The sequence below is a fragment of the Bombina bombina genome, chromosome 4 (genome assembly GCF_027579735.1).
Source record: "Bombina bombina isolate aBomBom1 chromosome 4, aBomBom1.pri, whole genome shotgun sequence".
In the NCBI taxonomy this organism is placed as follows: Eukaryota; Metazoa; Chordata; class Amphibia; order Anura; family Bombinatoridae; genus Bombina; species Bombina bombina.
The window spans coordinates 870,309,119-870,381,207 of record NC_069502.1 but is presented as its reverse complement, the minus strand read 5'-3'; the positions used below and the strand labels follow the sequence as shown (position 1 = coordinate 870,381,207).

At 40.2% G+C, this 72,089-nt stretch overlaps 1 long non-coding RNA gene across 1 annotated transcript; it reads right to left on the bottom strand.

The window, feature by feature from the left end:
* Positions 1–22,794: 22,794 nt before the first annotated feature.
* On the bottom strand, positions 22,795–66,919 carry LOC128657370 (uncharacterized). Its single transcript, XR_008402105.1, has 3 exons — positions 66,885–66,919; positions 55,465–55,548; positions 22,795–23,183 (listed from the first exon to the last, which is right to left on the bottom strand). It is a non-coding gene; the product is annotated as an uncharacterized LOC128657370 (long non-coding RNA).
* Positions 66,920–72,089: the final 5,170 nt, after the last annotated feature.

Genomic DNA, 72,089 nt, shown 5'->3' with positions numbered 1-72,089 from the left:
TGGTCCGGAGAACCTGGATTAACCCTTTGCTTGCACGCAGCAGGAAGAGGTAGCATCGCTAAGGCCATAGAGATGGCCATGCGGAACTGCGTAGTAATCTCTGGTGGAAACAAACCCCTAACAGGCGAAGGGGGAGTGGAACTCGTGAAACCTGCATATGTAGGATCAGAAGAATCTAGGGAACACACCTCACTGGATGAAGAGTCCTCAGAGGCGAATGGGCTCAGTGGTCTCTAACATTCTAACATTGGTTAATGAAACACCCCTATTGCGGCATACAGAACATAATTGAGAGGGCTGGGTTACCCGGGCCTCCTCATAATATACACAGGTATCAAATCTGTCTTGAAGGGATCCCCCTCTAAAATATCAGAATCCTTCATAAATTGGTCTAAGATAAATAATCGAAAGAGAAAAAAAATAACTGGCACCTTATCCCCCCCAATGGCTGGTGCACTCACCACCCTCCTATGACACAGACAGGTAGAGAAGATGCTCCTCTCCTCAGGACCACTCGGTTCAGGAAGCAGGAATAAATGTGACTCCCGGTCACCATGGTGCTCATGCAGGACCAGCACATGCTAAGAAAAGGTGCGCCAGCTTAATAAAAAGCTGCGCAGCTCTCAAAATTAAAATAATCTGTATGTTTCCGTATCAGCCTATGAGCCCAAACGTTCTTAGACATAAGCAGTTGAAATCACATACCAAATATGATTCAAAGACCCCACTGTTCAATAATCCCCCTCAGGAGATATTAACCCTTGATTCCAAAAAAGATAAAGGAGTCCCACTGAGACCCTGTCTTCTACCGTTAACATGTGTGTAAAAATGTGTGTAAAATTGAAACAATCTTACCGAATCTATGCCATGGAACAGCGACACCGGTCCTTCAAGTTTAACAGATTGTAGCAGTGCCTCTGACATGGACTTGAGTAAAAGAAAGCAGGCAGCGAAACTCGTCAATGCTGGATTGCTTAAAGAAACTGTTAATCTGAGTCTGACGAAAGCAAAGAATGACTAGAGGATGAGGGAAGTGGGGGAGGTATTTAAGCCTTTGGCTGGGGTGTCTTTGCCTCCTCCTGGTGGCCAGGTTCTGTATTTCCCACAAGTAATGAATGCAGCTGTGGACTCTTCCTGTATTAGAAGGAAATCTTAGTTGTGTCTTGGGTAAGGAAATGTCTTATTTTAGAGATGTTTTTAAGGGGGGAAGCGGCAGGGATTTAGCCAAGGCCTGAATGTGAGGAGTGAAAGAAAGATCTGAGTCAAGTGTGACCCCAAGACATCTATATAAATTAGTGGAAAAATAAAAAATATTAAAAAAAAATATTCAGAAAGAGGATACACTGTCTGATTATGTTTAACTTCTTCTTTCACACTTTCTTCACCATCCCACCTTATGAAAAATGAGAGATACACAATAGTGCAATCCTGTTAGGGTTTCTTAATTAATTCCGACAACTTCACAATTTTGTTACTCACGTGATTTAAAGCTTTGTGTTTAACATATACAGCAGTGTGATGTTTGGCATATAACCAGCCTTCCACTCGGCATCCCTTAACCCCTTAAGGACAAGGCCATTTTTCAATTTCTTTCCTTAAGGACCAGGGCTATTTTACATTTCTGCTGTGTTTGTGTTTAGCTGTAATTTTCCTCTTACTCATTTACTGTACCCACACATATTATATACTGTTTTTCTCGCCATTAAATGGACTTTCTAAAGATACCATTATTTTTATCATATCTTATAATTTACTATAACATTTTTTATATAAAATATGAGGAAAAAAAATGGAAAAAAAGACACTTTTTCTAACTTTGACCACCAAATCTGTTACACATCTACAACCACCAAAAACAAACCCCATGCTAAATAGTTTCTAAATTTTGTCCTGAGTTTAGAAATACCCAAATGTTTACATGTTCTTTGCTTTTTTTTGCAAGTTATAGGCAATAAGTACAAGTAGCACTTTGCTATTTCCAAACCACTTTTTTTTCAAAATTAGTGCTAGTTACATTGGGACACTGATATCTTTCAGGAATCCCTGAATATACCTTGACATGTATATATTTTTTTCTAGAAGACATCCCAAAGTATTGATCTAGGGCCCATTTTGGTATATTTCATGCCACCATTTCACCACCAAATGAGATCAAGATAAAAAAATTGTTCACTTTTACACAATTTTTTCCACAAACTTAGGTTTCTCACTGAAATTATTTGCAAACAACTTGTGCAATTATGGCATAAATGGTTGTAAATGCTTCTCTGGGATCCCCTTTGTTCAGAAATAGCAGACATATATGCTTTGGCGTTGCTTCTTGGTAATTAGAAGGCCGCTAAATGCAGCTGCTGCAACACACGTGTATTATGTCTAGCAGTGAAGGGGTTAATTAGGAGCTTGTAGGTTTAATTTTAGCTTTAGTGTAGTAGACAAACCCAAAGTTATTGATCTAGGGCCCCTTTTAATATATTTCATGCCCCCATTTCCCTGCCAAATGCGATCAAATTAAAAAAAAAAGTTCACGGGCGGAGCCGACCCAGAGAAGAGCATGGTCCGCAAACAACTAAAGCTCCGGCAGTGATTGAATGGATGGAGTCCTAACAGGGGGATAATCTATCACAAAATGCCAAAACAACATTGAGGACGATTCATAACATCTGGGGAGAAATATTATAAAAAAGAACTGAAGCGAAATAAAGTGAGAGGGAGATATTTCCCTTGACGCGGCAAAAGTGAGGCCTAACCGGGACCGAGAGGCAGCCCTAAAGTTTATGTGACATCGCAAGCGTGCAGAGCACAGAACAACACTGCCGCACTATACAGATAAGATCCTCAGGCAAAACGGCAGGTGAGCTTCAGAACCCCCCAGACCTCAGAACGGATACGCTATTTACCCGACTTACAAAATGCTAGACACAGCTTTGGGAAGCTCGCCATCACATATACTGCACAGTTAAGGGATCAGCCCCAAAGTAATGGCGGTATCGCTGTAAACCGACCGCACACAGGGCCCGACTAGATAAGCACAGCACAAGCACAGTGCTCAACAAGAAAAACGCAATAAGTACACAATAAGGCCCCGAAAAGCCCTGAGGGTATAAAGACAGACTCCCGCAGTGTATAAAGGAACCAGTACAACAGGGAGGCCTGAAAGCTGTGGTCTCCTGATCTGACTTTCACACAGATTGAGGCAAATACCAGCATAAGCCCATATACTTTAATAAAAACGACAAACCCACTACAGACACCGGCTAAAATATACAGAACTTTTAAACTAAGAGACACTAGAATAAAACAAAACCGCTGAGAAAACTAGGTGGGAGCACAGCTTTTCTTTTCACTTTATTGCACGCCTTAAAGGAACAGTAGTGGCACAGCAATGGCTAGCAGAAAATAAAAACAAACCAGACAAGCAAAGACCTTCAACACCAAGTGCTGGAAAATTAAACTCTTTCTTTAAATATAGCGGATACAGCAGGTGAATTAGAGTGCCTTCACACAAATACTAACAGAGGACCTTACAACAGAGTTCACCACAACAAGAGGGAAACATACGCCCATAACAAGAGCTGACCTCAGTGCTCTCCCACTAAACAAGACCTGGCTGCATTCATGCTACAAGTCAATAAAGCTATCAAGGATGGGTTAACAGAAGTCAAACGAGACATCAACGCATTAGGACACAGAGTACAGCACCTAGAAGAACAAACAGAAGAGAATACGACGACAACCAACGAATATGGCCCTAGAGTTACAACAACAAAACTACACGATATTACAATTGCAGACACAGCTGGAAGAATTAGACAACAGGGGCCGGCGCCAGAATCTACGGATTAGAGGGGTGTCAGAAAAGATCCCTCCCTGCACAATTACACTCATATGTACAGAACCTTTTCAAATTTTTATTGGAACCAGGAAATAATGATAATATCCATTATAGACAGAATCCACAGAGCGCTGAGGGCGCGACCCCCAGATACTGCACCTCCAAGAGACATTGTCCCTCTGTTGCCACAGGTTCACAGACAAAGAAAGGATACTGCAAGCAGCTAGGAAAAGGTCACCTATAGCATTCGGGGAGGACCATCTTCAGATATATGCTGACCTCAGCCCTATGACATTAGCAAAACGCAAAGAGGCACGATATCTCTCACCCTACACCCTGATCGAATTAGGAATCCCATACAGATGGGGAATTTCCTTTCTCAATCAAAGTGATTAAAGAAGATAAAACATTCACGTACAAGGAACCACACGACCATAGAACAATTCTGCAAGCAACTGGAAATACTTCAACCATCACTTCCAAAACTGAAAGATAACAATGAAACAAACGGCGCAGCATTGCTCCCACGCCCCCAGCGCCCAATATGGGTTGAAGGTCCCCAAGAAAAGGACTGATCCGGAGACAGGCCGCCCTGAAAAGAGCACAGACACGGTCCCACCTGAAAATCACTAGACTTTAACAGATGATACCCCTATGAACGCTCATTAGTGGTATAGTATGGTTTAGTTAAGTTAGACATAGAAGTAGACTTACTACAGCTATATACTATGTCCTCTTTTTCCCATCTCCCCCGTGGGACTGACCATCCAGACGATTGCTGGCAAGTTAATTGCCCCCCCCCCACTCATCCCATTCCAGATTCCCTTTCCACCCCTTACGCTGATTACCAGCGAGATACAAGCTAGGGAACAGAACAGGACACTAGCACTGTTTGTTTGTATTATGTTACATATGTTATCCTCTGTTCCTATAATTGTTAATATTTTTATATGTTTTCTTTTTAAGTTCGTCTGCCATGACTCTCCAGGACAATATTTGCCTTCGCCTCAAGTGGATAAGCCAGAAGTAGACTGTGCACTCTCTCTCACCATACCGCCCCAACCAGGTCTGATGTATCTCCCATCTACGCGACACAGGGTAAGACACAACACCTCAGAATGGGTACATTTGCAAAACCTAGTATTTAATTATGGCTAACCCATCAATAACCATTCTCACACAAAATACAAAGGGTCTTAATTCACCTACCAAACGCTCTATAACCCTTAGGACTTTCAAGAAACATAAAGACTCTATAATATTTATACAAGAGACCCATTTCTTGGCCTCAGCGTCGCCAACATTTAAATCCAGAGAACATCCGACAGGGTACTTCAACTTACATACCTCAGCCAAAAAAATCGGGGGGTGGGAAATTCTCTTTCATCGCAATTTACACTTCAACGCACAGAATACGGTTACTGCTAAGGAAGGGCGAATTTTGATCATAACAGGGATACTTTTTCATAGACTGGTGACCCTGGTCAATGTATATGCACCAAACAATGGCAGACATAAATTCTTTCAACAACTGACAAAACTAGTCGAAGACAACAAAAAAGGGACTCTGATACTGGGGGGTGATCTGAATGTAGTTCTGGATTCCTCATTAGATTTCACCGCAGGTAGAGCCTCACCAGGCTCAAGACCACCAAATGCAGTATATAACTGCCTGACACAGCTAGGCATACTTGATATATGGCGCACACAACATCCAACTCAACGAAATTACACCTTCTTTTCACACCCATGGTCCATATATACACATATTGATTACATAATGATAGACAGAAATCACTTATCAATGGTCAAAGACTCAGACATACAACCGATTCCCTGGTCGGACCACTCAGCTGTACTCGTAACTCTCCAATGGCCTAATCATCCAATTACCCCTTTTGTTTGGAGGATGGACGACTCCTTACTGAGACACCCCCCGCGACACTAGAGGCCTTGACCAAATCCCTAAAAGAATACTTTCTCATATTAATATGTCACAAGAAGTAACTCCGGCCACCTTATGGGAGGCACACAAGGCGGTGTTGCGAGGAGAGTGTATAAAACACGCAGCATTTAGGAGGAAAACATATAACAGCACTGTAGAGGCACTAACAGAAAAGTTGAGACAGCTAGAAATAACACATAAAAACAATCCAAAAGATCTGGGCTTAACGAAGCACCTAACAGACATCAGAACAGAGCTCAATGCAATCTTGATGAAGGAAGCACAGAGGAAAGCCTTAGGGGTTAAAAAGATGTATTTTATGAAGGGAACAGAGCAGGAACACTACTAGCTAAGATTTTAAAAGTACAAAAAGCTAGGGCAGAAAATCCATAAGTTGGAGACGAAAGAGGGAAAAGAGATCTTAGACAGCAAACAAATAGCAAACCACTTCGGCAAATATATACAGCGCTTTACAACCTAGATTCCAATGGCTCTACTGAACATTAGGAACACATGAAAGAATATATCAAGCAGGCAAAACTACCCCAGATACCAAGTGATACTAAGAAGAATTGGAATCCCCAATAACTATAATGGAAATTTTAGCAGCAATTAAGTCCCTACCGTCGGGAGAAAAGCCCTGGACCAGGACGGTTTCACAAATTCCCTATTATAAAACATTCAAGCATATTCTAGCCCCCCACTTACTAAAACTTTTCAAAAACATTAGACGACGGGTCAACAGCTCCCGCGGGAAATGCTGTCAGCACACATCTCAGTTATCCCCAAACCCAATAAGCCTATGACTGAAGCAAGTAGTTACAGACCTATATCCCTTCTCAATTCAGACATTAAGATATGTAGGTAAAATACTAGCCAATCGAATTAATAAAATATTATTCCACCTTATTCATTCAGACCAGGTGGGATTCGTTCCAGGGAGAGAAGCTAGAGATAATATTATTAACTACATATGCCAAACTCAACCAGACCCCCACAATATTAATGGCCACAGATGCAGAAAAAGCTTTCGATAGAATCAATTGGGCTTTTCTAAAAGAGACATTAGTAGAGATGGGATTCTGAACCAAAATGACCACACGGCATATTTCAGCTATACACACAACCCAATGCAAAAGTAAAAGCAAATGGCATGCTGTCTGTCCCTTTTGACATTCGGAATGGGACAAGACAGGGGTGCCCTTTGTCCCCAATCCTATTCATCCTCTCAATGGAGGTGTTGGCAGTACACATCAGGCAAAATAAAAGTATTAATGGCGTTAAAATAGGCCCACACAATTTCAAAATTGCACTATATGCAGACGACGTTTTATTCACACTAACTGATCCCAAACTCTCAGTGCCAGAGACTCTAAAAGAAATTGATAATTTCGGACAATACTCAGGGTTTCTAGTTAACACCCCAGAAATCAGAATCATGAATGTGTCCCCTAACACCACAAGAATTCCACACCTTAACAAGTACATGCCCCTAAAGATACAAAAAAAATCCCTCAAATACCTATGAATCCAACTCTCTTCCACCATATCACAATTATTTGATGATAATTATCTTACCCTGCTACGCAACATCCAAAAAGATCTACGCACATGGTCCACGAAAACCAATCACATGGTGGGGGTGCATACAAAGCATCAAAATGACAACACTACCCAGGAATATTATACCTTATCCAAGCTCTCCCCATCCCTATCCCCAAATGGTATATGCCCCAACTGCAAAAACAAATTCATTCTTTTGTCTGGAACAAGAGCAAACCGAGAATAAATCAGGGAAACATGTACAGGAGCGCAGAGAATGGGGGATTGGGGCTGCCGCACATAGCTGACTATCATGAGGCAGTCACATTACAAAGGATTTTAGACTGGCACAGATCCAAGGAAACAAAGGCATGGGTAGCAATTGACTCCCACATACTGAGAGTCCCGGAGGTAGGGACACTCTGCTGGGTCCCAAAAGAGCTAAGACCTCCCCAATGCTCAGACCTCACTATACACAAACACACCTTTGATACATGGGACAATATTCTCACACGGCGGAAACATATTTCGGGGGCACGCTCTCCCTTATTCCCAATACCGATAAATGCTGAACTAATAGGAGGATTAGATAGAGGCCAGCAAAGGTTACAAGAATGGGGGTACACAACGCCACTAAAGAAGTTTATACACGAAGGGAAACTAGATAAAAGAGAAAATATGACAACAATTTCAGAAGGTAGATACACCACCTGGTTGAAATACTCTCAACTAGCACATTTCATACACACATCTCCACATAAACATGAGTTTCTGAGGGAACTAACTCCTTTCGAAACACTATGCTCAAACACAGAAGAGATTAGACATACCCTTGCCATCTCAAGACGGCTCATACAATCAGATCAAACAAAGACTTTACCAACGTATACCTCCAAATGGCAGGAAGAGTTGGGACAGAATATGACAAGAGAAGACTGGACGAGAATCTTTAAACACACCAAAAAAATCTCAACGTCCCCTCAGTTATTAGAAATGAATTTCAAGGTAATTATGAGATGGTACCTTACCCCTTCTAGGTCACACTCTATATACCCAAACGCTAGTGACAGATGTTGGAGGGGGTGTGAGGAGAGAGGAAGTTACATTCATGTGGTGGAGTTGCAGGAAACTTCAAAATTTCTGGTTAGAAATAGAAAGACACTACAAAGTGATCCTATCAAATTATTTCATACTAACGCCTACCTTAGCATTACTTAACGACACTTCGAGCATCACTTGCACACTCAGGCGCACTTTACTTCACATAGGGACGACAGGCGCTAAGGCATTAGTAGCTCTAAACTGGAAGAACCAGAACCCCCCAACAATATCTGCATGGATAGAGAGAGTAACAGAGATATTAGTCTTGGAAGAATATGGTTTTCTGAGGAGAAACAAACTAAACACTTTAGCAGAAGTCAGATTCTTGTGGGATGAGATGCAGGCAAGCCTTCATAATTAAACAAGTTGAATATATCTGACTTCACATACTTACCAGTTCCTGAAAAATTTAGAGAGAGAATGACACCAAACATAAAACCTATGGGAGAGAGATTAATAAGAGAATTGCAATCCCCACCGTCAATGGAGAGCATGGCAGACCAAACCCCCTCGTTATAAGGGGACTTCTCCTATTTTTCTTATCCTTTTTTCGTTATATTTTTCTTTTAAGATCTAAAGTTAAATGTTAAAACAAAGGACTAACGCCAAAACACAATTGTGCTAACCTCTTTAGTGACGACATATACTTATCTAAAATCTAAACAGAGGTAATCAGAAAATGGACTTGGTTATGAACAACTGAATAAGTATCTGTTAAAAACACTAATGAGCTGTAACCAAATATAATGTAATGTTTTTTCTTTTTGTTGTTCTGATATAAGGATGGAATTAACAATAAAGCCTTTTGAGAGAGAAAAAACAAAAAAAAAAACGTTCACTTTTTCACAATTTTAGGTTTCTCACTGAAATTATTTACAAACAGCTTGTGCAATTATGACACAAATGGTTTGTAAATGCTTCTATGGGGATCCCCTTGTTCAGAAATAGACATATATGGCTTTGGCGTTGCTTTTTGGTAATTAGAAGGCCGCTAAATACCGCTGCGCATCACACGTGAATTATGTCTAGCAGTGAAGGGGGTTAATTAGGTAGCTTGTAGGGAGCTTGCAGGGTTAATTTTAGCTTTAATGTAGAGATCAGCCTCTCACCTGACACATCACACCCCCTGATCCCTCCCAAACCAGCTCTCTTCCCTCCCCCACCCCCACAATTGTCCCCACCATCTTAAGTACTGGCAGAAAGTCTGCCAGTACTAAAATAAAAGGTATTTTAAAATTATTATTTTTTTAGCATATTTACATATGCTGATGTGTAGGATCCCCTCCTTAGCCCCCATCCTCCCCTGACCCCCCAAACAGCTCTCTAACCCTCCCCCTCTACCTTATTGGTAGCCATCTTGGGTACTGGCAGCTGTCTGCCAGTACCCAGTTTACTAAAAAAAAATGCTTTTTTTTATTTTATTTTTTTTTTTCTGTAGTGTAGCTTCCCCCCCAGCCAAAGACCAACCCCCCACCCCCTCCCAGATCCCTTAGATGTCCTTTTTTAAAATTAATTTTTACCCCACTCTATCCCACTTTTTTAAAAAAAAATTCTGTAGTGTAGCTGTTCCCACCCCGCTTCCACCCTGGGCACGCGCCCTCCCCCACCCTCCCGTTTACGCGCACGCGACTCCGTGCGCCCCCCGACGTGCACGCCCACGATCCTGCCCCCCTCAACGTCATATGGCCCATCGATGGCCGCCCACCCGCCTCCCATGTAAGCTCCCACCCACCAACGATACCGGCCATCGATGTCCGGTGCAGCGAGGGCCACAGAGTGGCTCTCTCTGCATCGGATGGCCCAAGGGGGTGTTATTGCAGATGCCTCGATATCGAGGCATCACTGCAATAACCGGAAAGCGGCTGGAAGCGAGCAAGATCGCTTCCAGCCGCTTTAAACCCCTAATGTCATACAGGGTACATCGCTGGTCTTTAAAGACCAGGTTGTGTGCGACGTACCCTGTACGACATGGGTCGCTAAGGGGTTAAAAGTTTTATTCTAAAAACACAAATTGAACTTCAGCTTCAGCACATTAATAGACATATGTAGTATATAATGGTGAATAAACATTACTAGAGGTCATATAAACCCTTTAGTAAAACTGGTCTAAAACATCTCTTAAATGTCCAATGTTCTGGGACAAAGTCTTTAACTGATAAGTTAATCTGACACGTGTTTCGCCTACACTTTGTCAAGGATATTTTAACTCGGGTTACAGACTTTGCAACATAATTTTGTTTCCACTAATAGGATTATATATATATATATATATATATATATATATATATTATATATATATATATAATATATCTATATATATATACACACACACACATACATGCACACACACACATTTCTTATACACCTTTTTTGTCACATTTTAGATTTGTCAATTCCTTTATTAGGACAAGATGAAATACATGCAAAGGTATGATTAAGGGCTGAAAGGCCCGACACGTTGCATGTAGTTCATATTGTGCTAATAAAGGAATTGTTTTAAGAGTAAGGGGCATTTTGACAGTTTTTCATCACTAGAGGGGGTTAGTTAATGTGTGTCATAGAGATAACACTGTGCTCACGCACGTGGAGTTCCAGTGAGCCATCTCTGATTGGCTAAAATGGATGTCTGTCAAAAGAACTGAAATAAGGGGGCAGTTTGCAGAGGCTTAGATACAAGATAATCACAGAGGTAAAACATGTATTTATATAACTGAGTTGGTTATGCAAAACTATGTAATGGATAATAAAGGGATTATCTATCTTTTTAAACCATAACAATTCTGGTGTAGACTGTCCCTTTAAGTTGTCTCCACACATCATGGACAGCTAAATTCTTAATATATTGTTTAATTGATGTCAGTTGTTTAGCTGGGATGTATGTGGAGCTTGTAGAACAATCTATTGTGCTACTTTTTGGATATTTAGGGGCTGTCCTGTTTGTAAGCAGTTTTTTCCTCTTAAGGGACGAAAATAGCTATCCTTCAAGCTAAGGTAAGTTACATACCTGTTACCTCTACAAAGCTGCCTCAGAAAGAAGCGCCTCTACCCCAGAGATCAACAGGGAGAGGCAGATGGATTACTGTATGCTCTGGAAGAATTAGAACAGTAGACCAGAAGCATTGCCCATAACCTCTGCCCACTTCAAAACTCCTATGCTGCTCTTGCTGAACACACTTGTGATGAGGAGATTGCTGTTTCTGAGCCCTCTGAAGCTGTAATAGGTAATTCAAATCTATTGGTACCTGATTCTCCAGGTAACATAACACAGGTAAGAACTGCAGATGTGTTTTTCAGGAAAACAAAATTTATGCTTACCTGATAAATTCCTTTCTCCTGTAGTGTGGTCAGTCCACGGGTCATCATTACTTCTGGGAATATTAACTCCTCCCCAACAGGAAGTGCAAGAGGATTCACCCAGCAGAGCTGCTATATAGCTCCTCCCCTCTACGTCACACCCAGTCATTCGACCGAGAAACCAACGAGAAAGGAGAAGCCAAAGGGTGCAGTGGTGACTGGAGTATAATTTAAAAATTTAGACCTGCCATAAAAACAGGGCGGGCCGTGGACTGACCACACTACAGGAGAAAGGAATTTATCAGGTAAGCATAAATTTTGTTTTCTCCTGTTAAGTGTGGTCAGTCCACGGGTCATCATTACTTCTGGGATACCAATACCAAAGCTAAAGTACACGGATGACGGGAGGGACAGGCAGGCTCTTTATACGGAAGGAACCACTGCCTGAAGAACCTTTCTCCCAAAAACAGCCTCAGAAGAAGCAAAAGTGTCAAATTTGTAAAATTTGGAAAAAGTATGAAGAGAAGACCAAGTTGCAGCCTTGCAAATCTGTTCAAACAGAAGCCTCATTCTTAAAGGCCCAAGTGGAAGCCACAGCTCTAGTAGAATGAGCTGTAATTCTTTCAGGAGGCTGCTGTCCAGCAGTCTCATAGGCTAAACGTATTATGCTACGAAGCCAAAAAGAGAGAGAGGTAGCCGAAGCTTTTTGACCTCTCCTCTGACCAGAATAAACGACAAACAGGGAAGACGTTTGTCGAAAATCCTTAGTTGCCTGCAGATAAAAATTTCAGGGGCACGGACTACATCTAGATTGTGTAGAAGACGTTCCTACTTCGAAGAAGGATTAGGACACAGAGATGGAACAACAATCTCTTGATTGATATTCCTGTTAGTGACCACCTTAGGTAAGAACCCAGGTTTAGTACGCAGAACTACCTTGTCTGAATGAAAAATCAGATAAGGAGAATCACAATGTAAGGCAGATAACTCAGAGACTCTTCGAGCCGAGGAAATAGCCATTAAAAACAGAACTTTCCAAGATAACAGCTTGATATCAATGGAATGAAGGGGTTCAAACGGAACACCCTGTAAAACATTAAGAACTAAGTTCAAGCTCCATGGTGGAGCAACAGTTTTAAATACAGGCTTGATCCTAGTTAAAGCCTGACAAAAAGCTTGAACGTCCGGAACCTCTGACAGACGTTTGTTGTAAAAGAATGGACAGAGCTGAAATCTGTCCCTTTAAGGATACTAGCGGATAAACCCTTTTCTAAACCTTCTTGTAGAAAAGACAATATCCTAGGAATCCTAACCTTACTCCATGAGTAACTCTTGGATTCGCACCAATATAAGTATTTACGCCATATTTTATGGTAAATCTTTCTGGTAACAGGCTTCCTAGCCTGTATTAAGGTATCAATTACTGACTCAGAAAAACCACGTTTGATAAAATCAAGCGTTCAATTTCCAAGCAGTCAGCTTCAGAGAAATTAGATTTTGATGTTTGAAGGGACCCTGGATCAGAAGGTCCTGTCTCAGAGGCAGAGACCAAGGTGGACAGGATGACATGTCCACTAGATCTGCATACCAAGTCCTGCGTGGCCACGCAGGCGCTATTAGAATCACCGATGCTCTCTCCTGTTTGATTCTGGCAATCAATCGAGGAAGCATCGGGAAGGGTGGAAACACATAAGCCATCCCGAAGGTCCAAGGTGCTGTCAAAGCATCTATCAGAACCGCTCCCGGATCCCTGGATCTGGACCCGTAACAAGGAAGCTTGGCGTTCTGTCGAGACGCCATGAGATCTATCTCTGGTTTGCCCCAACGTCGAGGTATTTGGGCAAAGACCTCCGGATGAAGTTCCCACTCCCCCGGATGAAAAGTCTGACGACTTAGGAAATCCGCCTCCCAGTTCTCCACTCCCGGGATGTGGATTGCTGACAGATGGCAAGAGTGAGACTCTGCCCAGCGAATTATCTTTGATACTTCCATAATTGCTAGGGAGCTTCTTGTCCCTCCTTGATGGTTGATGTAAGCTACAGTCGTGATGTTGTCCGACTGAAACCTGATGAACCCCCGAGTTGTTAACTGGGGCCAAGCCAGAAGGGCATTGAGAACTGCTCTCAATTCCAGAATGTTTATTGGCAGGAGACTCTCCTCCTGAGTCCATGGTCCCTGAGCTTTTCAGAGAATTCCAGACAGCGCCCCCAACCTAGTAGGCTGGCGTCTGTTGTTACAATTGTCCCAATCTGGCCTGCTGAATGGCATCCCCCTGGACAGATGTGGCCGAGAAAGCCACCATAGAAGAGAATTTCTGGTCTCTTGATCCAGATTCAGAGTAGGGGACATGTCTGAGTAATCCCATTCCACTGACTTAGCATGCACAATTGCAGCGGTCTGAGATGTAGGCGTGCAAAGGGTACTATGTCCATTGCCGCTACCATCAAGCCGATTACCTCCATGCATTGAGCCACTGACCGGGTGTTGAATGGAATGAAGGACACGGGCATGCATTTTGAAGTTTTGTTAACCTGTCCTCTGTCAGGTAGATCTTCATTTATACAGAATCTATAAGAGTCCCCAAGAAGGGAACTCTTGTGAGTGGAAGAGAGAACTCTTCTTTTCGTTCACCTTCCATCCATGCGACCTTAGAAATGCCAGTACTAACTCTGTATGAGACTTGGCAGTTTGAAAGCTTGAAGCTTGTATCAGAATGTCGTCTAGGTACGGAGCTACCGAAATTCCTCGCGGTCTTAGTACCGCCAGAAGAGCACTCAGAACCTTTGTGAAGATTCTTGGAGCGTAGCTAATCCGAATGGAAGAGCTACAAACTGTAATGCCTGTCTAGGAAGGCAAACCTTAGATACCGGAAATGATCCTTGTGAATCGGTATGTGAAGGTAAGCATCCTTTAAATCCACTGTGGTCATGTACTGACCCTTTTGGATCATGGGTAGAATTGTCCGAATAGTTTCCATTTTGAACGATGGAACTCTTAGGAATTTGTTTAGGATTTTTAAATCCAAGATTGGCCTGAAAGTTCCCTCTTTTTTGGGAACCACAAACAGATTTGAGTAAAACCCCTGTCCGTGTTTCCGACCGCGGAACCGGATGGATCACTCCCATTAGTAAAAGATCTTGTACACAGCGTAGAAACGCCTCCTTCTTTATTTGGTTTGTTGACAACCTTGACAGATGAAATCTCCCTTTTGGGGGAGAGGATTTGAAGTCCAGAAGATATCCCTGAGATATGATCTCTAACGCCCAGGGATCCTGGACATCTCTTGCCCAAGCCTGGGCGAAGAGAGAAAGTCTGCCCCCCACTAGATCCGTTCCCGGATCGGGGGCCCTCAACTCATGCTGTCTTAGGGGCAGCAGCAGGTTTCCTGGCCTGCTTGCCCTTGTTCCAGGACTGGTTAGGTCTCCAGCCTTGTCTGTAGCGAGCAACAGCTCCTTCCTGTTTTGGTGCAGAGGAAGTTGATGCTGCTCCTGCCTTGAAATTACGAAAGGAACGAAAATTAGGCTGTCTAGCCTTAGGTTTGGCTCTGTCTTGAGGCAGGGCATGGCCTTTACCTCCTGTAATGTCAGCGATAATTTCTTTCAACCCGGGCCCGAATAAGGTCTGCCCTTTGAAAGGTATGTTAAGTAACTTAGATTTAGAAGTAACGTCAGCTGACCAGGATTTTAGCCACAGTGCTCTGCGTGCCTGAATGGCGAATCCGGAATTCTTAGCCGTAAGTTTAGTTAAATGTACTACGGCATCCGAAATAAATGAATTAGCTAGCTTAAGTGTCTTAAGCCTGTTTGAAATCTCATCTATAGTTATTGAGTCAAGAGTCCTCTTCCAGGGACTCGGACCAAAAAGCGGCCGCGGCCGTGACAGACGCAATACATGCAAGGGGTTGCAATATAAAACCTTGTTGAACAAACATTTTCTTAAGGTAACCCTCTAATTTTTTATCCATTGGATCTGAAAAGGCACAGCTATCCTCCACCGGGATAGTGGTACGCTTAGCCAGAGTAGAAACCGCTCCCTCCACCTTAGGGACCGTCTGCCATAAGTCCCGTGTGGTGGCGTCTATTGGAAACATCTTTCTAAACACAGGAGGGGGGGAAAAGGGTACACCGGGCCTATCCCACTCCTTAGTAATTATCTCTGTAAGCCTCTTAGGTATAGGAAATACGTCAGTACTCGCCGGTACCGCCATAGTATCTATCCAGCCTACATAATTTCTCTGGGATTGCAACGGTGTGTTACAATCATTCAGAGCTGCTAATACCTCCCCTAACAGTACACGGAGGTTTTCGAGTTTAAACTTAAAATTAGAAATGTCTGAATCCATTCTATTGGGATCAGAACCGTCACCTGCCGATTGAAGCTCTCCGTCCTCATGTTCAGCATACTGTGACGCAGTATCAGACATGGCCCTATTATCAACAGCGCACTCTGTTCTCACCCCAGAGTGATCACGCTTACCTCTAAGTTCTGGTAATTTAGCCAAAACTTCAGTCATAACATTAGCCATATCCTGCAATGTGATCTGTAATGGCTGCCCTGATGTACTCGGCGCTACAATATCACGCACCTCCCGAGCGGGAGATGCAGGTACTGACACGTGAGGCGAGTTAGTCGGCATAACTCTCCCCACGTTGATTTGTGAATGATGTTCAATTTGTACAGATTGACTTTTATTTAAAGTAGCATCAATGCAATTAGTACATAAATTTCTATTGGGCTCACTTGGCTTTAGCACATATAGCACAGAGATATTCCTCTGAGTCAGACATGTTTAACACACTAGCAATTAAACTAGCAACTTGGAAATACTTTTCAAAGCAATTTACAAATAATATGAAAACGTACTGTGCCTTTAAGAAGCACAGAAAAAAAGGTTATGACAGTTGAGAAATAATAAACTTGAGAAACTATAACATCAAATTCTTTCCGGTAAAAACACAATTTTAGCAAAGGATTGCCCCCATTAGCAATGGATAACTAACCCTGAATAGCAGAAAAAAGGCACAGAAAATAAACGTTTTTTATCACAGTCAGCTACAATCTCACAGCTCTGCTGTGAGTGATTACCTCCCTCAAATTAACTTTTGAAGACCCCTGAGCTCTGTAGAGACGAACCGGATCATGCAGGGAAGACAAGAGACTTCTGACTGAATTTTCTGATGCGTAGCAAAAGAGCCAAAATAGGCCCCTCCCCCTCACACACAACAGTGAGGGAGATCAGTAAACTGTCTTAAATTAAATAAAACGACTGCCAAGTGGAAAAAAACAGTGCCCAAAACAATTTTTCACCCAGTACCTCAGAAAATTAAACGATTTAACCCTGCCAGCAAAAACGTTTAACATCAAATAAATGAAATGTCATTAGAAAGCCTATTGCTAGTTATTGCAAATTAGGCCAAAGTCTTATGCATACAGTATTATCCCAGTGAAGTGCCATTCCCCAGAATACTGAAGTGTAAATATACATACATGACAGCCTGATACCAGTTGCTACTACTGCATTTAAGGCTGAGCTTACATTATATCGGTATGGCAGAATTTTCTCAGTCAATTCCATTGTCAGAAAATAATATGCTGCTACATACCTCTTTGCAGGTTAACCTGCCCGCTGTCCCCTGATCTGAAGTTTACCTCACTCCTCAGAATGGCCGAGAACAGCAAAATGAATTTTAGCTACGCCGGCTAAAATCATCCAAAAACTCAGGTAGATTCTTCTTCAAATTCTACCTGAGAAGGAACAACACACTCCGGTGCTGTTTTAAAATAACAAACTTTTGATTGAAGATATAAAAACTAAGTATAATCACCACAGTCCTCTCACACCTCCTATCTATTAGTTGGGTGCAAGAGAATGACTGGGTGTGACGTAGAGGGGAGGAGCTATATAGCAGCTCTGCTGGGTGAATCCTCTTGCACTTCCTGTTGGGGAGGAGTTAATATCCCAGAAGTAATGATGACCCGTGGACTGACCACACTTAACAGGAGAAAAGACTGTTAGTGGGTGACTCTATTTTGAGGAATGTGTATTTAGGTGAAAGTAAAGGAAAAGCAAGGGAGTTTATATATTTTCCAGGAGATACTGCTCACAGAGCCAAGAACCATATTTTGAGAATTGTTAAGGCAGTAGGAAAGGAAAGTGAGTTAGATGTGATTGTTCATTTAGGGACAAATGATCTGGCTAATAATGATGTTGCTGCTGTTCAGAAAGAATGTTGTGACCGAGGCAATCATTTAGAGAATGTGGCATCAACTCTATCATTTTCTGCTATTTTACCTGTGTATGGCCAGGAATCAGGAAAGATAGAGCGGATAACAACATTTAATTCTTGGTTAGATAGGTGGTGCAGGGAACAAGGATTTGGTTTTATTGGCCATTATAGCTCTGTTTTGCAAGATACTAGGTTATTTAGGAGAAATGGCTTGCATTTGGATGTCAAAGGAACACAGTATCTGGGAGAGGAGTTCAAGTGTTTTATTAGAAATAATTTTAACTAATAAAGGGGGGTAGTATTAATATATCCACCTGCCCCCCACAGCATTCTAAAATCTGTTAGTCCAAGTACCAATTCTAGAAATTCTAGTAGAAAAATGATTCATGCCATGAGCACAAATGATCACAGCTTAGGAAATAAAATACCTGAACTCACTTCAATAATGACTAGGGACAAATTATATTTAGTAGCTATAACAGAAACATGGTACAATGATTTGCATGACTGGGACATAGTAATACCTGGATACAGGTTATTTAAAAAAGAACAGAGTAGGAAAGAAAGGTGGAGGAGTTGCTCTGTATGTAAATGAAAATATAAAGGTTACTGAAATTGTAGGAACAAATGATGAGGTGGAAAGTATTTGGGTGACTTTGGAAATTGGAGATAAAAATGTGTTTAGAATAGGGGTTGTATATAGGCCTCCATTGCAGAAGAAAAAACGGGACAATCTGTTATTGGAAGAAATAACCAAAATCACCATGAATGGTAAGGTTATAGTAATGGGGGACTTTAATTTGCCAGATATAGACTGGAAGATTACTTCTGCTAGATCAGCTAGAAGCAGGAATATTCTTGAATCTCTGCTAGAGGAATCACTTGAGCAATTAAGTTAAGGAACCAACTCGTAAGGAAGCTATATTAGATGTAATACTTACAAACAGTGATACAGTTTCAGATGTATCTGTAGGTGAGAACACCTAAATAACTATTTAAAAGGGAAAACTCTTATTACAGGGGTTCAAAAACAGTGGGAATTTGTGAAGGGTGCCATTTTAGATGCAACCTCACACTGTATTAGACATGTCTGTAAAAGTAAAAGAAAGCGGAAACCAATTTGGTTTTCCAAAGAAGTAGCACATGCTGTAAAGACAAAAAAAGATAGCTTATAAAAATTACAGACACACACAATCGTATGATAATATGAAAATATGGAGACTCCAACAAAAAATGACTAAGCAGTTAATTAAGAAGGTTAAAGCTCATGCAGAAGAGAAGATAGCACATTCAGTAAAACATAAAGACAAAACATTCTTTAGATATATCAGTGAAAGAAGAAAAAATAATTTAGGAATAGTAAAATTGAAAACAGTTGTTGGTAGAATAGAAGGAGATAAGCAAATTGCAGATTACTTCTGTTCTGCTTTCACAAAATATTGTGAAAATAGTATGTCTACATTAAGGGATGCTACGAAAAGTAGAAACGAGCGTAACGCTAATCTTTTTACAGAGGATGAGGTTATGTTAGCATTATCAAAACTAAATGATAAAAAGTCAGTGGGTCCTGATAATATTCATCCAAGGGTTTTAAAAGAAATTTGATCAGTGCCAACTGTCTCATTCACTGATCTGTTTAATCAGTCACTATTACCAGGAGCTGTTCCAGATGATTGGAGAATAGCAAACGTAGTACTGCATCAAATAAGGCCAGCAGAATGCTTGGATGTATTCAGAGAGGTATTTGCAGCAGAAATAGTAAGGTTCTTATGCCACTTTATAGATCATTAGTTACGTAGTACTGCATCAAATAAGGCCAGCAGAATGCTTGGATGTATTCAGAGAGGTATTTGCAGCAGAAATAGTAAGGTTCTTATGCCACTTTATAGATCATTAGTTAGGCCTCATCTTGAGTATTGTGTGCAGTTCTGGAGGCCATATTTTCAGAAAGATATTAGCAAACTTGAATCTGTGCAAAGGAGGGCTACCAAAATGGTACATGGTCAAAAAATAAAACTTACGTAGGCTCAATTACCTAAATATGTATATCTTAGAGGAGAGAAGGGAAAGAGGTGACATGATAGCAACGTTCAAGTATGTTAAAGGGTTTAGTAAAACTGAGGCTGTGGGTATTTCCCATAAAAAGGAAAATTTAAGAACAAGGGGTCATGATCTCAAGCTGAAGGGTAGTAGATTTAAGAGTAATTTGAGAAACACTTATTTACAGAAAGAGTGATTGATTTATGGAATAAACTTCATCAAAAGGTAATAATGACAAACACTGTGGGGGACTTTAAAAATGCCTGGGACAAGCAGAAGGCTATCCTTTGAACTAGATAAGTTTATACTTTTAGGTAATATCGGGCAGACTTGCTGGGCCTATGGCTGTTATCTGCCATCAATTTCTATGTTTCTATCTATTGTGAGGTCAAGAAATACATTAAAATCTCCTCCAATTAACAAGGAGCCTTTCTTTCATATAGGTGACAAGAGTTCACAAGCTTGTTACTGATGGGATATACAAATACCTAAAAAATACCCCTCCCACCTCACTCATACCTGTATGAGGGATGTAAAGGGAGTATTGCCTGATGACACCATGTTTTAACCTATGGGAACTCTACTCATAAGGCTCTCTATAAATTCTGTCGCAGGGATTCATCTGCTGCCTCCCTTTACAGATCGATATTCTACTCCTTTGGTCGCAGGGATTCATCTGCTGCCTCCCTTTACAGATCGACATTATACTCCTCTACCATTACCTCTGCTGATATGTGTCAGTACTGGTTTGGCTGTCTGCTATATGTGGATGAGTGTCTTATGGTAAGTATAATCCTTTTTTTCTTTAAGACACATTGCTTTACAGATTTGGGGGCTAGTTAAACAATGTTTATAATAATTTATAAAACACTTACCTTTAGGCCATGTTTTACCTCTGCATACATGGCGGTTCTATTTTGTGCGCAAATAAAATGAAGTCAAAGTGCCCCTTAGTGGGTTAAAAGGTTTTTTTTTACATTTGCTATTGAACACACAAAACTGTGGATAGATGGGGCACATGTTGAGCAAAAAGAGGCTGCTTCTTGGGTGGTAACTAGCCATAGAACAAACTATTATGCTATTGTTCGTTCCGAGGTTGAGCGCTTCTCTCTTTTTATTTAAATTTATTCACACCAGTCCTAGTCCACAACACACCTCGGAACATAAAAGAGCTAAGACAATGAAAATTAAGTAGCACAGTAACATTTTCTACACCCAGCACCCCTAACCTACAGGGCACAGAAGGGGTTAAACTTGCTAGAATAAAACACCAAAATGCCTTAGATCCTTCAAATCAAATTCACAGCAGCTCCTAATAGGCTGGAATATATCCCACATGTTATGAAGCTATGGATTCTCATCAGCTAAGAAGGAAAAGTGAAATGTAAACATCTGTAGGCGTCCTTTAGGCTAAGGACATAACCATAACACAATACCATGTGCAAGAGTTTATCGGAGTGAAGCAGCTGGTGCTGTGTGCAGAGCAACTGATTGCAAACAAACTAATCGATAATGAGATTCGTTGACAACTATTTTCATAATTGATTAATTGTTGCAGCTTTAGATCTGATAATGAAAAAAAATCTGTCCCAGGGCTAAATATATTAGCAAATATAGATAAACAATAAGTGCCCATAACATAGCTATAAAGTGTCTAAATGTTAAAAAAATTATACTTACCAATAGACACTCATCTACAGCAAACAACTATTACACAGCCAAACCAGTACTAAAAGATATCAGCAGAGGTTATGGAATAGAAGTATATTGTAGATCCATAGAGGGAGGCAAAACACAAGTCCCTACAACCAATTATGGAAGGTCTATGATAAATTTCCCATGAGGTGAAAAAAAGAATCACAAACCATACCCCATATACATCCCTCTGGCAAGCACTGTACACTAAAGGGAAACTAAACCTCTATATAGGAAGATGTGTCCCAAAGAGGGAAAGGAATGGAAAGTCCGGAGACAAAAAACTTGGTTCAAAAGTTAAACATCTATATACACAAAAAAACTCTCTCTCTGAAGAATCAAATTCACATCTCCATTCTTTGAAAGTAAAAACTGAGGTATGTGTGAGGGGTTTTATAGAGATGAAAAAATAAACGTTCCAAAAGAGACGAATAAGCCTCGTTCCTTATAAAAAAAATTATCAATCTTTTATTAATGGGTAAAAGTAGCATCTCAAAAAGACGACCATGAGACAAGCAAATAGACCATCAGAATGTAAGAGCATAGTCTTACGCGTTTCTGCGGTACTTTGCCGTAATCATAGACCAGGGTTTTATAGAGCTTGTGAATCTTTGCCTCCTCCTAGTGGTAAAAAAAGAGTACTCCCAGGAGTAATGGACTGTATGAAAGAAAACACTATTCATGATCTTTGTATAGATCAGATCAAATTTTATCACTGAGAGCCTCTCAAGCCTTATTCTAACTCATCACTAAATGTTTTTCAGATCCTTTTTACTTGATACATCTTAGACTCTTTATCAAGTCTTTTACCCCATAGAAAATCCATTCTGACCACCGAAGTGCTGCTCATGTAGGCTTCTCTTGTGGAGCTCTCAATTTCATGTATGCTCAGGTTACACAGTAACAAATGTGCCAATTACTTGTTTTATTAAAATGCTAAAATAACTCATTTAAAACATGAAAATGGTCAAAAATAAAATATTAACTATTACATGACTGTTTATTACTGCAATTAGATGTTACATGTAATAGGGTTTTATTAATATAGTAAAACCAAAAGTATAAGGAACAGTTCATTGGTTATTGATAGTTAATGTAATGTTCAGATGTCTGTGAGGTTCCTCTCCAAATTATCAGCCACATTAATGGCTGCTGTTGGTCATTTTTATGTTTCAGTGGTGGTGTTATTCCTTGCCAATTTATAAGTCACAGTGATGGCCGCTGTAATTGGTAATTCATATGATATTCTGATGGCCATGGTGTTCCTTGCCAATTTATCAGTCACAGTGATGACCACTGTTGTTGGTCATTTTTGTGATGTTCCAATAGCTGTGATGTTGCTAGCCAATATATCCATCAAAATGATGTCCTGTCTCAGAAGTTGCACAGATGGGGTTTTATTTTGCGCTGGTACAGCAACATAGTCTTTTAAGGCATTACACATACGTTGCTTCCTGGTTACTTTCTTTCGTGGGTCTGCAGAATGATATTGTCCTGCCTCATGTTGCTGATAATGACAAAATTAAAATCTTAATGTAACTTATCCAGGTTCCTTTATATATAAACAATTTACTAGACCTAAAGAAGCAAGTATAACATTTGGACAAATTTAGCAAAATAAGGAATTCTGTATTCCCAAAAGTAATTAATGCAACTGTGGACTCTCCCCGTACAGAAGAAAAGAAAATTATCAGGTAAGCATAATTTAAGTTTTTGGGGACAGTTGGGGCGCATTTAGAAAATTAAACAGAGATCTGATCTCTGGTTAATTTTCGGAGCGCTAATTGCTACCACGTAGCAATAATCAGCCACGTGTAATGGCTAGTTATTTATTGCACACCCATAAAAAGGCGAATTTGGCTGTTTACAGGCGTGCGATAAATTAGCCCTCCACTTGTAATCAAGCCCTATGTTATTGTTTAGATATCTGTTTAATAAACTATTATTAAAGGGAAATAAACCCAAAATGTTATTTCATTATTCAGAGCATACAATTTTAAACAACTTTCTAATTTATTTCTATTATCACATTTTTCTTAATTCTCTTGGTATCTTTTGTTGAAAAGCAGGAGGTAATCTCGGGAGCGTGTACGTGTCTGTAGCACTATATGGCAGCAGTTTGGTAAAAATGTTAAACACCTACCTAGGTTCTCTTCAACAAAGTTTGATGATAACTTTGTAAAATCATATGCTCTGAATTACAAAATAAGTTTTTTGAGTTTCATATCTCTTTAATTAACAAAGCTTAATCAGTTCTTAATCACCTTAAAGGGATAGTAAACACCTTGATAGTTTTGTTAAAAATATTCAGTTATATATAGTTAAACAACTTTGCAATATATTTTCATTATTTATTTTGCCTCCTTTAACCCCTTAATGACCACAGCACTTTTCCATTTTCTGACCGTTTGGGACCAAGGCTATTTTTACATTTCTACAGTGTTTGTGTTTAGCTGTAATTTTCCTCTTACTCATTTACTGTACCCACACATATTATATACCGTTTTTCTCGCCATTAAATGGACTTTCTAAAGATACCATTATTTTCATTATATCTTATAATTTACTATAAAAAAAAATATAAAATATGAGGAAAAAATGGAAAAAACCCACACTTTTTCTAACTTTGACCCCCAAAATCTGTTACACATCTACAACCACTAAAAAACACCCATGCTAAATAGTTTCTAAATTTTGTCCTGAGTTTATAAATACCCAATGTTTACACGTTCTTTGCTTTTTTTGCAAGTTATAGGGCCATAAATACAAGTAGCACTTTGCTATTTACAAACCACTTTTTTTCAAACTTAGCGCTAGTTACATTGGAACACTGATATCTTTCAGGAATCCCTGAATATCCCTTGACATGTATATATTTTTTTTTAGAAGACATCCCAAAGTATTGATCTAGGCCCATTTTGGTATATTTCATGCCACCATTTCACCACCAAATGCGATCAAATAAAAAAAATTGTTCACTTTTTCACACATTTTGTTACAAACTTAAGGTTTCTCACTGAATTTATTTACAAACAGCTCGTGCAATTATGGCACAAATGGCTGTAAATGCTTCTCTGGAATCCCCTTTTTTCATAAATAGCAGACATATATGGATTTGGTGTTGCTTTTTGGTAATTAGAAGGCCGCTAAATGCCACTGCGCACCACACGTGTATTATGCCCAGCAATGAAGGGGTTAATTAGGGAGCATGTAGGGAGCTTGTAGGGTTAATTTTAGCTTTATTGTAGTGTAGTAGACAACCCTAAGTATTGATCTAGGCCCATTTTGGTATATTTCATGCCACCATTTCAACGCCAAATGCGATTAAATAAAAAAAAAAGTAAAATTTTTCACAATTTTAGGTTTCTCACTGAAATCATTTACAAACCGCTTGTGCAATTATGGCACAAATGGTTGTAAATGCTTCTCTGGGATCCCCTTTGTTGAGAAATAGCAGACATACATGGCTTTGGCGTTGCTTTTTGGTAATTAGAAGGCCGCTAAATGCCGCTGCGCATCACACATGTATTATGGCTAGCAGTGAAGGGGTTAATTAGGTAGCATGTAGGGAGCTTGCAGGGTTAATTTTAGCTTTAGTGTAGAGATCAGCCTCCCACCTGACACATTACACCCCCTGATCCCTCCCAAACAGCTCTCTTCCCTCCCCCACCCCACAATTGTCCCCGCCATGTTAAGTACTGGCAGAAAGTCTGCCAGTACTAAAAAAAAAAGCTATCCTTGATAAAAAATAAATAAAAAAAAAGGTATATTTACATATGCTGCTCTGGAGGATCCCCCCTTAGCCCCCAACCTCCCTGATACCCCCCAAACAGCTCTTTACCCATCCCCCTCTAACTTATTAGTAGCCATCTTTGGTACTGGCAGCTGTCTGCCAGTACCCAGTTTATAGTAAAACATGTTTTTATTCTTTTTTTAAATAATTTTCTGTAGTGTAGCTTGCCCCCCCCAAAAGACCAACCCACCACCCCCTCCCAGATCTCTTAGATCGACATATATTTACATATATTTGGCCCTCACTGCCACTTTTCTCCCATAATTTTTCTGTAGTGTAGCGGTTCCCACCCGCTCCCTACCCCCGCGCGCGCCCCCTCGTGCACGCGCGCGCACCCGGCGTTCCCGCCCACGATCCCGCCCCCCCTCTACATCATACGGCCCATCGATGGCCGCCCACCCCGCCTCCCAGACTGGCTCCCACCCACCAACGAAACCGGCCATCGATGGCCGGTACAGAGAGGGCCACAGAGTGGCTCTCTCTGCATCGGATGGCCAAGGGGGGTTATTGCAGGATGCCTTGATGTTGAGGCATCACTGCAATAACCGGAAAGCAGCTGGAAGCGAGCAGGATCGCTTCCAGCTGCTTTCTAGACCGAGGACGTACGCCATACGTCCTCAGGCGTTAAGTGTATTTTTTTTGAGGACGTATGGCGTACGTCCTTGGTCGTTAAGGGGTTAATGTAATTCAGCTCTGAAAATGTTGGATTTTCTCATTTTTAGAACTGGAAATGCACATGCTGACGTATCAAAAACTAACATTGCTTTGGTTAGCCTTGTCTTCTGCAGACTAAAGCCCAAATTGGCTCTTACAAATAAGAGAAATGGTGGGAGGAGTTTGGCTATTGAAAAACATTTGCAGCAAATTAGAGGTTAATTTGTTTTAAAGCTATTTAGAATGAGCTGATATGTTATATAGCAAGACAATAGAAATGTCTTATAGGTGTTTTTTTTTATAACTGCACATGTTTAATTTCCCTTTAAAGGGACAGTCTACACCAGATTTTATTTTATTGTTTAAAAAGATAATCACTTTATTACCCATTCCCTAGTTTTGCATAACCAAAACGATTATATTAATATACTTTTTACCTCTGTGATAACCTTGTATTTAAGCCTCTGCTGACTGCCCCCTTATTTTAGTTCTTTTGTCAGACATGGATTTTAGCCAATCGGTGCTGACTCCTAGGCAACTCCATGTGCATGAGTTATCTATATGGCACACATGAAATATCGCCCTCTAGCTGTAAAAACTGTCAAAATGCCCTGAGCTAAGGGGCGGCCTTCAGGGGCTTAGAAATTAGCATATGAGCCTACCTAAGTTTAGCTTTCAGCTAAGAGTACCAAGAGATCAGAGCAAATTTGATGATAAAAGTAAATTGGAAAGTTGTTTAAAATTGCATGCCCTATCTGAATCATGATAGTTAGACCTCGTCTCCTGGGCACGGGCCCTATACCCAGAGACAGGTAGATTAATTATGAGATTAAATAGGTCCTAGTGATGGAACATTCTGTGCCTGGAACCTGTAACATAACAATTCTCACCCCAAAGTAGTACTGTATAGTTTAAGTATGTCAGTAATACATTTGTAGTTAAGATAGATTCACCTGGGTAAGGGTACATGCATAAAAGTTAGACCGGCCATCTAAACTATATGAAGTAAGTGGGAGCCTCAACATTAAAATTTAAGTATTAGACATGTCTAAAGACAGAGTCCATCTTAGTAAACAGGGGAACTGCTGTAAAAATAAAGCCACATGCAACCAGAGTATAATAAGTAAATAATACAGACAACTAATTTAAGCCATAGAGAGCTGTGAAAAAAACAAGACAGTCATTTACATCTAGCCTGCATATAGAAAATAACCCAGCATTTTCCTTTAGTGAGTATTTCCACTGTTAGTAAGATGCTATAAGTGAGGGGTTAATCCGCACTCATAAGCCCAAAGAGGACTAGAAAAGTTTTGGGAAATACATAAGTAACATACTACTTTTCATCTAATGACCTGAAATTAATGCTATGATCTACGGTATAACTTATTGTCATATAGAACTCTCAGGCAACACAAATCTATAATACTTAATAAGGCACACAAAATAGTGTAGCTGTGCAAAAGAAAAAGTAAGTCCCTATGCATAGGAAAAAGATAAACAACAAAAACTTTCAAACGCAAAAGGAAGAACATATTCAATGTTGGCTACCCTGATCTGTAACTTCTATCAGGGCCAAACTCAAAGACGGGGGCAGTTGCGCATAGGAAACAGCAAGATGGTGTGTGTCAATGTCCAGGATATTGTGCAACACCTTGGGACACAGAACCCACTAATGTCAAGTTTATCCTGCTTCATAGTAGGTCAGGTTTATAACAAAGCTAGTCTTTTCCAACGCGTACAGCTTGAGACGCCATAAAATAAAAGCTAAAGTGTTCTAAAGACTGTGCTGTAGCTTGCAGAGGAGCCAATGCAAATGAATGTTCAAACACTGTCCGGCAGTTATCAAGAAAGTTGTATATCTCTTCCATAATGCGATCCGGAGTCTCCATACTTATGTAGTATAGTAGTTAGTTTAAGGATAGGGCAACATGTTTTGGTCAATCTTGGTCCTCACTCCAAACTCTGCAGAGGCCGCAAGATGGCTGCTCCCGGAATGTGTTCGCAGTCACAAATACCTTAAGGGCGTGAGGTCTCAGCAAATATGTAGCCTTCTAAAAAATTAGTTGTGTAGGACCACTAGACTCTCTGGTCCACAAAAATGTTAAGTTTTCTGAGCTGGAGCGGTCGCTAATTTTGTAAATAGTTATATTATAGTCAGAGCTGTGAAGATGTACGATTGCTCAGCTTCAGAGTTGGCTCCTCCCCCCGTGGGAGGGATATTTAAGCCTTTGGCTGGGGTGTCTTTGCCTCCTCCTGGTGACCAGGTGTTTATTTCCCAACAGTAAGTAATAAAGTTGTGGACTCTCCCTGCCAGGAAGGAAAGGAATTTATCTGGTAAGCATAAATTATGTTTGTACGATATAACTAAATTATGAACGGAAAATGTTGTTTTGTTTCCCTTTATCCGGCTGAGTAAAAGACAATGACATATAGCAAGTGGCAGACCTCGTATGAATGTCAAATGCATTTTGTCCTTTTGGGTTGGCTGGACTATAATGGGTGTAGGTCTTGTTTATAAAATAAACTAAGCCCTTTATGGCTTCTTGTACTAGAACAGTTTGTAGCTCAGCTCCACTGTCAGGTGCAGGCCAAAAAGGGTGCTGTAATCCCTTAGATGTGTAACAGATTTTGGGGGTCAAAGTTAGAAAAGTGTGTTTTTTTTCCATTTTTTCCTCATATTTTATATTTTTTTTTATAGTAAATTATAAGATATAATGAAAATAATGGTATCTTTAGAAAGTCCATTTAATGGCGAGAAAAACGGTATATAATATGTGTGGGTACAGTAAATGAGTAAGAGGAAAATTACAGCTAAACACAAACACTGTAGAAATGTAAAAATAGCCTTGGTCCCAAACGGTCAGAAAATGGAAAAGTGCTGTGGTCATTAAGGGGTTAAAGGAGGCAAAATAAATAATGAAAATATATTGCAAAGTTGTTTAACTATATATAACTGAATATTTTTAACAAAACTATCAAGGTGTTTACTATCCCTTTAAGGTGATTAAGAACTGATTAAGCTTTGTTAATTAAAGAGATATGAAACTCAAAAAACTTATTTTGTAATTCAGAGCATATGATTTTACAAAGTTATCATCAAACTTTGTTGAAGAGAACCTAGGTAGGTGTTTAACATTTTTACCAAACTGCTGCCATATAGTGCTACAGACACGTACACGCTCCCGAGATTACCTCCTGCTTTTCAACAAAAGATACCAAGAGAATTAAGAAAAATGTGATAATAGAAATAAATTAGAAAGTTGTTTAAAATTGTATGCTCTGAATAATGAAATAACATTTTGGGTTTATTTCCCTTTAATAATAGTTTATTAAACAGATATCTAAACAATAACATAGGGCTTGATTACAAGTGGAGGGCTAATTTATCGCACGCCTGTAAACAGCCAAATTCGCCTTTTTATGGGTGTGCAATAAATAACTAGCCATTACACGTGGCTGATTATTGCTACGTGGTAGCAATTAGCGCTCCGAAAATTAACCAGAGATCAGATCTCTGTTTAATTTTCTAAATGCGCCCCAACTGTCCCCAAAAACTTAAATTATGCTTACCTGATAATTTTCTTTTCTTCTGTACGGGGAGAGTCCACAGTTGCATTAATTACTTTTGGGAATACAGAACCTGGCCACCATGAGGAGGCAAAGACACCCCAGCCAAAGGCTTAAATAGCTCCCCCCACTTCCCTCATCCCCCAGTCATTCTGCCAGGGGGACAAGGAACAGTAGGAGAAATATCAAGGTAAAAAAAGGTGCCAGAAGAACGAATAAAAAAGAATTTAAGGCCGTCCATAGAAAAAAACGGGCGGTGAGCTGTGTCTCCCCGTACAGAAGAAAATAAAATTATCAGGTAAGCATAATTTATTTTTTTCTTCTTAAAACGGGGAGAGTCCACAGCAGCATTCATTACTTTTGGGAAATCAATACCCAAGCTTATAGAGGACACTGAATGCAAACGGGCGGGAACAAAAAGGCGTCCCATTCTGATGGCACCACAGCCTGACACAACCCGGATTTCCGAGAAAAAAATACTTCCACAGAAGCAGGAAGAACAAAAATATGGAAAGAGGACAAGGTAACTGCCCATCAGTTAGAACCATAAGGATCCCAGTTAGAGATCACTCTAAATTCTGGACTCCACTGAGCACAAAAGCCTCTGAGGAGACAAAAGTCCTGCTCTCTAGAAGCACACAAATAAAAACCTCTCCTTGAACAATGGCAAGGGAAACAACAAACAAACTCCCACACCACATTCTCCCTAACTGAAAGGGAAGAATCAGATAAGAAGGTCCGAAAGAACCTACAGAAACAATCCCCAAAGATTCAAGGACAAAACAAAGAGAAGCCGCTAGCAAAACTCAAAAAAGAGCGGCTACCAGGCTGCAAGAGGACAAAGTCCCGTAGAAAATATTCTACCGACGGAGGAGAGCAAAGGAAGGAAAAATTCCAGATCAGCTCCTACATGGATTCAAAAGTCTTAACCGGAACCGAAGTCCCAGAAGGACAAAAAGGTAGAAGAAGACTACCTTACCATAAACAGCTAACTAGCACAGAGAAACTGAACACCCGTAGGTCAGAAGAAAAAAAAAGAAAAAAACCCGGGAGTAGAACAGGAACGGAATAGTAACATCCGTTTACGCCACAAACGAAAGCCACAGGCTTCCTTTGGCTAGGCAGTCAGACTAAACGTCAAACCATAGCAACTCGCCAACCGAATAGCTAGCAAACTTGCCCCAGGACATTACTGGAAAGGAACAAGAGAACAAACTCAGAAAGCAGGGCAGACCAACTTCCCCCCTACTAAAAAACAGGGTAAGGGAGGACAACACCCTGACGAATAAGGAAGAACCAACTACCCGTTAAGGGAAGGTTCCCGAACAAACTGCAAGGCCTCCCAACCTAAGAAAGGATTCTTTGGAAGACCAGATACATGGTCAATGCCCAAACAGAGCAGTCAGAATTCCTGACCCTTACTCTGATCGAACAGTCCTATCACAGAAGCAACTGTCAATGTCCCAAAGGACAAGAGAGATTAAAAAATCCCAGCCTCGACAAGGCCCAGAGATCAAATAATCACCAACCACGAGTTCCTAAGGAAAAGAAGCAGGAAGGAGGCACCGGCACCCAGAGAGACTAACTCGGGATCCAGGATACCCATCCACATTACCCCTCAGAAACCCGAAGGGAGGGTACACTGCAGACAAGAGAAATCTTCGACCCACTGAACTCCTAGAGTCAGATGAGGAAAACTACCTCAGGTAGGAGCCAACTGGATAGGCGCAGTAGACCAGATTCTTCCAAATAGAAGGAAAAAACAAAGAAACCCAGGAATATTCCAGTAAAGAAATTCCCAGGAAAATCTTCCTCCATCTCTCCAGAAGAGAGAAAAAGAACCACGCCAGTACGAGCAAGGAGATTTCCCCAGGACCGGGAAAACAAGCCTGCTACTGAACACTGCACAGATCCAAGACTATTAAAATCTTGAAAACAGAGCAACCAAAATGCCAAGTTAAAGACAAGGACTAGGTTAAAAAACTGGACCCCCAAAACCAGGGGCCAGATCACGACCAAAAACCTTGCGGAACAACCACAAAGTTATCTGGAAATGAAATCTGCACTAAAGTTGATGCATTCCATACCCCATGGGGTCTTGAACTCTGATCTCTCGCGATGTATCCCAGTGGCTGTCCACTCAGCCCTAAAAGGCCTCTAAGATAACACCCACAAAGTCCAAAGACAAAGGAAGGACCCAAAAGAGATCAGAACTCCCTGATTGAGAGAAAATGGCAGTCTCTAAAGATCCAGTCTGGATCAACCCTCAGAAAACCTACAGCTCAAGGAATTAACGAATGAACGAGCATCCTAAAACTCCTATTGGTTGACGGCAAGAGAGACTGCATAACAATCCCCCAGATCCCCAAGTATATAGGATCAAAAAGGGGATACTGCAAAAAACGGTCCCTAAGAACCTAGTCTCTGCAACCAGAAGACCGTAAATCCTACCCCAAAAGGCGAGGGGAAGCGAAAAGCATAGCAATCCTCAAAAGAGAGGAGAGAAACACTGGTGAAAGAGATCTGAAAATCAGACAATCCAATCCACAAGGAGTACCAATAGGGGGGAAATAATCGCCCCCTAGACCAGGTACTGGAGATCTCCATGCAGTCATCTGATCCTCCCCCTAGGAAGGGAGGACTCTAGCTCCTGTCCAAGGACCTCAGGAACTACAAATATACTGCCATAGCAGAATTCGTAATCCCAGCAAACCACATAAGCTATGCAGGGACAAAACACTTAATATCGAGTACAACCAACATCGGATGCCCCAAGATGAAAAAAACGTAGGACCAGCCTGATATCTAGGATAGAAGGGCCTCCTGAAACTTGTAGAAAAAAGAAAAACAACCTTGTAACAAGAGGTAAGCAAATTTAGTACCCAAACAGGACCAGTCTGTTGTCAAGGATACAAAATGTCTGATATAACCTCAAAAGAACATAGTGAACTAGTAGACAACCAGGACCAGCCTGCTGATCAGGGTACAACCGAACTGTTTAAGGGCTAACTAAAAGTGCTAAACCCTAGCAGGGCTAGACTAAACAAACAGACAAACGACAGACAAATAAGCGCTGAGGCTGAAACATTGTCTTAAAATAATCTTTTTTTTTTTTTGGACTTCCGTCTGAAGTAACATCTATCGCGACCAAAAAATCGCTAGCATCAAAATCTCAGAGAAAAAGGAATTTCCCTAAAATGGAAAATCTACAACAGCAATGAGCTCCAAAATAAAGAAATAAAACACATCCTAACCGGATTAAAAGAAAGTAGGCTGCACCCGCAGGTGAACGCCAAAGAGGAATGGAACACTAGCAGGACCAGCCTGTCAGATATCCTAATCCTTAGGAGCTCAGAACTGGGATTAGACACACAAAACAAGAGACGACCAGGAGTAGGATCTCATCCCTCCATTGTCTAGCGCTATTCGTCATCTGATTCAGAAGCCTGAGAATCCGTTGACGAATCTTAACTGGAATCCTCCAAAGCCGCCAACACATGCCGCAGCAGTACACACAGGTGCGTCAGTCTGAATCTAAATGCAAAATCCACCATCGGCAGGGCATCTGAAGGCTCTACCCCTGAAGCCTCAGAGGAAACCGCTTCCCCAGAGGAAAGATCCAATATAATCGAACTTGCACCTGACACCAACAGGTTAAGGGGACACAGATGAACTCTTCGCTTGCAATTAGGAAGATGTAAGTGCGCCAACACCAAAGATATGGCCATGCGGAACCGTGCAGTAACCACTGGTGGAAATAAACCTCCTTCCGGAGAAGGGGTAACGGTATGCAGGACAACTGCCTGTGTAGGAACAGAAAATTCTAGGGAACGCACCTCATGGGACACAGAATCCTCAGAGGTGGATGGCTCAGTGGTCTCTAGCCTCACCCCAGAGGGAGAAGAGAGCACTCTACTACGGCATACAGAACATAATCGATTGGGCTGGATTACCATGGCCTCCCCACAATCTATGCAAGTAACAGAATCTGAATCAGAGAAATCCTTCTCTGAACAATCAGAATCCTATATAGCTTGACTTATTAAATTATGGACAAAAGCAACTAGCACCTTACATCTCCAATGGCTGGGGCACTCACCACCTCCTATAACTTAGACAAGTAGAGAAACAGATCCTCTCCACCAACACTCACGAATACAGAAATGGAGAACGAAAAACGTGACCACGCCCGGCCACGAGGTACGACATGTAGGCCAAAGAAAAGCACGCCAGTCCACAAGAACTGCGTAGCTCAAAAAAAAATGTATGTTCTCTAATAGCCATGAGCCCCAACATTTCCATACATAAGCAGACAGAATTACATAACAAACATGATTAAAGTCCCCCACTGCTCAATAACCCCCCTTTATGAGATATTAACCCTGGATTCCAGAAAGATAAAGGAGTCCCACTGAGTCCCTGTCTTCTATCATTTACATTACATTCCCACAACGAAAGCAAAATGAAACTATCTTACCGGAATCTATGCCCTGGAACAGTAACACGGTCCTTCAAGTTTGACAGATAGTAGCGTTGCTTCTGACATGGACTTGAGTGAAGAAAGCAGGCAGTGAAACTCGTCAATGCTGATTGCTTATGGAGCTGTTAATATGACTAACTTTCATCCATGCTCTCACTGAGAGGCTGACAGGACTACTTAAAACTCCCGTCCCATCTCGAAGAGTACTACCCTCCATAAGAGACTACTCCGAAATCTTCCAACACTTCTCTGCCAACCTCCTTTGACGAAAGGCAAAGAATGACTGGGGGATGAGGGAAGTGGGGGAGGTATTTAAGCCTTTGACAGGGTAAATGCTCCGAAACGTCACTCAGGAACTACAAGTTTTGATCACTTGATAAGACCAGTGAGTGTTTGTTATGTAGTAAAAAAAAACAACATAATTTATGCTTACCTGATAAATTCCTTTCTCCTGTAGTGTAGTCAGTCCACGGGTCATCCATTACTTATGGAATATATCTCTTCCTAACAGGAAACTGCAAGAGAATTACCCAGCAGAGCTGCTATATAGCTCCTCCCCTCACCTATCATACTCAGTCATTCGACCAAAGCAGACGAGAAAGGAGGAACCATAGGGTACAGTGGTGACTGGAGTTTAATTAAAATTTAGACCTGCCGTAAAAACAGGGCGGGCCGTGGACTGACTACACTACAGGAGAAAGGAATTTATCAGGTAAGCATAAATTATGTTTTCTCCTGTTAAGTGTAGTCAGTCCACGGGTCATCCATTACTTATGGAATACCAATACCAAAGCTAAAGTACACGGATGAAGGGAGGGACAAGGCAGGAACATTAAACAGAAGGAACCACTGCCTGAAGTACCTTTCTCCCAAAAATAGCCTCCAACGAAGCAAAAGTGTCAAATTTGTAAAATTTTGAAAAAGTGTGAAGCGAAGACCAAGTCGCAGCTTTGCAAATCTGTTCAACAGAGGCCTCATTTTTAAAGGCCCAGGTGGAAGCCACAGCTCTAGTAGAATGAGCTGTAATCCTTTCAGGAGGCTGCTGTCCAGCAGTCTCATAGGCTAAGCGTATTATGCTACGAAGCCAAAAAGAGAGAGAGGTAGCCGAAGCCTTTTGACCTCTCCTCTGTCCAGAGTAAACGACAAACAGGGAAGAAGTTTGACGAAAATCCTTAGTTGCCTGCAAATAGAATTTCAGGGCACGGACTACGTCCAGATTATGCAAAAGTCGTTCCTTCTTTGAAGAAGGGTTAGGACACAGAGATGGAACAACAATCTCTTGATTGATATTCCTGTTAGTAACTACCTTAGGTAAGAACCCAGGTTTAGTACGCAGGACTACCTTGTCTGAATGAAAAATCAGATAAGGAGAATCACAGTGTAAGGCAGATAACTCAGACTCTTCGAGCCGAGGAAATAGCCATCAAAAACAGAACTTTCCAAGATAACAGCTTGATATCAATGGAATGAAGGGGTTCAAATGGAACGCCTTGAAGAACTTTAAGAACTAAGTTTAAGCTCCACGGCGGAGCAACAGACTTAAACACAGGCTTAATCCTAGTTAAAGCCTGACAGAAAGCCTGAACGTCTGGAACTTCAGCCAGACGTTTGTGTAGAAGAATAGACAGAGCAGAAATCTGTCCCTTTAACGAACTAGTAGATAAGCCCTTTTCTAAACCCTCTTGTAGAAAGGACAATATCCAAGGAATCCTAACCTTACTCCATGAGTAACTCTTGGATTCGCACCAATGTAAATATTTACGCCATATCTTATGGTAAATTTTTCTGGTAACAGGCTTCCTAGCCTGTATTAAGGTATCAATAACCGACTCCGAGAAGCCACGCTTTGATAGAATCAAGCGTTCAATCTCCATGCAGTCAGCCTCAGAGAAATTAGATTTGGATGTTTGAAAGGACCCTGAATTAGAAGGTCCTGTCTCAGAGGCAGAGACCACGGTGGACAGGACGACATGTCCACTAAGTCTGCATACCAGGTCCTGCGTGGCCACGCAGGCGCTATCAGAATCACCGAAGCTCTCTCCTGTTTGATCTTGGCAATCAAACGAGGAAGCATTGGGAATGGTGGAAACACATAAGCCATGTTGAAGACCCAAGGGGCTGTCAGAGCATCTATCAGCACCGCTCCCGGGTCCCTGGACCTGGATCCGTAACAAGGAAGCTTGGCGTTCTGACGAGACGCCATGAGATCCAGATCTGGTTTGCCCCAACGACGAATCAGTTGAGCAAAGACCTCCGGATGAAGCTCCCACTCTCCCGGATGAAAAGTCTGGCGACTTAGAAAATCCGCCTCCCAGTTCTCCACGCCTGGGATGTAGATCGCTGACAGGTGGCAAGAGTGAGACTCTGCCCAGCGAATTATCTTTGAGACTTCCAACATCGCTAGGGAACTTCTGGTTCCCCCTTGATGGTTGATGTAAGCCACAGTCGTGATGTTGTCCGACTGAAATCTGATGAACCTCAGAGTTGCTAACTGAGGCCAAGCTAGGAGAGCATTGAATATTGCTCTTAACTCCAGAATATTTATTGGGAGGAGTTTCTCCTCCTGAGTCCATAATCCCTGAGCTTTCAGGGAATTCCAGACTGCTCCCCAGCCTAGAAGGCTGGCGTCTGTTGTTACAATCGTCCAATCTGGCCTGCGAAAGGTCATCCCCTTGGACAGATGTGGCCGAGAAAGCCACCATAGAAGAGAATCTCTGGTCTCTTGATCCAGATTTAGTAGGGGGGACAAATCTGAGTAATCCCCGTTCCACTGACTTAGCAAGCACAATTGCAGCGGTCTGAGATGCAGGCGCGCAAATGGTACTATGTCCATTGCCGCTACCATTAAGCCGATTACTTCCATGCACTGAGCTACTGACGGGTGTGGAATGGAGTGAAGGACACGGCAAGCATTTAGAAGTTTTAATAACCTGGCCTCTGTCAGGTAAATTTTCATCTCTACAGAATCTATAAGAGTCCCTAGAAAGGGAACTCTTGTAAGTGGTAATAGAGAACTCTTTTCCACATTCACCTTCCACCCATGCGACCTCAGAAATGCCAGAACTATCTCTGTATGAGACTTGGCAGTTTGAAAACTTGACGCTTGTATCAGAATGTCGTCTAGGTACGGAGTCACCGCTATGCCTCGCGGTCTTAGTACCGCCAGAAGTGATCCTAGAATTTTTGTAAAGATTCTTGGAGCCGTAGCTAATCCGAAGGGAAGAGCTACAAACTGGTAATGCCTGTCTAGGAAGGCAAATCTCAGATACCGGTAATGGTCCTTGTGAATCGGTATGTGAAGGTAGGCATCCTTTAGATCCACTGTGGTCATGTACTGGCCCTCTTGGATCATGGGAAGGATGGTTCGAATAGTTTCCATTTTGAATGATGGAACTCTTAGAAATTTGTTTAGGATTTTTAAGTCCAAGATTGGCCTGAAGGTTCCCTCTTTCTTGGGAACCACAAATAGGTTTGAATAGAATCCCTGCCCGTGTTCCGTCCGCGGAACTGGGTGGATTACCCCCATTAGTAAGAGGTCTTGTACACAGCGTAGAAACGCCTCTTTCTTTATTTGGTTTGCTGATAACCTTGAAAGATGAAATCTCCCCCGTGGAGGAGAAGTTTTGAAGTCCAGGAGATATCCCTGAGATATGATCTCCAACGCCCAGGGATCCTGGACATCTCTTGCCCAAGCCTGGGCGAAGAGAGAAAGTCTGCCCCCCACTAGATCCGTTTCCGGATAGGGGGCCCTCTCTTCATGCTGTTTTGGGGGCAGCAGCAGGTTTCTTGGCCTGCTTGCCCCTGTTCCAGGACTGGTTAACTTTCCAGCCCTGTCTGTAACGAGCAACAGCTCCTTCCTGTTTTGGAGCGGAGGAAGTTGATGCTGCTCCTGCCTTGAAGTTACGAAAGGCACGAAAATTAGACTGTTTGGCCTTTGATTTGGCCCTGTCCTGAGGTAGAGCATGGCCCTTACCTCCCGTAATGTCAGCAATAATTTCTTTCAAGCCGGGCCCGAATAAGGTCTGCCCTTTGAAAGGAATATTAAGCAATTTAGATTTAGAAGTCACGTCAGCTGACCAGGATTTAAGCCATAGCGCTCTGCGCGCTTGGATGGCGAATCCGGAGTTCTTAGCCGTAAGTTTGGTTAAATGCACAACGGCATCAGAAACAAATGCGTTAGCTAGCTTAAGTGTCTTAAGCTTGTTGATTATTTCATCCAATGGAGCTGAGCGAATGGCCTCTTCCAGAGACTCAAACCAGAATGCTGCCGCAGCAGTGACAGGCGCAATGCATGCGAGGGGCTGTAAAATAAAACCTTGTAGAACAAACATTTTCTTAAGGTAACCCTCTAATTTTTTATCCATTGGATCTGAAAAGGCACAACTATCCTCCACCGGGATAGTGGTACGCTTAGCTAAAGTAGAAACTGCTCCCTCCACCTTAGGGACCGTCTGCCATAAGTCTCGTGTGGTGGCGTCAATAGGAAACATTTTCCTAAATATGGGAGGAGGGGTAAAAGGCACACCCGGTCTATCCCACTCCTTGCTAATAATCTCTGTAAGCCTTTTTGGTATAGGAAATACGTCAGTACACACCGGTACCGCATAGTATCTATCCAACCTACATAATTTCTCTGGAATTGCAACCGTGTTACAATCATTCAGAGCCGCTAATACCTCCCCTAGCAATGTGCGGAGGTTCTCTAGCTTAAATTTAAAATTGGAAATCTCTGAATCCAGTCTCCCTGGATCAGATCCGTCACCCACAGAATGAAGCTCTCCGTCCTCACGTTCTGAAAAATGTGACGCAGTATCTGACATGGTTCTCATCTCATCCGCGCGCTCTATCTTTAACCCAGAGCTATCGCGCTTGCCTCTTAATTCTGGCAACTTAGATAATACTTCTGTCATAACAGTAGCCATGTCTTGCAAAGTGATTTGTAAGGGCCTCCCTGATGTACTTGGCGCCACAAAATCACGCACCTCCTGAGCGGGAGGCGCAGGTACTGACACGTGAGGAGAGTTAGTCGGCATAACTTCCCCCTCGTCGTCTGGTGATAATTTCTTTACATGTAAAGATTGACTTTTATTTAAAGTAGCATCAATGCAATTTCTATTGGGCTCCACATTGGCCTTTAAACATAGTGAACAAAGAGATTCATCTGAGTCAGACATGTTTAAACAAACTAGCAATGAGACTAGCAAACTTGGAAATACTTTTCAAAATTAATTTACAAGCAATATAAAAAACGTTACTGTGCCTTTAAGAAGCACAGAAAAACTGACACAGTTGAAATAACAATGACCAAAATAGTTATAGCAACCAAATTTTCACAGTAAATGTATTAAGTTAGCAAAGGATTGCACCCACCAGCAAATGGATGATTAACCCCTTAGTACCCAAAAAAGGATAACAATTATATAATTAACGTTTTTCTCACAGTCAAATACACTGTCACAGGACTGCTGTGCCTGATTACCTCCCTCAAAATGGATTTTGAAGACCCCTGAGCTCTCTAGAGACGATCTGGATCATGGAGGATGAAGTAGACAGATTGTGACTGAATTTTTACTGCGCAAAAAAGCGCTAAAATAGGCCCCTCCCACTCATATTACAACAGTGGGGAAGCTCAGAAACTGTTTCTATGCAGAAAACAAAAATGGCCATGTGGTAAAAATCATGCCCTAATAAGTTTTATCACCAAGTACCTCACAAAAACGATTAACAAGCCAGTAAACGTTTTAAACATACATTTGAAAGTTATGTATTATTATTAATAAGCCTGCTACCAGTCGTTTTTACTGCAGTTAAGGCTCATACATTATTTCAGTATTAACAGTATTTTCAGAGTCAATTCCATTCCTTAGAAAATACATTCAGTGTACACACACACACACATCAGCCTGATACCAGTCGCTATCACTGCATTTAAGGCTGAACTTACTTTACAATGGTATCAGCAGTATTTTCTCAGTCAATTCCATTCCTCAGAAAATAAATTACTGCACATACCTCATTTGTTGCAGGGGAGCCCTGCATGCTATTCCCCTTCTCTGAAGTTACCTCACTCCTCAGATGAGAAACAGCCAGTGGATCTTAGTTACGTCTGCTAAGACCATAGAAAAAAACCCAGGCAGATTCTTCTTCTAATGCTGCCTGAGAATAAACAGCACACTCCGGTGCCATTTAAAAATAACAAACTTTTGATTGTAGAAATAAACTAAGTTAAAAAACACCACAGATCTCTCACAGCTTCCTTTTTAGTTAGGCTGCAAGAGAATGACTGAGTATGATAGGTGAGGGGAGGAGCTATATAGCAGCTCTGCTGGGTAATTCTCTTGCAGTTTCCTGTTAGGAAGAGATATATTCCATAAGTAATGGATGACCCGTGGACTGACTACACTTAACAGGAGAAATTTGGGTTTCATGTCCCTTTAAACACTGACTTACCTTTTCTGCAATGTGCTTTTACCCTGTACCGCACTGGAGTTCAGGAAGGGGGAGGAAATTAACACATACATACACACATTTATTAAAGAACAAAAAAACAATCTGTTATTTTGGTTGGCTCCTAGACTTAGAATACATTTGATAAGCCCTGACTTACATTTTCTGCAAAGTGCTGTTACCCTGTACTGCACTGGAGTTCAGGAAGGGAGAGGAAATTGGAGAGAAGGACAAAGTAAATATTTACATTGAGAGAGAACGGAACAGTGACACCTGCAGGTAGAAATTAAAAGTGCAGGCAAAAAAATTGCTGTTCTTTCTGCAGACGTGGTACATATTCTGCAATGAGATCCTTGGGACACACTAATAGGTACGCTTTCACAGCAAAAGGCTATTATATTATATCACAGACCTGTCAACTCATGGTATTCTGCATTTCCTCCCGGTCACACGAGATAGATAGCAAAACACACGGTTTCAGTTACCTAGAGGAAATGCTTTCATATGCTGGGGTCAGGGCTGTTTCTAGGGGCAGGAAGGGATATAGCCAGCATTATGAAGAAGAAAAAAAATACATTTACTTTATTTGCTAATGTTCACTGTAACTTGGGCTGCAGTTTCTGTATAATTGTACTCTATTGTATGTGTATTGATGATTAAATCCGGACTGGGTAGTTTTTCCTCCTCTCTCCCTTCTGAAACTCCACAAGCAGCAAGTAAGGGAAGAACAGCACCTTTTGATGGTCCCTCCCCTATTGCTCTAATCATACATTGGTTTTCCCCCTCCCCACAGAAGGAGCAGCTATCACCTCCTCTCATTTCGGCAATGCAATGTGCTGAGGGAGGGAGGCTGCTGACAGTGAAGCAGAGCGTAGCCTCTCTGTGAAAGGGGGCATCAGAGCCCTAGAAGCATGTGAGGCCAGCTCTACTTACTGGCATGCCTGAACTCCACCAGCCAACAACAGGCACAGTAAGTACACAGATGTGGGCTCTCAGCAGGGGGTGGATATCTTCAGGGCTACTGTGTGACTTATGTGGAGATTAAAAGGACTACAAAATACAGTAGAATTGCATAATTAACAAGTGCATAATGAAATGACAATGCAATTTCACAAAAGCAGTAGATTTTTTCTTCTTCTGGCAAATGTATTTTTTCCTCCCATTTTCTGAACCCTTACATCATGTGAAAGACATCAGCCAATCACAAACTATGAGCTTAACCCCTTGAGTGCTAATGACGGCTCTGAGCCGTCACAGAGTTTCCCATTCTGGTGCTAATGACGGCTCAGAGCCGTCACTAGCACTCTCCCATCTTGAGGGAGATCTGGGGGCTCCCACCCGCGGCTTCAAGTTATGCGCAGTGACGTCACACTCAATAACGCAACTTTATTTATACTTAACAATGTTAAGTATTGGAGCATGGGGCATGCTGCTTAGAAGCCTGTATCTCAGGCATATAAGCAGCTACAGACCTCCAAGACCCACCATTGGAAAGGTAATCTCCTAACCTTTCCAACAGTGTAAGTCTTGGGGATCTGAAGAAAAAAAAAAAAGTTAAAAAAAAAATTGTTCAAAATTTTTTAAAAAAAAAATCTTAGCACCCAGGTGGGAAAGTACTTAGCACTCAAAGGGTTTTAGAGACATGAAACCTCAAATTTTTTTTTCATGATTTAGACAGAGAATATGATTTTAAACAACTTTCCAATTTACTTCTATTATTTAATTTGCTTCCTTCCCTTGTTATCCTTTTCTGAAAGGTTTATCTAGGAAAGCTCAGGAGCAGCAAAGAACCTAGGTTCTAGCTGCTGATTGGTGGCTGCATATATATACACCGATTGTCATTGGCTCACCCATGTGTTCAGTTAGAAACCAGGAGTGAATGTCTGCTTCTTCAACAAATGATACCAAGAGAATGAAGAAAATTTGATAATAGAAGTAAAATTGGAAAGTTGTTTCAAATTATATATTTTACCTAAATCATGAAAGATAAATGTTGGGTTTTATGTCCCTTTAAGTGCATGTTCAGTAGGAGCTGGTGCCTTGTAAAGTGCGCATATAAAAAGATTGTGCAAAATTTGATAATGGAAGTGGGAAACATTCTTAAAATTGTGTGCTCTGACTCATGAAAGTTTAATTTTGACTTGAATGTCCCTTTAAAAAACTTATTTGAGTTTGGGCTCCCGCATGGGGAATGGAAAAATCTATTTTCTAGTATTTCCATAGCCATTAATAAACATATAACTGACATTTGTGCATATGTTTGCAGTGTGATTTCTTCTTTTGTTATAGCAAGGCTTTTCTTTGTAAGCAGACATTAGATAAAACTCTGCACATGTACATTTGTGCACACATTATATAATGGAAGGTTGTGTGTTCCGGTAATCAGGGTTGCATGCCGTCTTCCGAACCCTCACACTGGTAATAGAAAACTTGCATGGCATATCTTGTAAAATCTTTCTATCCAGGCTCTCTCTGATGTTTTAGCTCCTTGTGTAGCCCCCACTTCATGCTGATAGATTTTGCTGTTGGTCCAGGAGCTATTCAGATTTCTTTCATACAGGTGGTGAGAGTCCATGATCCATTACTCCTGGGAAGCAACTCTTCCCTGCCACTAGGAGTCCCAACCCCCAAGAACTCTATAAAAACCCTCCCACATACCTCAGTCTTTACTTTGCCTCCGCTGGAGGTGGTTGAAGAATGAAGATGTGCATAATTTATATAAGAATTTACCTGATAAATTCATTTCTTTCATATTGGCAAGAGTCCATGAGCTAGTGACGTATGGGATATACATTCCTACCAGGAGGGGCAAAGTTTCCCAAACCTCAAAATGCCTATAAATACACCCCCCACCACACCCACAATTCAGCTTAACGAATAGCCAAGAAGTGGGGTGATAAGAAAGGAGCGAAAGCATCAACAAGGAATTGGAATAATTGTGCTTTATACAAAAAAATCATAACCACCATAAAAAGGGTGGGCCTCATGGACTCTTGCCAATATGAAAGAAATGAATTTATCAGGTAAATTCTTACATAAATTATGTTTTCTATCATGTAATTGGCAATATTCCATGAGCTAGTGACGTATGGGATAGCAAATACCCAAGATGTGGAACTCCACGCAAGAGTCACTAGAGAGGGAGGGATAAAAATAAAGACAGCCAATTCCGCTGAAAAATAAATCCACAACCCAAATCAAAAGTTTTAATCTTATAATGAAAAAAAATGAAATTATAAGCAGAGGAATCAAACTGAAACAGCTGCCTGAAGTACTTTTCTACCAAAAACTGCTTCTGAAAAAGAAAAAACATCAAAATGGTAGAATTTAGTAAAAGTATGCAAAGAAGACCAAGTTGCTGCTTTGCAAATCTGATCAACAGAAGCTTCATTCTTAAAAGCCCAGGAAGTAGAAACTGACCTAGTAGAATGAGCCGTAATACTCTGAGGCGGGGATTTACCTGACTCCAAATAAGCATGATGAATCAAAAGCTTTAACCAAGATGCCAAAGAAATGGCAGAAGCCTTCTGACCTTTCCTAGAACCAGAAAAGATAACAAATAGACTAGAAGTCTTTCTGAAATATTTAGTAGCTTCAACATAATAATATTTCAAAGCTCTTACCACATCCAAAGAATGTAAAGATCTTTCCAGAGAATTCTTAGGATTAGGACACAATGAAGGGACAACAATTTCTCTACTAATGTTGGAGTTCACAACCTTAGGTAAAAATTTAAATGAAGTCCGCAAGACTTCATGAAAAATCAGAAAAGGAGACTCGCAAGAAAGAGCAGATAATTCAGAAACTCTTCTAGCAGAAGAGATGGCCAAAAGGAACAATACTTTCCAAGAAAGTAATTTAATGTCCAGAGAATGCATAGGCTCAAACGAAGGAGCCTGTAAAGCTTTCAACACCAAATTAAGACTCCAAGGAGGAGATATTGATTTAATGACAGGCTTGATACGAACCAAAGCCTGTACAAAACAATGAATATCAGGAAGATTAGCATTTTTTCTGTGAAACAGGACAGAAAGAGCAGAGATTTGTCCTTTCAAGGAACTTGCAGACAAACCCTTATCTAAACCATCCTGAAGAAACTGTAAAATTCTAGGAATTATAAAAGAATGCCAAGAGAATTCATGAGAAGAACACCATGAAATGTAAGTCTTCCAAACTCGGTAATAAATCTTTCTAGACACAGATTTACGAGCCTGCAACATAGTATTAATCACTGAGTCAGAGAAACCTCTATGACTAAGCACTAAGCGTTCAATCTCCATACCTTCAAATTTAATGATTTGAGATCCTGATGGAAAAATGGGCCATGAGATAGAAGGTCTGGCCTTAACGGAAGTGGCCAAGGTTGGCAACTGGACATCCGAACAAGATCCGCATACCAAAACCTGTGTGGCCATGCTGGAGCCACCAGCAGTACAAACGAACGCTCCATTATGATTTTGGAAATCACTCTTGGAAGAAGAACTAGAGGCGGAAAGATATAAGCAGGTTGATAACTGCAAGGAAGTGTCAACGCATCCACCGCTTCCGCCTGAGGATCCCTGGACCTGGACAGATACCTGGGAAGTTTTCTGTTTAGACGAGAGGCCATGAGATCTATCTCTGGAAGCCCCCACATCTGAAAAAATACATCTGGGTGAAGAGACCACTCCCCTGGATGTAAAGTCTGGCGACTGAGATAATCCGCTTCCCAATTGTCTATACCTGGGAAATGAACCGCAGAAATTAGACAGGAGCTGGATTCCGCCCATGCAAGTATCCGAGATACTTCTTTCATAGCTTGAGGACTGTGAGTCCCACCTTGATGATTGACATATGCCACGGTTGTAGCATTGTCTGTCTGAAAACAAAAAAACGGTTCTCTCTTCAGAAGAGGCCAAAACTGAAGAGCTCTGAGAATCGCACGTATTTCCAAAATATTGATTGGTAATCTTGCCTCTTGAGATTTCCAAACCCCTTGCGCTGTCAGAGATCCCCAGACAGCTCTCCAACCTGAAAGACTCGCATCTGTTGTGATTATAGTCCAGGTTGGACGAACAAAAGATGCCCCTTGAACTAAACGATGGTGATCTAACCACCAAGTCAGAGAAATTGGGATTTAAGGATATTAATTGTGATATCTTTGTATAATCCCTGCACCATTGGCTCAGCATACAAAGCTGAAGAGGTCTCATGTGAAAACGAGCAAAGGGGATCGCGTCCGATGCTGCAGTCATGAGACCTAAAACCTCCATGCACATAGCTACTGAAGGGAATGATTGAAACTGAAGGTTCCGACAAGCTGAAACCAATTTCAGACGTCTCTTGTCTGTTAAAAATAAAGTCATGGGGGGGCGGAGCTAACCGTCAAACAGGAGAGACGTTCTCTAAGGGAGCTCTCTAATATCTATATATTTTAGGTACAAATAAGCTATCTTTTCTACATAAAACTTAAGTTGTCGGATATCATCTTATCTACTGGACCAAACTTCAGAGGTGGACGAAGGAGACCTAGTCCTTTTCACTCTAGGAGGAGGAAAAGCCGGTGCGCTCTTTACAGGCACTGCTCAGATACCGAGGAGCGGACTACAGGAGGCTATTACAGCCAACAACCTCACAACCACAACTCCTGCTTAGACCCGGTCTGAGTACTGCCTGTCTCCTTGCTTGCCCATTCCTGCTGCCCGGAGGGTCGGGGCTCCGCTCCGGAGCAGCAGTTTAACACCGCATTCAAGCCTACGAATGAGGAGCTGCTCAGAGGGGTCTGCTTAAAGAATTGGCTTCACTTAAGGTCTTATCTTCACTCCCAAGAAGCGACTAGCTTGAGGGTTCATCCCGATTGCAGCCTGAGTCCTGCTGAGACCTCTATTAGCCCTTAGAGGAAACGTGTGAGCTGTGCTGCGCCATTTGTTTTTAGGCGCGAACTTACGCCATTTTGCGGCCTGAGCTTTCTCTGTACTTTTGGATCCTGAGCGGAGTGCCCAAGCACCGACCAGTATTTTACACACTGAAAGTGAGGTAAGAGCCTACTACTGTGAATCGCACCACATTTAATCCTCTCTGATGCTGATATATCACCTGAAGCACAGGAGGGAATTGCACCACAGCTACTTAACAATTTTCAACAAAACCTACCCAAGTTGTACCGGTCCCTGATCTGACTATCTAAACGGCTTGGTTTAATTTTGGGACACTTACGCTTCAGACCTAACTTCTTCACTTGACTCTCAGACTGTTGGGCTAAGCTTAATTCTGCTGTCTACAAAACCCAAGGGTCAGAGTCATCATATACTGGACATTTAACATTTGCCAATAGGCTCCTTCTCTAAATAAATCCTATGGCACCTGATGCTTCCCCTATGTATAGGAAAGTTAATACATCTATTTGATCATTTGCAAGTAATATATTGTGAACCGGCATAATTTACAAAGTGCATCCACTTTCAAGTAGGAGCCTACAATCTCTGATATAACAGTGACCATTTGTTAAAATCAATATAAATACAGAACTTACACTAAGTACTTCTGCACTGGCAACTGCATCTACCTAGATATTACAAGAGGAAACTTAGATTACTGTGTTTTATCTTCAAAGAGACTAATGGAATATAGTGACTTACAACACACAGAATCTTTGGGCTAACAGTGTTCTTCTATTGTCACTAATTTAACCGTTGAACATACCACTAAGTGCTGTTGCACTAACAACTGCATCTTCCTGCTATTTTGCAAATAAGCCTTTAGTTATAGCACTTTGGGGGGGATTTGAGATACTGCACTACTACTGAGAAAGCCTGCATTGAAACTTCACAAGATTTACGCCAACTCATTTGCAGAACATATCGCTAAGCAAGGTTGCATTAACAATTGCATTTTCCTACAAATTGGCAAATGAGTTCTTAACTACCCCACTGAGTAGATACTAACAGTATTATCCTTCTACTGTGAGAGTCTTAACTGATATTTTGCAAGCTACGTGCCAAGTTAGTTTGCAGAGCAACCTTCTCTTCCTTTTCCTGCTGTCCATTGTGTCAGTAGGTCATACCCAAAGAGCCTTTTCCCGTGATCGCCCTGTGAGGGCAAACTCCCCAAGAAGTGGTGCATAGACAAACACATATTATTTTTCTAAGGAAAGATATTCCCCTTGGTGATAGATGACAATGTCGCACTCAAACAGAAGGAAAAACAGCAACAAGCATACTGGAGGCCCTAAAAGGACTGTTGCAGACCATTTTCATAGTAAGTTTCTGATGGAGAGAGAAATGTCGGATGATGATTCTAGAGACTCTCCAACTGAACAAAGAGAAGAAGAAATACACTCCCTAGGTAAAAATGCGGCCTGCAGTTCGGAAGATGCCTCTCTCAAGGCTCTCATTAATTCCCTCTCTGCTAAAATGGATTCGCATTACTCTTCTTTGAAGCAGGAAATTAAAACCTCAGTTGCTGACCTTAAAAGAGATATATCTACGCTGGGTGAAAGGACAGATAACCTAGAACGCAAACACGAAGACCTGGTAACAGATCACTCTAATCTCCTCTCATACTCCCAAACACTTGCAGAGCTGATTTCTGACCTTGAAGGGAAACTAGCCGACCTTGAAGATAGGTCGAGACGCAACAATGTGCGCCTCCGGGGAGTTCCGGAAAGTGTAACCGCTGTTGACCTCCCTACATATCTATCTGATCTATTTGGGATGCTACTAAATAACCCTCAAGATCCTGAGGCTAAGGTAGATAGAGCTCACAGAGCAATTAGACCCAGGAATTCCAACCAGGCCCAGCCTAGGGATGTCATCGTCAGACTCCACTATTATACCTATAAGGAGAAACTATTGAAGGCGGCCTTCACTAACAAAGACTTACCAGATCCCTACAAAGAAGTGCTATTCTTCCCAGACTTATCAACCCATACATTGGCGAAGAGAAGATCTTTCCAACCTATTACCCAGTGTCTTCGCAAACATTCAATTAAGTATAGGTGGGGGTTTCCTGTGAAGCGATTCTTCAAGCACGAGGACCTATCTTATACTATATCCAATCTACAGCAGGGAATGGAGCTATTAAATAACTTGAAATTGCTACAGATTACATCTGGAGAGTCCACTGCACAGCGGGATTCTGCACCTCCTCAACGAGAGGCCCTCGCTCAGGATCCTTCACAAATGATCTCTACTTCTCTCAGGATAGCCGCCTCCGAATGGACCCCAAAGCCTAGACAGTCGTCTCCTGCTTTTAAGAGACGCAACATCAACCAGCAGGATCTTTGAATGGCCAACGATGTACAAGACTATATTCCTGAATGTTTGAGAATCAGCCATCTGATTCATGTATCCTTTTTAAGTACTTCCTCCTCAAGTCACCTTCTTTCCTCCCTGTAGGTTGAACACTGACTGATGGGTTCTATAACTATAATGCACTAACTTTTATTTGTTATGCAATAATGGTAATAATAATAATATACTTAAGCAAATGTTACATGCACTTCTACTATTTTTGACAATTACAGACTAATCCTAGTTATGTGTCAACTTATTTGTATATCATCTAAATGTAACTTTGGTTTGTGTCTTGTTACTATTTACACTAATCACATTCTTTAATTTGTGACAATTTTTGCCTCACGACACCGCCTGGGTGTCCTGATTTACCTTAGGAAATAGAGGGTAAAATATAGTATACGCACAGTTTAATAGTCAACTCCCCTTCCTCTCTTTTTAGTTCCCATAAGTTGTCTCGGCTCCATAGATATAACTAAAATAGGGTCCTTGGATCTGTGGCCCCCAACTTAGTCTAACTCACAGATGCAAAAAAAAAAAAAAAAAAAAAAAAAAAAAAAGGTACGGTCTCCCATATCCCCTCAGCCGCCCTCTTTTATTAAAATAGGCTATAGGCAGACTAATGGGCTAAATAACATCTACGTAATACTGAGTATTTGCTACTTAATATTAGGTGTACTTAGATAATTATGTCATGTTCCCCTAATATTTATGTCAGTTGGAGAATAACATTAACTGCATGTTAACCCATCTACCTTCCTCCGACATTGAACCTTGCCATATACCTTGATGCTGAGGAAGTTAGATACCCATCACTATTCGGGGGCATTCCTACTACATAGCAATACTTAGGTACCCTATCCCACCTGGGGAAACATAAATTAAATTATAATATATTTGCATTTAAACACCTAATACCCCTTTTTTTTGGCTAATCGGGCCATAATACTCCGCAGATGCAATGATAATTGCAGCGTCAAAGACCATGTGGCCCCCAACTGTAAGTAGCCTGCAAATTCCTATAAGGCTATGGTGATAACAATAAAAAGTAGATGAATGGTTTAGTAGATCAGTGTAACATAGAACTTCGTAGGGACTTACTAATAAACCCTCGTGAGTAGAGTTCCACCAACAGTTATTTGTTCTATCTATGGGTCCTAAACGAAGATGAAAGATGTGTTGTTACAGAGACTGCAGTAATAGAGGGTGGTGATCTTAGTTTACACTATATCAAGATGTTACGCAAGTGCTCTCTGTTTTGTTGGTTTTAGTACAAGTTTTAAAACTGTTAATCCCCTAGCAGCTTTTTTATGGTTTCCCTAATGTTTATTGTTATTGCATTGGGGATAATTCTATCTACTAATTAATTACCCTTCTTAGGGTCTTTTCTAACTCTCTCTCTCTAGCTATTTCATATAAACGCGAGCTGTCCGCCCCCCCCCCCCCCAGACGGCTCTAATTGCTTAATCATTAGATTAAATGTTTTCTGATTGTAGCTATAATCCCCTCCTAATTTTAAAGCAGTGCTTACCCGCTGACTATCCCTCTCTCCTACCTCTACTTCTACGTGCCCAATTCTTAGTTGTTTTAAGATACTATATTGTGAATAATGAACATTCAGACTCTCTAAAACTTCACGGCCTGCCAGATTTTGCCTTATAAGTTTGCTGTATGGTTATAGAGTTTACGCTACAGAATCTATACTACAGGTCTACTGTATCTTTTAATTTAAGGCAAGAGCTGAATGTTTCTCTACGTATTCAGCAGTTTATAATTGCGTAATTATTATAAAAAGAGGATTTCAAATAACCAATCTGTACTGTATCTTGGGAAATGATACAATATTTGATTTAAGATGTATCATTGCAAAAGTGAATTACTGTCTTTAACTTGTAACCATTTGTCTTTGTTATGTTTTCTAAAGATCCTCAATAAAAATATATTTAAAAAAAAAATAAAAAAAAAATAAAGTCATGGATACTGAATCTATTTGGAATCCTAAAAATGTTACCCTTGTCTGAGGAATCAAGGAACTTTTTGGTAAATTGATCCTCCAACCATGTCTTTGAAGAAACAACACAAGTTGATTCGTGTGAGATTCTGCAGAATGTAAAGACTGAGCAAGTACCAAGATATCGTCCAAATAAGGAAACACTGCAATACCCCGCTCTCTGATTACAGAGAGAAGTGCACCGAGAACCTTCGAAAAGATCCTTGGAGCTGTTGCTAAGCCAAAAGGAAGAGCAACAAATTGGAAATGCTTGTCTAGAAAAGAGAATCTCAGGAACTGATAGTGATCTGGATGAATCGGAATATGAAGATATGCATCCTGTAAGTCTATTGTGGACATAAAATGCCCTTGCTGAACAAAAGGCAGAATAGTCCTTATAGTCACCATCTTGAATGTTGGTATTCTTACATAACGATGCAAAAATTTTAGATCCAGAACTGGTCTGAAAGAATTCTCCTTCTTTGGAACAATGAACAGATTTGAATAAAACCCCAGACCCCGTTCCTGAAAAGGAACTGGCACAATTACCCCAGATAACTCCAGGTCTGAAACACACTTCAGGAAAGCCTGAGCCTTTACTGGGTTCACTGGAATGCGTGAGAGAAAGAAACTTCTCACAGGCGGTCTTACTTTGAAACCTATTCTGTACCCTTGAGAAACAATGTTCTGAATCCAATGATTTTGGATTGAATTGATCCAAACATCCTTGTAAAATCTTAATCTGCCCCCTACCAGCTGCGCTTGATTGAGGGCCGCACCTTCATGCGGACTTGGGGGCTGATTTTGATTTTCTAAATGGCTTGGATTTATTCCAGACTGGAGAAGGCTTCCAATTGGAAACCGTTCCCTTAGGGGAAGGGTCAGGTTTCTGTTCCTTAGTCTGACGAAAGGAACGAAAACGATTAGCAGCCCTGGATTTACCCTTAGATTTTTTATCCTGAGGCAAAAAAGCTCCCTTCCCCCCAGTGACAGTTGAAATAATAGAATCCAACTGAGAACTAAATAATTTATTACCTTGGAAAGAAAGAGATAGCAACGTTGATTTAGAAGTCATATCAGCGCTCCAAGATTTAAGCCATAAAGCTCTTCTAGCTAAAATAGCTAAAGACATATATCTGACATCAATTCTAATGATATCAAAAATGGCATAAAAAATTAAATTAATAGCATTTTGAATTAGCTTTACAATGCTATATACATTATGATCTGGTACTTGTTGCGCTAAAGTTTCCAACCAAAAAGTTGAAGCAGCAGCAACATCAGCCAAAGAAATAGCAGGCCTAAGAAGATGACCTGAACATAAATAAGCCTTCCTTAGATAAGATTCAAGCTTCCTGTCTAAAGGATCTTTAAAAGAAGTACTATCTGCCGTAGGAATAGTAGTACGCTTTGCAAGAGTAGAGATAGCCCCATCAACTTTGGGGATCTTTTCCCAAAACTCCAACCTATCAGACGGCAAAGGATACAGTTTCTTAAACCTTGAAGGAGTAGTAAATGAAGTACCCAGTCTATTCCATTCCCTAGAAATTACATCTGAAATAGCATCAGGAACTGGAAAAACCTCTGGAATAACTACATGAGGCTTAAAAACCGAATTTAAATGTTTACTGGTTTTAATATCAAGAGGACTAGTCTCCTCCATATCTAATGCAATCAACACCTCTTTTAATAAGGAACGAATATACTCCATTTTAAATAAGTATGAAGATTTGTCAGTGTCAATATCTAAGGTAGAATCTTCTGAACCAGATAGATCCTCATCAGAGATAGATAAATCAGAATGTTGTCGGTCATATAAAAATTCATCAATTTTATGAGAAGTTTTAAAAGAACTTTTACGTTTATTAGAAGGTGGTATGACAAAGCCTTCTGAATAGAATTAGAAACAAATTCTCTCACATTAACAGGAATATCCTGAGCATTAGATGTTGAAGGAATAACAATAGGTAATGGAGTACTACTAATGGAAATATATTCTGCATGTAAAAGTTTGTTATGACAATTATCATAAACTACAGCCGGAGGAACAGTTACCACAAGTTTACAACAAATGCACTTAGCTTTGGTAGAACCGACATCAGGCAGCAGGATTCCCATAGTGGATTCTGAAACAGGATCAGATTGAGACATCTTGCAATATGTAAGAGAAAAAATAACATATAAAGCAAAATTATCAATTTCCTTATATGACAATTTCAGGAATGGGGAAAAATGCAAACAGAATAAGCCATTGGAAACCAGAAGGAAAAATGCATGAAGACTTAAATAATGTCAAAGTCTGGCGCCAAGTATGACGCCCATAACTGACAAAATATTTTTTGGCGCCAAAAACGTCAGCAACAAACCCGAGCGTCATAGATGACGCAACTACGTGAAAATACTCGGCGCCAACTAAGACGCCGGAAATAATGGAAAAACGTCAACGTCAACAAACGTAATTCTCGGGCCAAAAAAGTCTTGCGCCAAGAATGACGCAATAAATTATAGCATTTTGCGCCCCCGCGAGCCTAACAGCCCGCAATTTAGAAAAAAGTCAATTTGAAAAATTTCAGGTAATAATTTTTTTTTTTAATATGTGCATTTCCCAAAATGAAACTGACAGTCTGCAAAAAGGAAATATACTGATAAACCTGAATAATGGCAAATATAAGTACAAACATTATATTTAGATAAACATTTTAAAGTGCCAAACCATAGCGGAGAGTGTCTTAAAAAAGGAAAACATACTTACCAAAAGACACTCATCTACATAAAGTAGATAGCCAAACCAGTACTGAAACGAGAATCAGCAGAGGTAATGGTATATAAGAGTATATCGTTGATCTGAAAAGGGAGGTAGGAGATGAATCTCTACGACCAATAACAGAGAACCTATGAAATAGATCCCCGTTAGGATGACCATTGCATTCAATAGATAATACTCCCTTCACATCCCTGTCATTCACTGCACTCTTAGAGGAACCGGGCTTCAGCATGCTGAGAAGCGCATATCAACGTAGAAATCTAGCACAAACTTACTTCACCACCTCCATAGGAGCCAAAGTTTGTAAAACTGAATTGTGGGTGTGGTGAGGGGTGTATTTATAGGCATTTTGAGGTTTGGGAAACTTTGCCCCTCCTGGTAGGAATGTATATCCCATACGTCACTAGCTCATGGACTCTTGCCAATTACATGAAATAAATGGAGCGTATCCACGATTTAAGTGCAGTATATAAAAACAACGCTTTATTTATAATACATAAAACAATGTTACACTCATAAAGGTGCCCTCAAACTTATGCTATTAAGAAAGGTAATAATCCCACTCCAGCTGTACAGTTCCGTTTTGTTTCCACCCTGTACCTGCAGAAAGTATTGTCTCTGTCCAGATCTTACATATAGGGGGAACTAGTTAGGCAGTTAACCCCAGACCGAGTTAACTTGTCCGCCTGCTCTGAAGCAGCGGACAGCAATCAACCCGATCAAATTTCAATCGGGTTGATTGACACCCCCTGCTAGCGGCCGATTGGCAGCGAATCACAAGAACTGCTGGTGCAATGATAAATGCAGACAGCGTATGCGGTCGCCATTTATCGATGTGTGGCAGGCAGGATACGCTACTTCGTATGATGTCCACTTGCACATTGATAAATATGCCCCATTGGGTCCAATTTAAAAAAAAAAAAAGTTTCCAATTTACTTCTATTATCAAATTTGCTTAGTTCCAAAGATATTCTTTGCTGAAGAGATACCTAGGTAGACATCTTGAGCACTACATGGCAGTAGTGCTCTTGCAAATAGATAACATTCTTGCAAAACTGCTGCCATAAAGTGTTCCAGAAATGGGCAGGCACCTGACCTTATATCCCTATTTTTCAACAAAAGACACCAAAAGCAAATAATAAATGTGATATAAGAAGGATATGGTGAACAGAATCAGTGATAATCCGATCATCAAAATCTCAATATAATAAAAAGTAAAATAGTGTGATATTGTAACAGTACTTGTGTGAAATAGTATTTAAGCCAAATTAGTACTCACATACTCCTGAGCTATTTTAAACTACCAGAATTACAAAGAAAAATAGATAATAGAAATAAAATAGAAAGTTGTTTAAAAATGGCATGCTTTATCTGAATCATGAAAGAAAAATTTTGGTTCTCATATCCCTTAAAGGAACAGCTGACAAACATAATAATGGCAAATTTCTACCATTTAAATATCTACCATAAAGATGCTGCTACTGCTAGTAGCTTAGTTTAACCCTTTAATGACCACATTGTGTCCTGCACGTCACTGGTCGTTAAGGGATTGTCTGGGTATAATAGCGAGGGCCTTGGCGTGAGCGGCAAGACCCTGCTATTAGACCCGCCCTCTTGAAGGCTTGCTAAAAAAGCACGGTCTCGCGGCAAGAACGTGCCATTGAAATAGTCACCCCCACAGAAAGACCAACGACATACAGGGTTACGTCGCTGGTCATTAAGGGGTTAAATATTAAACAAGTACAAAATGATATTAATATAATAGCAGAGATGTAGAAAATAAGACTAGTAAAGGAATTTAAACAAATCTGACCTCTCACCTGTTCTTGCTACGCCAGTCATTGTTCTTCTGCAGGATTCAATTCTCAGGCAGTAATTCTGCTTCAGGTAAATGACGACTTGTCCTGGTGTTGCAGGAAGGATAAAGTGCAAGGGAAGTAGCTGAAACATTATGACGATGAAACTGGTATGACTATTAATATACATATACTAGACAAACACTTTGAGACGGCAATATAAAATGATAAATCGCATATATAAAAAGAAGTCTGCAATATACTTTCATTATTTGCTTTGTCCCCTTTTCCTGTAATTCCATTCTGAACTTGTGAGCTTTTCAGTTCCTGTAAGAAATGGTAGTAGTAGCAGAACGCTGTTATATCCCACACAGCCATGGGCTGTACACTTTAGTGACCTATTTATAACTGTTCCTAATTGGCCACAGCAGAGAAGGTAATCTTACAACATGGCAGCTCGAATTGTTTTATAGACACTGACGCCTAGATTTAGAGTTTTGCGGCCAAAGGGGTGCGTTAGCTACGCGTGCTTTTTTCTGGCCGCACCTTTTAAATACCGCTGGTATTTAGAGTTCACAGAATGGCTGCGTTAGGCTCCAAAAAAGGAGCGTAGAGCATAATTTAACGCCACTGCAACTCTCGATACCAGCGGTGCTTACGGACGCGGCCAGCTTCAAAAACGTGCTTGTGCACGATTCCCCCATAGGAAACAATGGGGCTGTTTGAGCTGGAAAAAACCTAACACCTGCAAAAAAGCAGCGTTCAGCTCCTAACGCAGCCCCATTGTTTGCTATGCGGAAACACTTCCTAAGTCTGCACCTAACACCCTAACATGAACCCCGAGTCTAAACACCCCTAACCTTACACTTATTAACCCCTAATCTGCCGCCCCCGCTATCGCTGACCCCTGCATATTATTATTAACCCCTAATCTGCCGCTCCGTACACCGCTGCCACCTACATTATAGCTATGTACCCCTAATCTGCTGCGCCTAACACCGCCGACCCCTATATTATATTTATTAACCCCTAATCTGCCCCCCTCAACGTCGCCTCCACCTGCCTACACTTATTTACCCCTAATCTGCCGAGCGGACCGCACCGCTACTATAATAAAGTTATTAACCCCTAATCCGCCTCACTCCCGCCTCAATAACCCTATAATAAATAGTATTAACCCCTAATCTGCCCTCCCTAACATCGCCGACACCTAACTTCAATTATTAACCCCTAATCTGCCGACCGAATCTCGCCGCTACTGTAATAAATGTATTAACCCCTAAAGCTAAGTCTAACCCTAACACTAACACCCCCCTAAATTAAATATAATTTAAATCTAACGAAATAAATTAACTCATTAAATAAATTATTCCTATTTAAAGCTAAATACTTACCTGTAAAATAAACCCTAATATAGCTACAATATAAATTATAATTATATTATAGCTATTTTAGGATTTATATTTATTTTACAGGTAACTTTGTATTTATTTTAACCAGGTACAATAGCTATTAAATAGTTAAGAACTATTTAATAGCTAAAATAGTTAAAATAATTACAAAATTACCTGTAAAATAAATCCTAACCTAAGTTACAATTAAACCTAACACTACACTATCAATAAATTAATTAAATAAAATACCTACAATTATCTACAATTAAACCAAACACTACACTATCAATAAATTAATTAAATACAATATCTACAAATAAATACAATGAAATAAACTAACTAAAGTACAAAAAATAAAAAAGAACTAAGTTACAAAAAATAAAAAAATATTTACAAACATTAGAAAAATATTACAACAATTTTAAACTAATTACACCTACTCTAAGCCCCCTAATAAAATAACAAAGCCCCCCAAAATAAAAAAAATGCCCTACCCTATTCTAAATTAAAAAAGTTCAAAGCTCTTTTACCTTACCAGCCCTGAACAGGGCCCTTTGCGGGGCATGCCCCAAAGAATTCAGCTCTTTTGCCTGTAAAAAAAACACATACAATACCACCCCCCAACATTACAACCCACCACCCACATACCCCTAATCTAACCCAAACCCCCCTTAAATAAACCTAACACTAAGCCCCTGAAGATCTTCCTACCTTATCTTCACCATGCCAGGTTCACCGATCCGTCCTCGGAAGTCTTGATCCAAGCCTCGGAAGTGTTGATCCAAGCCCAAGCGGGGGGCTGAAGAGTGACGTCCATTCTCGGGCTGAAGTCTGGATCCAAGCGGCGGCTGAAGAAATCCATCATCGGGCTGAAGTTGGAAGTCCATCATCGGGATGAAGTCTTCTATCAAGCAGCATCTTCAATCTTCTTTCTTCCGGAGCGGAGCGGAGCCATCTTCTTCCCAGCCGACGCGGATCCATCCTCTTCTAACGACGCCTACTAGCCGAATGACGGTTCCTTTAAATGATGTCATCCAAGATGGCGTCCGTCGAATTCCGATTGGCTGATAGGATTCTATCAGCCAATCGGAATTAAGGTAGGAAAATTCTGATTGGCTGATGGAATCAGCCAATCAGATTGAGCTTGCATTCTATTGGCTGATCGGAACAGCCAATAGAATGCAAGCTCAATCTGATTGGCTGATCGGATCAGCCAATCGGATTGAACTTGAATCTGATTGGCTGATTCCATCAGCCAATCAGAATTTTCCTACCTTAATTCCGATTGGCTGATAGAATCCTATCAGCCAATCGGAATTCGACGGACGCCATCTTGGATGACGTCATTTAAAGGAACCGTCATTCGGCTAGTAGGCGTCGTTAGAAGAGGATGGATCCGCGTCGGCTGGGAAGAAGATGGCTCCGCTCCGCTCCGGAAGAAAGAAGATCGAAGATGCTGCTTGATAGAAGACTTCATCCCGATGATGGACTTCCGACTTCAGCCCGATGATGGATTTCTTCAGCTGCCGCTTGGATCCAGACTTCAGCCCGAGGATGGACGTCACTCTTCAGCCCCCCGCTTGGGCTTGGATCAACACTTCCGAGGCTTGGATCAAGACTTCCGAGGACGGATCGGTGAACCTGGCATGGTGAAGATAAGGTAGGAAGATCTTCAGGGGCTTAGTGTTAGGTTTATTTAAGGGGGGTTTGGGTTACATTAGGGGTATGTGGGTGGTGGGTTGTAATGTTGGGGGGGGGGGGTATTGTATGTGGGGTTTTTACAGGCAAAAGAGCTGAATTCTTTGGGGCATGCCCCGCAAAGGGCCCTGTTCAGGGCTGGTAAGGTAAAAGAGCTTTGAACTTTTTTAATTTAGAATAGGGTAGGGCATTTTTTTTATTTTGGGGGGCTTTGTTATTTTATTAGGGGGCTTAGAGTAGGTGTAATTAGTTTAAAATTGTTGTAATATTTTTCTAATGTTTGTAAATATTTTTTTATTTTTTGTAACTTAGTTCTTTTTTATTTTTTGTACTTTAGTTAGTTTATTTCATTGTATTTATTTGTAGATATTGTATTTAATTAATTTATTGATAGTGTAGTGTTAGGTTTAATTGTAGATAATTGTAGGTATTTTATTTAATTAATTTATTGATAGTGTAGTGTTAGGTTTAATTGTAACTTAGGTTAGGATTTATTTTACAGGTAATTTTGTTATTATTTTAACTATTTTAGCTATTGTACCTGGTTAAAATAAATACAAAGTTGCCTGTAAAATAAATATAAATCCTAAAATAGCTACAATATAATTATTCGTTATATTGTAGCTATATTAGGGTTTATTTTACAGGTAAGTATTTAGTTTTAAATAGGAATCATTTATTTAATAATAGTTAATTTATTTCGTTAGATTTAAATTATATTTAACTTAGGGGGGTGTTAGTGTTAGGGTTAGACTTAGCTTTAGGGGTTAATACATTTATTATAGTAGCGGTGAGGTGCGGTCGGCAGATTAGGGGTTAATTATTGTAGGTAGCTGGCGGCGACGTTGTGGGGGGCAGGTTAGGGGTTAATAAATATAATATAGGGGTCGGCGGTGTTAGGGGCAGCAGATTAGGGGTACATAAAAATAACGTAGGTGGCGGTCGGCAGATTAGGGGTTAAAAAAATGTAATAGAGTGGCGGCGATGTGGGGGGACCTCGGTTTAGGGGTGCATAGGTAGTTTATGGGTGTTAGTGTACTTTAGAGCACAGTAGTTAAGAGCTTTATGAACCGGCGTTAGCCCAGAAAGCTCTTAACTACTGACTTTTTTCTGCGGCTGGAGTTTTGTCGTTAGATTTCTAACGCTCACTTCAGCCAAGACTCTAAATACCAGCGTTAGAAAGATCCCATTGAAAAGATAGGATACGCAATTGACGTAAGGGGATCTGCGGTATGGAAAAGTCGTGGCTGGAAAGTGAGCGTTAGACCCTTTCCTGACTGACTCCAAATACCAGAGGGCGGTAAAAACCAGCGTTAGGAGCCTCTAACGCTGGTTTTCACGGCTACCGCCCAACTCTAAATCTAGGCCAGAAACTTATAACTTAATACACTTATTTTGTCACCATTTAAACAGCTAATGAAACTTCAAAAATTACATCTACATGTTACTCTCAGACTAGTCTTTTCTTTGAATGCATCATTCTATCTAGCATTTATTTAGTGTTCAATATCCCTTTAAATATTAAAGGTGTGTAGATAGATAAATAATATAGGTAGACAGATAGATAAGATAGACGGTCAGTTTATGAACACATAGATAGACATATAGATAATCAGATAATATAGGTAGACAGATAGATGAGATTTAGACAGATAATAAAGGTAGACAGATAAATTAGTCAGTTTATGAACACATAGATAAATAGCAGGTGGATAGATTAGACAGATAGTTTATGAACACACTGGGTCTGGGGTTAGTAGATCACACACACACACACATGCATTGGATGCGGATGTAGCTGGCACACTGGGTCAGTAGAAGCCGGATTTAAGTTTGGCGAGTACCATCTTTGGGGTTAAGCTGTAGTTTTTTTGGGGGTTGGGTATTTTTAATATCTTAAAAGGCATTATGTAGGGCAGTGCCCTAATCAGGATTCAGGACAACCCTTTTTTTTTATGATAGTTTTTTTAGGATAGTTTGTGTTTTAGATTTATTTTTTTTAATTGGGCAGTAAAAGTTATAATATCTTTAGGGCACTGTCCTACCAAATGCCCTTCTAAGGGCAATGCCCCTACCAAATAAACCCTTATAAGTTTTTTTATTTTAGGGGTTTTCTTTTTAAGGGAACATCTTAGTATAGTGATAAAAAAAAACTAGAGGGGCAATGCCAGGACCAGAATAATCAGTGTCCCTGCTGATTTAGAAGGTGCCATTGAGCATCAAGCTTTGTACTATAACCAGCTAGCTAAGATAGTCTGGTGCACATAATCTATGTAAAATAGCCAATCTGGGGCGCGATCCGATATACGGCGTAGTTTTTGGCGCAAGCGAGGGAACCCGCGCCGCCCGTAATTTCACCTCCAAACTCGAGCTATCCAATATACTGCGCCGTCAGATGCTAAACTGGCGTAAGTATGAAAAACCAGCGATCAACTAAAATGTGCGCAAATACACATTTTAGTCGTCGCAAGTACTTACGCCAGTATTTTGTTCACGTAAAGTCTCAATAAAGAGTAGTTTGATGCAAATTAGCTACGAATCGTAAAAAATAACCACCAGTTCTAAAAGATGCGCCACATAATTACGCGATTCAAAATCCATACATAAACCCATGCGCAGCCACCATTTTCTTTAGTGTGTTTGGTTGGTTCTTGGAGCTACAGCACACTACAGTGAGTATAGTGATAATTAGTAAGAGCAATGAGAGAGGCGCATTTCATCAGTTAGTTAGGTCGGATTTTTGGATTTGTGTTTAGTTAAGCCTGTACATTTACTTACACTTTTTTTTACATATTGCACACATTTTGCATACATACATATACAAAATACACAACACTTTTTTTTATATAACACCTCACACATTTTATTTATCTTTTACAGTGTGATAGGCTGAGTGTTTGGTTGTGATTGTGTGTGATTGAAGTGGGAGTGAGTGTGTGTAGTTTGAGGATGACAGTGAGAGCTAGGGCGGAGGGGAGGTGCAGGGAGAGGATCATGGACAGGAAGAGCAGCAGGGTCCCCGTCAGGGAGTAAGTGGAGTTGGGAGAGGGAGAGCCAGAAGGGAGGATGGGAGTGGGGTTGCCCCAAGACCAGGCACACTCAGAAGAGGGACAGAGGGTGCACATGGGGATAGAAGAGGGGAGGAGGGAGAGGATAGGGAGGAACCCACACCAGGGACATCCCAGGGAGGAAGCCAGGCGGCCACGAACGATGAGCGCATGAGGTGCCCAAACTTTTCTTTTGCTGAAAATCTAGCGCTAGTCCAGGCCGTCATGGAGAACCACACTGCCCTCTTTGGCCAAGAGAAGGGCAAAGGAGTTGGCCGAAGGCGTAAGGCTGCATGGCTGTTGGTCGAGGAGGCAGTCAACAGCGTGGCCCAGCAGAGGAGGAATGTCGATGGGCTAAAGAAAAGATGGAACGACTGCAAGAGGCGGGTGAAGGAGAAAATGGGCCAAGAAGCCATGTACCAGAGGGGAACAGGCGGTGGTCCTCCCCAGGAAGCTGAATATAATGAATGGCAGGAGATCATTCGCAGGTCCCTGAGCGTCACAGCAGTCCGTGGACTTCCAGGGGCTCGTGACTCAGGGGCTGCAACATCAGCACAGCATGCTGGTGAGTAACATCCCACACACCAGTATTATATGTATTTGAGATATAACATCCTTTAATGTCACACATTCATGTACACAATGAGGAGCATGGTATTTGGCCTACTAACAAAAACATCTACAATTAGATTTCACATTAAAGGGACATTAAACCAAATCTTTTTATGTCATTATTCAGATAGAGAATACAGTTTTAAACAACATCCCAATTTACTTCTATTATCTAATTTGCTTCATTATTCTGATATTCTTTGTTTATTAAATATCAATGCACATGGGTGAGCCAATCACATGAGGCATTGATGTGCAGCCACCAATCAGCAGCTTCTGAGCCTATCTAGATATGCTTTTCAGCAAAGAATATCAAGAGAATGAAGCAAATTAGGTAATGGAAGTAAATTACAAAGTTGTTTAAAATTGCATGCTCTAGCTGAATCATGAAAGAATAAAGATGGGTTTAATGTCCATTTAATGCTACTTAATACATTGAAATTCATGATATGAGGTGGAATAGTGAAATACTAACATGTCTCAGAGTAACACAGGCCACAAGAAAAAACAAGCAAACCCCTGGTACAGCAGAGTGTACAACACACCAGTGCTCAACCCTTGAAATCAGCACAGTATATGATAACAAAAGCCCCACCTGCATCTCACTCATGCAGGTGTTCGTTATCCATCAGCAAAAACATCAAAAGTTTGGCGTGTGTGTACAAACTCATAACGGTCAACAAAAATAGTCTCCCATTTAGAAAGACAAATGTCCCATCCAGTTTTAGTCGATTAAAATGTAACTTTTATTAAGCATTTAGTAAAAAACAAACTTTTACAGACCTGGATCGGGTTCTTAGTAGTAGTACTGTGTACTGTTAGTAAATACCTCCAACTCCCACTGTTGCGTCACTAGACGCGTTTCGCTGAAGCTTTCTCAATAGTGACTCACAGAGTAGTCTAAACCGCTAACCTATACACACCCCTCTGATCACGTGACTACCATTCACAAAAACGGAAGCCTCGCTTCAGTACATAGTTTAACCAATAATAAAAGGGACAGTATTGCTGCTCAACTGTTGCTAGGTAGAACTTCTTGCCATATAGTTGAACTGTTTCAATAATTATCGCAACTTTGTATCCACAATTCTATTTAGTAAAGTATATAACAAAATAGTATATAGAATCGTTTAGAGCGGAACTGTACACTTTTCTCATGGTAACTCTAAAAACTAAATATACAATTTAAAATTACAAGAATAAGAGAGGACATGGAATAATAAGGAATCAATGGACTATAGGCTTTTCTGTCATATATATTAGGGCTGCATTGAATACTCATCATCATACAGATAGATTATTGTTATATATTAATAACATAAATTCCAATCTCCAATATTTAACTTTTTATTTGGAAGGTTTCAATGGTGTGTTTCTGTGAGTATTATTTTCTTTCCTTTTTTTGTTATTTTTCTTTTCGGAAAGAAGATAGAAATACTTCCGGAAAATTAACATTACTACCAAAAACACCTTGCAGAGGTTGCTACATTTTAGTTCTTAACTAAATAGTCCAAATTATAGTATATTTTAATTTTTCCTATTATCAAAACTAGTTTATTTATTTCAGGTACCTATATGATTTTCGTTATTTTTATGATCTTAACCTAATTTATCCTAAGAAGAGGTCTACATCCCATCTAGCATTTATACCATTGGGTTCTTTTGTTTGTAGGAAAAATATCCATTTGGTCTCCTTGAATAATACATTTTTAAACCTGTTACCTCCTCTTCTGGGGTTGTGTATAAAATCTATAGCCTGTATCTGGAAAGCTGCTTCAGGGTTAGGATGCATGTTGATGTGTTTCGCTACCCTAGTTCTTGGTGGATCTGCCTGTATATCATTTATATGTTCTCTGGTCCTGTCTTTTAACATACGGCCAGAGCACCCTACATACTGTTTTTTACATAAAGAACATGTAATGAGATATACTATAAACTTCAATGTACAGTCTAAGCGATACCGAATTTGGTATATCTTTTGTGTGCTGGAAGAGCTAAAGGAATCCCCTGTCTTTATGTATTTACATGTTAAACATGGATGATGTCCACATTTGAAACATCCCTTTTTACTAAGCCAGTGTTCCTTTGTAAGTTTTTTGTCTGATTCTGTATATACATATTCAATCAATCTATCTCCCAGTGTGGGAGATCTTCTGGCTATATAGCGACAGCCTTCAGACATAATTTCGTTAAGTTTAGTGTCTGTTTGCAATATGTTTAGATAGTTTTTTACTATATTTGTGATTTTTCTAAACTGCTTACTGTATGTAGTAATGAAATTAATTCCTTTATGTTTATTTGATTCTTGTTTTTTATGATTATATTTCTTCTTGGTTTTCAGTAATGATTTTCTATTTATATCTCGTACTTGTCTTTGAATCTTTTTGAGCTTATTGATGTTGTACCCTCTATCCACTAGTCTTAGTATCAGTTCATCTGAGTGTTTATCATAGGCTTGTACTGTTGAACAGTTGCGTCTGATGCGTATCAGTTGACCCTTTGGTATTCCTGCTTTGACATGTGTTAGATGACTAGAGTCTGCGCGTAGAATTGTGTTTCCAGTTATTTCCTTTCTGTATAACTCCGTAACTATCTTTTTCTGTGTCTCATCTGATGACAAACTAATATCTAGGTATTTGATACTCTTCTTCTGATATTCCCAAGTAAATTTAAGGTTATAGTCATTATTGTTAAGATAAGCGAGAAATTCCTGTGCTATTTCTTTCCTTCCTCTCCATATAAACAACAAATCGTCTATATACCTAGTATACATAACAATGTGGCTTAAGAAAGGATTATTGATGGAAAATATATATTGCGATTCAAACCATCCTAAAAATATATTCGCGTACGATGGGGCAAATTTTGCCCCCATCGCCGTGCCGCATTGTTGCATAAAATATTCACCATTGAATTGAAAAAAATTGTTGGTTAATAGAAAATTTAACACCTCTACAATGTAGTCTATTAGACCCTCTAGGTATGTACTGTATATACCAAGAATGTACCTTACAGCTTTTAAGCCTAACTCATGCGGTATACATGAGTATAAAGAGCTGACATCTACAGTCAGCCATGCCTGCTCAACTTCCCAGCTTTCTTTCTTCAACTTATTCAGTAAGTACTTTTGTGTCGTTCGCTTGCTAGGTATTTGCCTTAGACTTCCATTCCATTTGCTCTGTGTAACGTGGTATAGTTAATAAAAAGAAAATGTAGCATAAAAATCTCTAACTTGCCAGGAAAAAGAAAGATTTAATTGTCTCAGCTACAGGAGCTCATGTAAGGCACGTCTTTCTTCATCGCCTGCTGGCTCCGCCCTCCATTCTTTTTTATTTTTGATCATTTTGTTTGTTATTTTTTGTAATTTAGTATTTTTTATTTTTTGTAATTAGATACTTTGTAATTTTTATAGTAGTGTTAGGATTGATTTTTTTAAAGTGAATGTCAATTTTGATGCTAAAATGCCCGGTTTTTAAAAATTTGATTAAAAACAGGGGCACTTTAATTCATCAAAATTTACATTTCACTCCTGTTGAGAAAAAAAACAAAAAAAAAACGTACCTTTTAATCTTCACAGCAGCTCCAGCTTTCTCCGCCCGTTGCAAAGCCTCTTCCTGGGTCTAAAATGAGGAATCCGGCTTCCTCCAATCACGGCGTTGAATCAGACACTTATTCCCCCGGGGGGAAGCCCTGATTGGAGGATGACCTATCCATCATTTCTGACGTCAGAAATGTCTTGCAATGACCGGAGGAAGCTGGAGCTGCTGTGAAGATTAAACGGCAAGTTGTTTTTTTCTCTCAACAGGAGTGAAATGTAAATTTTGATGAATTAAAGTCCCCCTGTTTTTAATCAAATTTTTAAAAACCGGGCACTTTAGCATCAAAATTTACATTCACTTTAATGTGTATTTCAGTTTTCTTTTCTTAATTGGTAGTTAGTTTTATTGTTAGTTTAAACTTAGTTTTTTTAATTTGACAGGCAAGTTTTCATTTAAATTTAAGATAGGGATATTGTAATTTTAATATAAAGTTAGGGGGGGCGTTAGGTTTAGGGGTTACTAGTTTAAATGTGTTTATTGAGATGTGGGGGGCTTTCGTTTTAGGGGATAAAAGGTTTATTATAGTGGCGGCGGTGTCGGGGAGTGGCGGAATAGGGGTTAATAAATTTTATTAGTGGCGGCAATGTCAGGAGCGGCAGATTAGGGCTTAATAACTTTAAAATAGTAATTGCGATGCGGGAGGGCCTCTGTTTAGGGGTTAATAGGTAATTTTGTGGGTGTTAGTGTACTTTGTAACAGTTTAGTTATGAGTATTATGTAACAGTTTTGTTGCGTAAAACTCATAACTGCTCTCAGATGGCGGTACGGATCTTGACGTTATACGGTGTAACGCAAGGTTTTTAGCCTCATCTCAAAACTTGTAATGGCAGCGCTATGGAAGTCCCATGAAAAAACATAATTTTTACAAGTGCGTTAAAGGCTAAAAGGCTTACGGTACATCTATACCGTCAATACTTGTAATGGCTGTGTTGCTGTTTTAACGCTGAAATGGCCATTTTTTCAGCGTTAAAAACACGAACACAAAACTCGTAATCTACCTGATAATTATTAGTAAAATTTTAATCATTTCAGAGTCTGAATTTTGAAATAAATTAAGAAAACATTAATAGCAGCTTCTGCCATAGATCTCTCACCTGCAGTGAATATTGTGTTTTCATCACGGTTTTCATCACTGTGACCTGTTAGTTCTAAAACAGAATAAAATTAGTTTCCTTTGCTAATCCTGACAAAATGTACAAGGTATTTTTATAAAGATTATCTGCCGTGGATAAACCTACATTTTAATATCAGCCAATGCGCTCACAACCTAAGAATGCGACTTGCCTTTCCTGATATTTTGTTACAGAAGTACATTATTGCATACAAAAATATTAATACAAAGTTGCTTTAATATTCATGATAAACGTTTTGCCTAACACTTTTAAAAATGTCTTTATATTTATATTGGGTATAAACTTTGTTTATAATCAGACAGCTCATTAGTTCACACATGACTAATTCACTAGAGATTTACTCTGTCTGTCTGTGCATTTCCTGAGTGTGATATTTATTACTACACAGCGTTACCTGAGCTATCGTTTCCTGGGAACTCTGTAGTCCTTAGTGCTTGGTGAGTCTCCATCATGACGTCCTTGTAAAGCTCCTTGTGTCCCTCTATATACTCCCACTCCTCCATAGAGAAATACAAGGCAACATCTTCACACTTTATAGGCACCTGAAGCACACACAACTCATTCAGTGTTGATACAGGGACTGGTTCTATTACACACTTTTTACTGACAGAGCCAGGATAATGTTACTGAGAACATGCAGAGACACAGACAGAAGACACTGTGTCCTGGCGCTGGTATAATGCCCAATTCCCCAATGAATTCTGCTGTGGGAGGGGGAAGTTACTGAGAACATGCAGAGACACAGACAGAAGTTAGAAAAGCACACACAAGGCCAAATAAGTCAGTAAAGGGCATCACTTTGCCCTGACACTGGTATGTCACATTTCCCAGCAGTGCTCACCTCTCTGATTAGCTGGTGAATGCAGCTTTGGGGGGGGGGGGGGGTAATGTTCCTGGGAACATTCAGAGTCACAGACAGAAGGTAGAAAAAACAGAATTTATGTTTACCTGATAAATTTCTTTCTCCAACGGTGTGTCCGGTCCACGGCTTCATCCTTACTTGTGGGATATTCTCTTCCCCTACAGGAAATGGCAAAGAGAGCACCCAGCAAGAGCTGTCCATATAGCTCCCCCTCTGGCTCCGCCCCCCAGTCATTCGACCGACGGTTAGGAGAAAAATGAGAAACTATAGGGTGCCGTGGTGACTGTAGTGTATAAAGAAAGACATTTTTCAAACCTGATTAAAAACCAGGGCGGGCCGTGGACCGGACACACCGTTGGAGAAAGAAATTTATCAGGTAAACATAAATTCTGTTTTCTCCAACATTGGTGTGTCCGGTCCACGGCTTCATCCTTACTTGTGGGAACCAATACCAAAGCTTTAGGACACGGATGAAGGGAGGGAGCAAACCAGGTTACCTAAACGGAAGGCACCACGGCTTGCAAAACCTTTCTCCCAAAAATAGCCTCCGAAGAAGCATAAGTATCGAATTTGTAAAATTTGGCAAAAGTATGCAGAGAAGACCAAGTCGCTGCCTTACAGATCTGATCAACAGAAGCCTCGTTCTTGAAAGCCCATGTGGAAGCCACAGCTCTAGTAGAATGAGCTGTAATTCGTTCAGGAGGCTGCCGTCTGGCAGTCTCATAAGCCAATCGGATGATGCTTTTCAGCCAAAAAGAAAGAGAGGTAGCAGTAGCTTTCTGCCCTCTCCTCTTACCAGAATACACAACAAACAAGGATGATGTCTGTCTGAAATCCTTTGTTGCTTCTAAATAGAACTTTAAAGCACGGACCACATCTAGATTGTGTAACAAGCGTTCCTTCTTTGAAACTGGATTCGGACACAGAGAAGGAACAACAATTTCCTGGTTAATATTCCTGTTGGAAACGACCTTTGGAAGAAAACCAGGCTTGGTACGTAAAACTACCTTATCTGAATGGAATACCAGATAGGGAGAAGTACACTGCAAAGCAGATAATTCAGAAACTCTTCTAGCAGAAGAAATAGCAACCAAAAACAGAACTTTCCAAGATAGTAACTTAATATCTATGGAATGCATGGGTTCAAACGGAACCCCCTGAAGAACTGAAAGAACTAAATTTAGACTCCAAGGAGGAGTCATGGGTCTGTAAACAGGCTTGATTCTAACTAACGCCTGTACAAACGCCTGTACATCTGGCACTGCTGCCAGACGTTTGTGTAACAAAACAGACAGAGCAGATATCTGTCCTTTTAAGGAACTAGCTGACAAACCTTTATCCAGACCTTCTTGGAGAAAGGAAAGTATCCTAGGAATTTTAATTTTACTCCAAAGGAATCCCTTGGATTCACACCAACGGATATATTTTTGCCATATCTTATGGTAAATCTTCCTAGTTACAGGTTTTCTGGCTTGAACCTGTCAGTATATTTATGAAAATCTTAGTAGTGCTATCCAAATAATATATCAGTTTATGGCAGGGAATATATTTAACAATCTTCCTTTAGACTGAACCCACAATCAATATACTTCTACTAAGACAACAAATACAATTAATATAAATACCTGAACTCTTTTATTTAGTTAATATCCATGAACATTTTTGAAATATATTTGCAATATTAGAATATGACACAAAATGTATATGCGTTAAAACCAACTCTTAAAATATGCTATCCTTCTTACAAAACCCAGAAAAATATACCTTCACCATTCAGCCTTATTTATTTAACACAATGGGACTAAAAACCTTTAACATCCAAGCAGTACAATTCTAAACTGTGCTCTTTCAACAATAGGATAATATATATATACTGCTATTTAACTGCAATTTATCCTACTCTGCCACATACAGTAATAATAAATGTTTATTTTAAATGTTTGCATACAAATAGGCAGGCTAAGAGCTATCTTAAACAATGGCATACAGTTTAAAAGTATAATCTGCTCTTTAAATCTATTAACTGTAAAGGCTATGCGTATGACTTATCTTATAATAAAACTTTTATATACATCACCAAATAAACAGCAATCCAGTTTCCAATGTTTTGCAACAGATCCAATTCACCTCAGAAATTCAAAAATTGGGGTAAAGCATATGGAGTCCAATGGTAGGTGTGTGCTTTTGATTAATAACTGCAGCAGTTACTCCTTTCTGGATCAGTCAACACCACAACCTCCTTCTTAGCCTCTATGCTGGGGTTTTAATCATCTGATCTCACCCCTCCCCTTTTTGATTATTTATCAGTCATTGGTGAATATTGGAAACGCCCACGGCCTTGTCCCTTTTCATTGGATTATCTTATATTTAACAGCCAAAAGGCTTTCTGGCTGTAGTTCTCTCAACATAACACCGGGTGGCAGCATTACAATTAGACAGTACAAATAAATGCAGCATGACAAAGAAATACAGTTATATATTAAAACATCTTTCTTTAAAATGTATAATAACTGCCATAATTTCTTGCACCAGTCTCTCCCAATATCAATTATAGGTGAAGCGGCATCAGATTAATTTCCTGATCGTTTTGATATGAAACATCAAATACATCTAGCATTATATTTTAAAAGATGTATTTGAAACGTTATAAACATTTATTGCATATTCATATGATATGATATTTCATTTCATGCCGGCATTCCATCTGAAATAAAGTAATAAGTGTCATTAATTATTTCTTTCCAGGTCCACAAATATTTATTTAAAAACACAGAGGCTAAGTAAGATCTTTTATGTTTTCAAAACATATATATATATATATATATATATATATATATATATATATATATATATATACACATATATATGCACATTAATTTCTATGTAGATTTGAGATTATCTGTCTGAAAAATATAAACAAAACAGAGGTTATTACACATTTTTGACTGACTAAAACAGTTACCTCCCAAGCTTAGCAAATACCCATGTAATAATAATATAGAATTAGACAATTTCCCAAATTTCTATATTTAATACATTCTGGGGCATGTATTTAAACAGAGAGAGAAAAAAATGTTTATTTGCTGTCTGCTTACGTGAACTTCCAGAGTCACACCTCAGCATCTGTCTTTGTTTTCTCTGTGTTATCTTAATCACCACATCTGGTATTTCCCAGGGTTAGTACTCACACAGCATGATCCACTCAAATAAATTTGTGCTAATTATCAGTTCTTTGAAGAATGTTTGTATCTCTCACATTTCTTCAGACGGATCGGCATTTCTCTTGGAGGAAATCCATATATTTGCCTGTATCCTGAAACTGTGTTATATTTTAGTTCCTTGCTAAATTATACAATTGCATAATTTAACATATTGAGTGTGTGAGATCTCCCAGAGATAATCCTTTGTTCTCCTTTCAGCCAAGAATGTCTCCTGTGCAATTGGAGTGGGGGAGATCTCTTAGAAATAATCCTTTGTCCTACAGACCATGTGCACATCCACAGATTTATTAAATAAAGATAAATATACTTCTATATATTATTTAATAATATTTCAAATACCTTGACATAAATCCCCCTTTCTAATTCAAAAATATGTAGGACACATGTATTTGAATTGGATCAAAGTTAGTGGTATTTGGTGAGGATGTTGACCGTACACATCATGGACAGTCTTCTATGTAGATAGTCTGTCAATTTTGAACCTTCATGTTTATCAGTTAGGCATCTTTAAACTATAGTATGTCTTTAGTTCATTTGGGGATATGACACTTCATTCTCCCTCTATGACTTGTAGTTGGGATCTGGGATGACACGCTCGCAATTGATTGATATGGACCCATTTATCTATGAAACTTTCATTTTTGGGGATCCGTATTTTATAGGCCACTGGAGATATTTTGTTAGTAATGACGAAAGGACCTTTCCATGAGGGAAGAAATTTCTTCTCCCTAACCTGATCTCTTCCAAAGTTATAAAGATAAACTTTATCATTTATTTCATATTCCTTTTTGGATGTTTTGAGATCATAATAGGTTTTAGTGGCAGTTGCGGCTCTTTCTAAATTCCTTTGAGCAAATGCAAAGGCATATTGCAGGTGCTTTCTTAGGTTTTCCACATATTGATGTGTATTGGCAGCGTTTATCAAGTTTTGGTCTGATGTACGGTACAGCAGATGCTGAGGTAGAACCATTCTTCTACCAGTCATCAGTTCAAAAGGTGACATCTTGGTAGCACTACTTGGAGTTGCTCTTAATGCCATTAAGACTAGAGGTAGTTTTACATCCCAGTCTTTACCTGTTTCAC